Source organism: Magallana gigas, chromosome 5, assembly GCF_963853765.1.
Source record: "Magallana gigas chromosome 5, xbMagGiga1.1, whole genome shotgun sequence".
Lineage (NCBI taxonomy): Eukaryota > Metazoa > Mollusca > Bivalvia > Ostreida > Ostreidae > Magallana > Magallana gigas.
The window spans coordinates 33346211-33418299 of NC_088857.1; the positions used below are offsets into that span (position 1 = coordinate 33346211).

At 34.3% G+C, this 72089-nt stretch overlaps 3 protein-coding genes across 7 annotated transcripts in view; 1 reads left to right on the forward strand and 2 right to left on the reverse strand.

Annotated features, from left to right (window-relative positions):
* Positions 1-854: 854 nt before the first annotated feature.
* Positions 855-25235, reverse strand: LOC105342679 (alpha-1,6-mannosyl-glycoprotein 4-beta-N-acetylglucosaminyltransferase). 5 transcript variants are annotated; one of them, XM_011449690.4, is made up of 8 exons: positions 25171-25235; positions 17807-17893; positions 9461-9677; positions 8968-9149; positions 7526-7650; positions 5288-5382; positions 4342-4465; positions 855-2731 (listed from the first exon to the last, which is right to left on the reverse strand). In XM_011449690.4, exons 5-8 carry the CDS (start codon positions 7644-7646, stop codon positions 1572-1574), a joined length of 1500 nt encoding a protein of 499 aa, XP_011447992.3. In that variant the 5' UTR covers positions 7647-7650; positions 8968-9149; positions 9461-9677; positions 17807-17893; positions 25171-25235; the 3' UTR covers positions 855-1571. The 5 variants fall into 5 exon arrangements, with proteins under 5 accessions (XP_011447992.3, XP_065940683.1, XP_065940684.1 ...); XM_066084611.1 differs by lacking the exon at positions 25171-25235 and adding an exon at positions 24802-24820; XM_066084612.1 differs by lacking the exon at positions 25171-25235 and adding an exon at positions 11078-11149 and having other exon boundaries at positions 17807-17988.
* Positions 25236-36974: 11739 nt separating this feature from the next.
* Positions 36975-41066, reverse strand: LOC136275513 (uncharacterized). The gene is made up of 2 exons (XM_066084939.1): positions 37341-41066; positions 36975-37063 (listed from the first exon to the last, which is right to left on the reverse strand). The coding sequence occupies exon 1, from the start codon at positions 41064-41066 to the stop codon at positions 37602-37604; it is 3465 nt and encodes a 1154-aa protein (XP_065941011.1). The 3' UTR covers positions 36975-37063; positions 37341-37601.
* A 25768-nt stretch (positions 41067-66834) lies between these two features.
* Positions 66835-72089, forward strand: part of LOC105320918 (uncharacterized) — a 5749-nt gene continuing 494 nt past the window's right edge. Inside the window, exons 1-7 of the mRNA XM_011419057.4 lie at positions 66835-66920; positions 67126-67354; positions 69022-69110; positions 69296-69415; positions 69810-69992; positions 71164-71279; positions 71782-71896. Of these exons, the coding sequence (XP_011417359.3) occupies positions 66869-66920; positions 67126-67354; positions 69022-69110; positions 69296-69415; positions 69810-69931 (612 nt within the window). The 5' untranslated portion in view covers positions 66835-66868 and the 3' untranslated portion in view covers positions 69932-69992; positions 71164-71279; positions 71782-71896. The remainder of the gene's footprint in view (positions 66921-67125; positions 67355-69021; positions 69111-69295; positions 69416-69809; positions 69993-71163; positions 71280-71781; positions 71897-72089) is intronic.

The window sequence follows — 72089 nt, forward strand, 5'->3', positions numbered from 1 at the left end:
CTATTCAATCGCACAAAATTTTGAATTGCGAACTGCGTTCTATAGAACGCAGTTCACTATTCAATTGCATATAAGGCAAGCGGGCCCCAAATATGAATTCTAAATTTTGAATTGCGAACTGCGTTCTATAGAACGCAGTTCACTATTCAATTGCATATAAGTCAAGCGGGCCCCAAATATGAATTCTAAATTTTGAATTGCGAACTGTGTTCGTTCTATAGAACGCAGTTCACTATTCAATCGCACAAAATTTTGAATTGCGAACTGCGTTCTATAGAACGCAGTTCACTATTCCATTGCATATAAGGCAAGCGGGCCCCAAATATGAATTCTAAATTTTGAATTGCGAACTGCGTTCTATAGAACGCAGTTCACTATTCAATCGCACAAAATTTTGAATTGCGAACTGCGTTCTATAGAACGCAGTTCACTATTCAATTGCGAACTGCGAACTGCGAACTGCGTTCTAAAAACCGATTGCCAGCGTGATCCGAATGCATGTAGATTTAGTTTCGATCGATCAAAAAATTTATTTAAGAATTAAAAATTATTTATTATACCTACTTGAGTTAAAATTGACACTTAACAATTAATACATCTTTAACAGCTTAGGAAAATTAGAAAAATGTGTATATGTTTACATTGACACTTACGTCGTGATTTGGATTGCGTAGATTTCTGTCTAGTCATACCCGAATGAATAACAATATACAATAACCGTAAGTAATAGAGGAAAACATACTTAGTGTATGCAAATATACACGTGTATACAGATGTACATTGTAAAACAATGAAAAAGCAATATCTCCATTTTCCAAAGGGGAAGATTAAAAAAAATAAACATAAACACAAAGCACTGAAATAAAATTTCATTCCCATGATAAAGTTATACATCTGTAACATTACAAATTATAAACTTTGTCTTTAATTATGTTATATGTAAATATTGCCAACATTTTTACCGTAGTTTGAGATCCTCATAGACATATTGATACCATTAGTGCCTTCCCTCAATGAAGACTTCTTGTTTACTTTTTCCGTGTAAATTATAAAATAAATCAAATTGTCATGTAAAAAGTTAAAGGTTAAGGTAGCGCAAAACAGATAAGCCAAAAACATACCTATAATTCAACTTTTCTGATAAGTACACTTTTGCATGGAATAAAAATCTGACATTGTTTTTTTTATACATCGTTTCAATGTATAATTAATATAGGTGCATTGTGGACTATACTTTTTACGACCCTTTTTACATATAAATCTCAAAAAGTTGAGATTTTAGCGAATTTGCCATACAGAAGTGATATTAAATATAAATGATTAGGTTATTGATACGTCGTTTTACATGTATATTACACAACAAAGTAATTTGGGACTTCAAGGCTTTTACTCATTCCTAATTGACATTTTATTGATAATACACATTCCTTAATTTTTTAATGCCCTTCTGTATGGCAGAAATACATTTGTCAAATATTAATACAAACAACACAGTTTGTTTTGAAAGACCATGACTTGGGTAGTTAACTCAGAAGTTGAACAAAGCGGTAGTTTCAACGGACACAGAACGGTTACGTTTTTGTCTTAATAAAGATGTCCCTTAGAATAATCCATGTTGTCTGATCTTCATTGATGTCAATGGAGACGCACTTTATATTGTGATGATAGTTCGTCACATTGTAATGGAATTCGCCATTCTCGAACTTTCCAATGTTTTTCCTCTCTGCACACTTTTCGCCACCCTCTTTACCTACGTTCGACACACTCACCGACGTCGATGACGTCAATTTGTCGTCAGGGTGGTTACTGTTTCCGCTATATATTGATATGGATGAAATGTTGATAGACTTTTGAAATATGATTCTGAAAAATGAACCATTTTTAGGGTCTACAGTCCAGAAATAATTACGAGCACTGGAGAAATAAGCTGCTTCAGGTTGAAAATTCTTGTAATGGTCCATATTGGTATGAATTTCAGCATTTGGGTTTGGAGAGTCGGGCGTCCACCCTATTTCTTTCCGCTTCCTATAACCTGGAAAATCCCGATCCTGTATTTTCTGAATTTTATTTTCCAAAGACGATACAAGGCCAAGATGTTGAAACAAGGAAGGTCTCGAGCGATAATCTTTAGCCTGTCCTTTGATTTTTTTCAGATCATTTATTAACAAATCTCCTGGGCTTTCGTCAAAAAGAACCAGTAAAAATTCTGCTACCTTTGGTAAATCTGAACTTTTAAACAAAACACCTATAAATCCCAATCCAGAGAAACGAAGAAAAAGCCACGTCTTTTTTAAATTATAAGCGATAAAATTCTTAATTTTGCCGAGATAACCCGATGTTGTGATGACGTCATCTTCAAGCTGAATATAGTATTTAGATATATTTCTAGTGTACGTCATAAGATATGAGTAATCCAGATTCTGTTTACTTCTCCAAGCTACTCGTGCCGAGCTGTCGTTGAACTTTCTCTCCAAATACTTGAAATTTGGATACGCAATGTGAGGTGGATGAACAATTTGCATAAATCCTGAATCCACGTATGTTTTATATTTGTGATAGATTTCCGTGGCTCGTTTCACTACCCATGTGTGATTGCTGTCCGTGAAGAAAACGACAATCACAACCTGTTCCTGCTCTTGAGGAGGCGTGTGCATCACCAATGAGTCCAATGTGGTCTCTATATAGGAAACATCCTTTCTTTTCACCGAAGGAATGCCTATTGTCAGAAAACCTGTTAGGCAAAGAAATATTCATCAGTGAAATAAATGATATAAACTTTTTTTTGGTAAGAAATCGTCATTTTATTTCATAACCATCAGTAATATACTCAGTGTTCTCTTCCTTGACTCGTCGCTACATGTATGTGACGTTACGAATAGCCGATGAAAAGCTAAAATCTACTGAAAAAATGAAGAAATTCTTCGATTTGGCTCGCGAGTAACACGTTACTTTTAAACTGATACAGATCAATGCTTGTCGTGATTACCTCGTGTTTGGTTGATTTTCTTGAATTAATACAGCCTCGAAGTTTTATGCATAGTTTTCCGGGTATTTTGAACATCCTAGACAGCTCTGTGTCCTTTTCCAACTAATCGAGGGACCAAACCAGACGCTTAAGGCCCAATTCGCCCCAAGGGCGTGTTTGTAGGCGTAATGGTCGCCATCTTGGTTACGACAAAATCCCGAGTAAAGGCCTCAAGCATATTGTAAGAGTAGAGAAGATTAAAGGACGCACTTTAATTTGAGTTCAAGTCTCAGTTCTATTTATTCGAGGTTCAGTAGTGAATCAAGGACGACATCTTCTCCGTGTTGCGTTAGAAACGGTTTAAGAACGGGTTGACATTGAAATTGATGTAAAAAGTGAGAAATTGGAGAACAGATTTAAGAAAATTTTGCCGTACGTTTTTCGCAATTAAAAAAAAAAGTAATTAAACTCTTAAAGCTATGATATTGGGTAAGTATTCAGTGTCTGACGCAGGTCCCCTTTTCGCTGTCAAGTTATTACACAGCTTTATTAATCCATTACTGGACAGAGGAACAAATAGTTTGACAAAGGAGCTGGCAGAGGAGCTCAAACTATAAATTGTCAATGTGGAAAGAGCAAGTACTTGAAGTTATAGAGAAATTTCTGACAACATATTAGACAGATATTGGTTATTATTGAAGTTTTGAAAAACCACATAACCAGGTTAGCTAATAACTAGCTTTAATTCAAGATGGTTGAAAACAATAACAACTGAAGCTGGCATTAATACAAATCAGTTTAAAGCTCCCTCTACAAGGTTGGCTTCAGTATCAAAAGCACTTAGCAGGTGTATCAGTATGAGATATTAAACAACATGCCCATTGGGGTAAAGAGGGTATTTTCGCTAGATTATTGTTAACCTAGTACACACAAGTCAATTTTTCAATCTATCAATATAAGGTACTTAGGCTTTGAAAGACCACTGAGTATATTTTCGAGGGTTATGAAATAAAATTGTGGATTAATAAGCACGCGTAGTTAGTGCAATTGAAGGGGATTCGGTATACTCTCTCACATAATTATGCGAAGAATGATTTTTCAATAGGGAGCTTTTTATACGGCTATTCGTAACGTCACATAGCGGCGAGTTAAGCGAAGAGAACAACACTTGATATCTTATCTCAGGTTATTCTTGAAATTAGGATTCCATTGCACACACACTATTTATGCTAATAAAATCTTCAACTAATAAGTAAAATAATCATATATCATAATTCAGAGAGTTATAATTCCCATGAGTTTAATTGTTCGGGTGTATATTTACCAGGAATAAAAAAAAATAAGTATATAATTTTTCTGACATATAAAAGTCTCACCTGTTTTTTTTCTAAATTTTCCAAAAAGTAATGCTTCTTTGTGATTGATTTTAAAAAACATGTCTTCTAGCAGCTTCCAGTCTAATTTATGTAAATGTGCATCTGAGATCTTTGAAATATTGTTCTGAAAATATTACAAGCAAAATGTACATGTATAGTTGCATGGGCTTTAGTATGATAATCTTTTTTTTTAAACATGTAACAGTAATGGCTCAAAGCGGATAACGTAAACGTAATCCCTTCATTTCATCCATTGAAAGCCAGTATGAACGATTGATAAAATGAATTAATAAAAAGATAAAACAAGTGGACGGGAGACTTTTAAATTCACTCTTTAGTGATCAATATGTTTCAAATATTTTCCTTCCCTCTAGTGAATGCTTTGTTTGAGTTTAATCATGCATATAATTAGAATTTCAAAAAGACTATTCTTAGTTAATATTCACATATGCCGGTTCCTACTATCTTTAATTAATGCATACTCCATAACTTCAAGCTCCGAAAAATAACTTTTATAGATATATCTGATGTCTGTTTTTTAGGTTCATACATGTAAATAATGAAAAAAAGTCTTTTTTGAGTCATGATATAAATGATTCATCATATTCTTGGAAATTGAAAACGAGTCCCATTAATGTGATATGCACGATTGATACCGTTACCGAGCACTGAACCCTTAGGTACGCTGACAGGTATCCTCTCATGGCACAACACTGCTATTGATTTTGAAAAACTAGTTCCCCACATTGTCTGTTTTTGACAAGAATTCTCACACAACTGTAGGAGCTATATTTTACCTCACGTGGTCTAATAAGTTTAAAACCTTTCTTAATAAATACAAAAATGTGAGTATAAAATAAACATTCGTGAATTTTTTTTCATACATGTAAAGAAGTTTGAAATTGTTAATTCAAAATTCAAAGCGTCTGTTGGAGTCTAAACTTACTTCTTCAGCACCTAGATGAATGTTACTATTGCTAACAGTGGTAGATGTAACTGCTCGACTGCTGGCATCTCTGTATGTAAAATTTCTCAGATCTTCTGTAAATATGAAAAAATACGAAGCATATAATATGTACATGTATAAAGATGTAGGAGTCGTGATTGCTTTTAAAATTCGAAACGGAAATTTTAGTATTGTTCGGATAATTTTTTGTGATCGGCTTCGAGCGACCACAGTTGTGTCCGTGTGAGGCATCTGGTGTCGTAAAATCAAAGATCTGCAGGCATGTTCACGGAACTTTCCTAAGATATGACCAAAGTGTGTTCCTAAGATATGACTTAGGAAAAAAGTTAGGAACATCCTAAAATCAACTTAGGACACGTCTTAAGAAGCTCGACGATAACATAGGAACATAGGATATCCTAACCTTCTACAACCATTCTTATTTTTCCACATTTATTCATAAAAATGGAATTTAAGAGACTTTTGTAGGGATAAATCTTTAAACATTTTGCCAGAGAGAACTGTGCGTGTCGGTAGTTAACACAATATGCCTAAAGCATGCAATTTTAATGTATATATATTTTTTTAAAAATTTACAAATATAAATAAAAATCAGTGACAACAGTTTAGTTCAAAACACCATAATTATATGTAATACATTAACATGCGCTTTTCATAGAATTCGTTTTGCATAGACGTCTTTTTACAATTCCGCCCCCCCCCCATGTTGTATTTTGGCATATCATATAAACAGTTCATTCTGACAACTTTTATTCAGTATCACATGCCGATCATTCTTTGAAAGGAATATTTTTTCCTTGCCGAAATGAATATAGTTTTAAATACCGCAATGTTATCTAATTAACAGGCTAAACGATTAAACACAATCAATATCGATGGGGTGAAATCAACCAAATGATAATGAATTATGAACAAAATCAATATTCGAAAACCAAAGTCGTAAAAACAAAGGATTTTTTTCCTCATTGTATGCCTGGAACTGGAACGAATTCCGAAGCTTTTACATTTCAAGTTAAAAGAAACGACTTCCGTTGTCCTACCCACGTTTTATGCAAAAAAGTTTTACTTTTTCACATAGACAAATACACCCGAAACACTATACAGTCTGAGTATTGGTTTGATCAATTGATCAAGAACAACACACGTATTTGATTTTCCGATAAAAATTGCGATGGATTGATAGGTCGTCCCATTATGATCACAGCTTTTAAATATTGAAGAGCTACGAGAACAGATAGGTCAACCATCACATAAAACTTGGTTTTCTGCGAGCAGGATCGAGCGCATGAGTTGTGTTTATTGATGTGACACAAGTTAAAATACAATTACCTTCTTTTAAATTTTTAGATTTTCAAGGTTGCCAGAAATGGATCTCTATGATATCCTAAATTTTGATTCTTTTCATGATGAAAAGAATCAAAATTAAGGATATCATAGACTTTTTTAAAAGGTAGAATGGGATGAATTTCATCTCATTCTCCCTTTTAAAAAAGTCGTTGAAATGTGAATTAAAATTTAAACTGCATATATAATGCAGTAAAGCCAGGCCTATTTAAATACCAACTTGTATAAAATTTACATCAACTTGCTCCGAATAAGAATTGTTATGTTCAGTCTGTTCGAATATTTTTGTTGAAACAGAATCATGAAATTTATTTCAGTAGTAATTCTAGTAATCCCAGTACACAATGTAATTCAGAAGTTAGTCGGCGGAGATTGTTTTGAAAATTACATTGTTCGATTTCTTTGAAAATTATATTTTATCACATAAAGCAAGTCTCTTTCCATGATTGGTTTTTTAACTTCACTGACCATTGGACTTCTCGCTCCGAGGGAAAACAAACCAAATTAACTGTGAGCGTAAACTATATACATTATGATTTGTTTACATAGCCGCCATACCTTCGCTGTTATTAAGACCTTGTGTCAATATTTGCCACGGTAATGGTATGCATTGAAATTCAATTAGGAATGCTTTTAAACAATGGCTTAGGGGAAAAGTTACCGTTAGAGGCATGAAAATAGCAATGACAAAACTCGTCCACTATTTGTACATATGTAAGTATACCTACAGTTATGTACAGGAAGATCTATAAAAAAACAACAACAAACGAAAGGACAACACTTTCATGCAAATTTATCTCCCCCCTAAACCGTCGTCATAAAAATTTGTTGAAAAGAAACTACTTAAGACCTCTAAAAAAAGTTTCCTCTTACCTTTATACGTCGGCTTGTGGTAGCTGATGGTAGGAGTAAACACTTGAAGGATGAAAACAAGAGTATAGACGGCAAATGTCATACAAAGCAAATTGAAAACACTCCTAGGCGAGATCCGCATCTCTCTGAAAACAGAAATTTGGGTTCATATGTCATATCCAAAAGTTACATCGATATCTTTAATCAATGTGTACATTTGAAAAAAAAATCTTAACATTTTTGCAAAGTTTAACTTTTCTAGGCGTAGAGCTTGTTTGCATAGTATTTTTTTGCAGAAAATATCCAGTTTTGGGGAGGGGGGGGGGGGGAGAGAAACACAAATACACTAGTAACTGTAAGCTTTTGAAATACGGGTACATTTAAGATTAAAATTTAGGGAGGGGGGGGGGGGGGAGAAATACAAATATACTAGTAACTGTAAGCGTTTGAAATACGGGTACATTTAAGATTAAATACTCTGAACAAACATTGTTTTAGTGTAATTACACGTAGATTCCTTTTTCTTTGATTGAGATATATTGCAGGCAGGCCTGCTTCAGAACCTATATTCAATAAACTTTACGAGCAAAATCTGAATAATTTATTACCGCAAACTTTTATTAAGTCCAACAAACGAGAAATAACAAAGCATTATTTATAAATTACCAACCTCTTGTATCCTTTGATATACAATAAAATATGCTCAGATCATAGTTAATGTTTTCCAGACTACGTGTATTTTTTATTAGAAAGAATTTTTTTGGCTTTGAAATTGATATGACATCATCAAAAGCGGGATTTTTTTTTTGTGTAAAAAAGTATTAGAAAAGTCAACTTGTGTAGCTTTCGAAATAGATGGTATAAACAAAGTATATAGATTTAATGATAGTCGACGCTTTCGGCCAAAGTTTGTGTAAAGGAAAAAATAGTTTTCGAGTTAGTTTAAACCTTTTCTGTACCATCTCTATACAAACAAAAGCAAGTACTTTAAAAAATACTTTGATTTTGTTCATGTCGAGACAGATATATATACAGGTAAAGTCGACTTATCTTAATCCTCTTTTTAAACAAGTTTTCTGTTGTAAACACATTTCATTCAATTTGTTGCTAATTAAACGATTAATGGCCGCCCATCTTGTTCACCTGACCCGAGGTAAGTCCAGGCGTTAGGTATGACAGTTTTAAAATAGGTACATGCACGACAACCGTCAAAATATCATACTTCTACCAATAAACCAATTTTTATAAAACACGATCGCTATACACCCTTGAAATGACAATTAAATTTCCATAACTTAGATATTTCGATTTGCATCATTGACTTCTAGTTTGTAAAATAAATTAAATCGTCATGATTCAAGGTAAAAACAATAGAAAGTCCTGACTCTAAACCAACAGTAAATACATGCAATTTTTATCGTTAAAAGACATTTAGATAAAAATGATTAAGTATATGTACTTACATGGAACACCTGGGGTAGCTTTACAACAGATAGTTAAAAATGGAGCGGTTCACAGTTCACCGAAGTTCCTTCTGCCTGACCTGACTCTAGGGTGTCCGAGGAGGGGGGAGGGGGTTGGAGTTAGGAACAAGTAGAAGTCGGGTAAATCCCTTGATATCTGTTTACGATGACTTTCGATTTGTCTGCAACGAAATGAAAGTAATTTGTTTAAACGACGAGGAGTCAATTTAAAGTTTCTGCGAAAAAACAGGTGGATAGGGATTTAACGATTAAACGATTTCCTGTCTATTCCCGCTCAGACAAGAAGAGGTTCTCACTAATGCAAACAATTAATTTCGAATTTCAATTAATAATTTAGACACCTCTGCCATGTGAGACATCTATATATTTCCCGAGAAGCACGATGTGAAAACAAATGGAGCTAGCGGATTGAATCGAACATTGAAGCCTCTTTCCCACCTTTAATATATAGGGTATTAAATATGATACTTACAATCAATCATAATGTATTCACAAATGTATTCCTGCTCATTGTCTCCACTTGCGGGATGTTATTATATCCGTCTCTAAAACTCTATCGTCCGTTTCGGATGCATGGCCAACCTCAGACTCCGGGTCGCAGACAAGTTTATTGTACGGGCTATACGTATACCCTCTAGCAGTTCCTTGTTTATTGATTGAAAAATCAATCGAATGCTGGGTACCTAGTCCTACATGTAAAACAAATTCAGTGGGATATAAACTCTTGCATGTATTATACACGTATACAAATATATTTGGGTATAGATAAATTTTCTAGTCATTAAAAAAGTATAAAAAGTTGTTAAGTTACCACTGATTTACGAAAGTTTCTTGTGTTTGTGTTGAATATTTTTTGTTTTAGAGCTCTTTACTTCAAGTACATTATATTATATACAGAAAAGCCTTGCTTACATAACGCTGTTGTACATAACATGTTAAAAATACCTAAATTTCAGAATTGTAAAATACATTTGTTTGGCTCTAAATCAAATTTTTTTTGTAAATACATGTTATAGTTCCGTACCTAAGACCTGATAATGAAAATCAGTCAAACAACTTCAATTGAGAAAATTTGTGGAACGCAAAACCTTAGAATATATAAAAGTGCTTTAGGCAAATATATCTCGTCACCAAAGTAACACTTAATAATCTCGAATTTCTCCTAGGCATAGTACAAAGTTATTAAAATTTTAAGACCCCGGGTACCGAAGTTTGACTTTGGTGACAAAACCAAACAAGACCTTATTTTCTCAATAAAATCTTTAAAAAAAGAGGGAGAAAATATCACACAAAGCGGGGCTTGTTAATGTACCATGGAAGCGTATAAGTGCCACATTAACACTTTTTTTATTTTTTTTAAATTTGTTTTTCAGACTCCAATCTGCGAATTTTATACTTTAATTTGTATGAAAAGTGCATATACATAAATCATTTTAAAAAGTACAAACTCAATACTCTCAATATGCATATATCTATCTGCTTGGGTGATCTCTTGCTGTAGCACTCAAAAAAGTGTAAAATTAACATTTTAATGTGTAAATTTTACATTTTAAATCAGTGTACTGATAGTACTGAAAAACACTAACCCAGCTTGGTTCTAAAGGAAACTTACTTTGTGCAAGCTTTGTTAGAAAGAATCGATTTGATTTTTCTATGGCTCGGCTTCTGTTTAGGCACTATATTTCCTCATCATTGCGCGACTGCAATGGTGTAAGTAAGCGCCGCACGTTAGATTCACAATAGCCCGAACTTTATATTCACAATAGCCCGTGCAACTATGTGCGTAAACCCCTGAAACTGGTTCCCTAACCATGCAGTTTAAGTGATGCATATTTCTGCTCATAGGGGTTGTTATTTGATGCACCGGAAGTAGAAGTCTAACGACAATAAAGCGCTTAGCTATGCTTGGCGCTTTAAAATGTAAAACAAATGAAATAAAGGACGGGCATCATGGAGTTGTCTTTTTTCTGTATAAATATTTGATTTACACAAAAATAATAAAGCTGGTAATTTTTTCTTTCTTTTTCTTGAGAATATTTTTACTGTGTGTATCTATATAAGTAGGTGTATACCAATACATTGTACCAACTTGCTGTGTGTGTGAGAGTCTGTCAGAAAGTGGTGTTCTGTCTGTCTGTCCGACCGTCTGTATTCTATAAAACTATGAAAAAAAATGTGTCAATGTGGCACTTAAACGCTTCCGTGCAACAAAACTACAAAAAGGATCCAACTTGCCCCCTGTGAATAAACAAATAGAGGGAAAACATACAAAAAAAAAATTATGAAACTTTGCAAATCGTTTGGTACATGTATTTTTTTTATTTTGATGTTCCATTAAAATCTGGAGACCGATGGAAATTCTGTTTACAAACGTACAGCGAGAGAATTTGTATCTATTCTGTTGGGATTTTTTGTTATATGTAAAATTCAACAGCCTCTAGTACGAAACACATCATCATGGATAATTCACGTATATAGGTACATTGGCCTCTTGACGCAGTTCTACTTCCAAAGTAGGGACTATGATTGCATTATCTTGAATATTAATGAAATGTAGTTTCTTTATGGGATCCATACTACACCAGCTAACATCGTACACACTATTAAATTACCAGCAACCAACCACAGACTACCCTTTATATACAAATATACATGTATACAATTAATCTAGTTTACAATTGTGCTAATGCCAAGCCATACATGCAAGTATGGTATCAAACTATTTTCAAAACAGAATTCGCTTTGTATCGATCTACAATTAAATCTAATGGTATGAGTCTTATACTAATGAACAATTTTTAATTATTAATTGACTAATTGACAATTATTAGTATAAGACACTTTTACGAGCATTTGTGCTCACCCAACATTTCTCAAAGTTGTTTTGTAAACTCTTCACATTAAAAAAAAAACATGAAAAAATAAGTTTCTAGGACTATCTAAATTTTATTTCTATGGTATGTGCATTTAGTGATGACATGGCAAAAAAATAAGTTATTGGGTAATTTTGGACTTAGTTACATGTATATAACAAAAACTTGCCTCTCATGGATTTTAAATCAGTGTTGACATCCCCCCTAAAACAATAAGAAGAAAGAAACACGAAACGCTCGAAATTAATTCTTCGTTCATCCAGTTACCAGCCACGTTGTGTCAATGATCCTTAATATTACCTAATTCATAATGAAGTTGTTCTTTTCAAAAGAGATCTAGGAAAAAAAACTTAACGTTGGTAGTAGTGCCCGTAGGCACTAGCGAAAAAATCGAATCTCTCGCGTATCATTGTCTTAATTTATTCTGGGAAACTGCATACAAAGTGCTTCCCACATTAATGAAACAACAATAAGTGATCAGGTGATTAGTTCATGATGAGATAATCAGTCAATCTGTATTAAACGTGTTAACAGTAAAAGAGAATAAAAGTATAACGAAGGGAAACGCCATTTGTCAATTAAAACTGGTAAAACCACTGATCACCAAACTCGACGTACACGCGAGCTAAATTTAAGCGTACATTTTATCATAGCGAGCGAAGCGAGCTCTAAGAACCAATGTGCGCGGGAAAAAGAACGAGCTAAACCTACAGTTCATCAAACAAAAATATTTGTCTACGTCCCATAATGCTCTCTAATGTTTTCACCCGTGGTGCTATGCCAAAAATGGCCGACTTTTAACTCGTAATTTACGGTGTCCTAAGGTTTGAAGACACGTTTTGAGTACCGCATAATGTTTGGCGAGACTCAAGAGATTTGTTACATGCTTCCATACCTTCGTATTGAGTCGAGATACGTAAACAAAGACAAACAAAGTCCTGGATGACGTCACAGTGCTCTCGCGCTATATTTCCCGCGATAAATTTAGAGATGGATCAAACATCTGTAATGCGTGTAATAGCTATTTCAGTATAGACTGCGATACCTGCCTCATTGATATTGTATGACTTGTTTTTAATTTTTTTTAATATAGAGATTATATTAATATATACTAGCAAGAGCCATACTTTACTGTCATATCGATCCATTTTTAAGCTAGGCCTAATTGTGCATGCATGTACAGTAGGCAGGTATTAAGTAGGGCCTATATGAGTGGGGAGGAAATAAACAATAGGACATTTTGAACTAAATAAAAAGGAATAAAGAGAAAAAATAAAGTTAAAAAAATTATATAGATACTGCATACAGTCAAACCATTAGATTTAAAAGTGGGAAATCACACAACTACAAACAGGGACCGGACTCTCTCTCTCTCTCTCTCTCTCTCTCTCTCTCTCTCTCTCTCTCTCTCTCTCTCTCTCTCTCTCTCTCTCTCTCTCTCTCTCTGGAGAGGGGTAGGGGATTGCATTGTATATATCATAACCATTAAAACTGGTACCTTTGGCATACTTATTGTAGAGCAATACTCTCTCAAAAATTCTTTGACGTTCGTTGATACCTAAATATCACTAAGTTGACAATGATGCAAGGTATGTGTATTTCTTGCTGCGCTCGCCAGAACGGTAGCACAGTAAAACATATTATTGAGACATCTGCTTGTGAACAGCATGCGGCAATAATTGCAACACAAACTCACCACACTAACCCAGTCAATTATAGAAGTTTTATATAATATTAATGTTGTGTCATTTTTAGGAGAACTTTCCAGAGCATACTTTAAAGAGTGAAAGATTTAATGCGCAATAAAAGTTTTACGACTTGAGCTTTTTTGATTATACACCTAGAAATGTATCGTAAAAGATTACTTAACTAGTGGTTTATACAGTTGCAAAAGGGTAAGAAAATACCTTCAAGCCAGAATTTTTTTTATGGAACGAGTAACCTCAGAGGATGGGGATGAAGATCCATGTGATTTAGTTGGGTCTTTAAAAAAAATAGAACTCTATAGAGCAGTTGGCTGTAAATTTTCCCTAAAAAACATCTCTAGAAGCTAGGTCCCGGTATTGATTTTTTAAAGCAATATTGAATGTCTCCATAGAATGAGGAGGATAAAGTTTCATATAAAATTTAAATCCTAAGGGGACATTCAAATATCAATGTGATCACCCATTTTAAGAGGAATGTGTCAACTTGAACTATTATATATGCAAGCTGACTGTATATCGTGTGATCGCGCATCCATGTCGCAGAACCCCCCCCCCCCCCCCCCCCCCCCCGAAGTTCAGGTTCGTACGTTACTGTTCTTTAATTACAACAAAATAATTTAACCACATTAAATTTTGAGAATTATTACACATATTGCCACCCGTGTTTAATCTTTTTTATATATTAATTTTAGCGATCTTTCAGGTTTGTTTTTGCATTGAAACCCTGGGCCGATTTCACAGTACATGAATAATTGAACTTTATCGTGATATGAAATGAGCTATTGACTTTGATTGCTTATGTTCACAGATGACAAAGCAATAATGCATACAAGTAAAGTTTTTATTTTTATCGAGGACCTATGTACTAATTTTAGCGATCTTTCAGGTTGTTTTTTTTTTGCATTGAAACCCTGGGCCGATTTCACATTAAACAAATGTGTAAGCAGTAGCTCTGGTGCAGGCGTTTTGTAGTTTATTTGTAAAATGTCTTCATTTATAAGTATATGATTTAAACTTTTGACGTATTATTTGCGTCATCGTGCATTTTCAGTTTGCTTCTGTGTTTCTCTAGTGGAATCTGTACTGTTATCACATCTTATTCATAGGCGTCGGGGGGCAGGGGGGGGGGGCTTAGCCACGGATTAGGATTTCAATGATTTGGGAGGGGAAAATGTTATGGCCGGAAAGATTTTTTTATTTGGAAGTATAGGATTACCCCCCCCCCCCCCCCACGGATAAGGATTTTCATGATTTTGGGAATTAGGTTTTTTTTCTCTCTCAATATTTCTGAGGATCAGTCTAGCCCCCCCCCCCCCCCCCACTTTCAATTTGCTTCCGACGCCAGTGTTATTACGGGCCGCCGGGAGGCGGTCCGTTATTACCGTCTTCCTTGGAAGACGGTATAAAGAGTTGAAATAATTAACAGTCTCCGGCACTTCCTTTCCTTTGTGATTGGTTGAAAATACATGATGTGAAAATTTACATTTATTTCATTGGTTAAAATACTGTTCGGCGCAAGGGAGATAATTTTCTGATGATCTTTAACAAATCTCGTAGATTTCAAATCTTAAAAAGTGAGAAAACGAAAAAGCAATACAAATTGCCACATGTATGAATGAAATTCGGCCTTTGGTTTTCAGGTCCAACTAGTTAAAAGTAACATTCTATAATATCTATTGAAATTATTTGTTTTTCTTTTAGAATTGTTTATTCCAATTTTTATACAAAAATGTGAAGAAAAAAAATTGATGCGGTATGCCTAATATTGGTAAAGTTATTTGCACCTTATATAGATAGATAAATGCAGTGGTAAAATAATACGAGTCTACTACCCTACCTTAGATCTCTTTCACCCTATAGTCGATCTCAACTTACAAGCTCGGGTACGCAGTTCTCAATTTTAGACACACAGGCTTAAACGACACATGACACAAAAATGTTTGGATAACTACTACCCTACCTTAGATCTCTTTCACCCTATAGTCGATCTCAACTTATAAGCTCGGGTGCGCAGTTCTCAATTTTAGACACGCAGGCTTAAACGACACATGACACAAAAATGTTTGGATAAATCCACTCGCCATGCTATGTAGAGAAGGGTGACATTTATGTAAAAAAGAGTTAAACTGTCTTTGATAACTAAGTGCTGTTTAGGGTTTGTTCTAAAGACGTTAAGCTTTTTTAAAAAAGCTAATCTTGTTTGATACACATTTAAATATTGTAACTGCGTTTCTGCGGGAAAGTTTTTTTTAATGAATTAATATTACTCTCATTTTTATCAATTGAAAGTAAGTTTGCATGTAGAAATATGTTTTATGCGTTTTAAAAATATTACATATTTTTTGTTTTGCTCGTAAATGAAAAGTTGGTTATAGATTTTTGTGTTAGACGCATTTTTCGGAAAATTTCGGAGTTTTTCATTGTATCGGGATCGGTATACGGGACATACTAAAGACCTGAAATACTAAAGACTTGAATGACATGGACTTTTATATAAATGATGTATTTGAAAATAAAATGACTTTGTGTGTGAATTTATTATATTTCCATGTGAGATGTAGTAGAAAATTATCATGAAATGACATCCATATCATTTTTTTTTACGCAAAAATATGAAAAAAGCGAAAATTTGTATAGACCTGAAAATTTGAGCTAGCCTGATTTATTTTTAATTCTTTTTAAATAACAATGATTATCTTCATAAACTGTAGTGTAGATAAGATTTATAATTCCATTTAGAAAAAATTATCGAACTCTATTCTTAATAATAATAGTAAAATGTCAAAATTCAAAACGAGTTGCTGAAAATATAGTAATTACATGTAAATCTACCATTAAAATTAGTACGACCAACTCGTTATTTTCTTTGTGGTGTGTTTTTTGTGTAAACAACCAATGATGATTCATACAACAATTATATATTTTTGCGGCCCATTTGACGCTTGCGTCAATATGATTTCTTGTTGCTTTGTGATGTCCGGCAACGTCATATTTTTAGAGAATTATCTGTTTTGAGTAACTGAATACAGTTTTACAAAACAATATATGAAAGTTTTTTTGGTACATAGAATACCATGACAGTAGTCAATTATTTGGTTTTATGCTCAGCTTTTCGACATTAAATGGTTTATTGTTTACATAAAATAAAATTTGGTCGTGCGTCGTGGCCTCATTTTTTGCAGGGTTTGATTTTATATCACTCTTAAATATTCTTATATATATCTAATTTTTTGAATTCAAACCGATTGAAAATATGAATTAATTTTGTCTACCAAATTTGATGATAATTTGGCATTAAATAAAAAAAGTCTTGGCCTATCGTATAATTATGTGCTTAAATGTAACCGTTCCTTTCTAACGGTAATTAATAGGGCTGGATGGTCGAAACCATTTTTAGACTATTTTAATTTCCTAAGAAAAAGAGCTCTGTATGAAGATATGGCAAATATTCAAAGCTTAAGGTCAAGATCTAGTAAATATTCAAAGCTTAAGGTCAAGATCTAGTAAATCTTCAAGCTTAAATCTAAAATATTTAAGTTTTTTTTCCTAATTGATTGTTTATAACTAAACAAATCATATCTGAAATTTTAACGATCTCCGATCCTCACCAATGTTCGATAACTCTAAATCATCCGGAATTTTTTGTATTCGTTCCATAAATCTTCCTTTTATTTAGACAAATTTTATTAGTTTTGTAGTATTAAGAAAACAAGCAACTATTCAACTAACAGTTTAGCTTAGTGGTTTCACGGAGAATTACTACACACTGAAAAAGGGGTTCGATCCTCCGATGTACAGGTACAATCGTCTTTTTTTTCTAATTTGATCTCAACTAGCCTTAAAATCTTTTGGGGAATGTTTTTTTTTCTTCAACAGTTTCAAATGATCTGCTACAAACTATAAAGATCTTGCATCATTCAGCGTAATCAAACATTTGGTGTAATCACAGATGAATTAAACGTTTTGTATGGCAACACCCTAGGGCATAATTATCATATTGTATCATTCCATTAATTAAATTAATTGCATAGAGTTTAACGTCTTCCCGTTTTGATTACGGAACAGATAATTTCCCAATGAATATTTAACTTACAGAGGTATCAAGTCAATAGATATGGCCTAACTCTTTCCGATTCTTCGTGATAGATGGCAAATTAAACGTGGGTCAAATCCCCCCTTTCTTTGATTCTATCATTGAAATTAAACAGTATAGGCCAAAACAATAATGTACGCACTTACCAAAGACAGGAATGGCACTGGAACGTCTGACGTACACAGTTGACGGATACGACTGGGTGGTTCGTTATATTACTGGTGTGTATGTACCTTAAAAAGAATCAATACCAGCAATTTTAAATAGATACTAATTTATATAATGATGTGCCTACTTTACAAAACAGACGCTTCGTTATCAACACGCCGTTGTCGTTCTTTACTTCCTACTTTTCGATTATATACATCCGGACATTAAGTGTAGGGACTATAAGTGGTGTGTTCTTAACACACATCATTTGTTCACATTTCAATACTAGAAGATTCTTTAGAACAAAATAAAATTTCAGCTGACATAACAATTGACGATAAAGGGGGAGGTAACCGCTATGATAGTTGCTTACAATATCTGTTGGTCATTATTTGAGGTTTCCATTTTTACTGTTGATTTGAAATCTCGTGTTCAGAAACTTTAAAATTTAACACTCAAGCTTCTAGAAATTTGAATTTTCCAAGGGGAGGGTTCCAGACTCCCCTCCCCCTTTCTAATACATCTACGCGTGATTAAAACCTGTAACATCATTTTAGGTTAGTTTGATTAACAATTAATGTGAATTATAATACGTAATAATAATTTTCAAACGCGTAATACCGATGTATCATACCAAACATACAGCTTGATGCAGCAACATTTCAACATTTATGTTATATTTATATACTAGTACATGTATGTGGCTATTAATGTATATTGGAGGAGAATTCAACAATTTTGATTAATCTAAAATAAGTGAAATATTTCTTTAATGATAATAATGAAAATAATAAAAAAAATTATGTCAATTGATATTGAAGCTACGCGCCGGATGTTATGAGAGTTGGTTCCGTAGCTTCGGAAAAGGATTTGATAATGTACAATAGTTCACTTATAACGGAAGAGGGACTAGAACATGGATAGCAACAGATAGTGACTTTGGTGACCTAAACTTATGAGCCTTATGGGCATCTAATTAATTAGAAAAAGCTAAGTAGTTGTAAAATGTGCATAAGAATGCATAAAATGCACAAAAATGCAGTTCAGGTTTTTGTAGTCCAAATAATAACTTAGTCTACATAAAATGATATATCGGAAACAGACACGTTAACGTGTACAGATGTATCCAGGTAGTATGCAGCATTAGGCTGTAAATAAAAATAATTGAGTTAAGCGACCTAGAGAGAATTTAACAGTGCGTTTTACACGTATGAGTCAGACATATAATTTCATACCCGAATCCAATCTTTTGAGACCAATATATGGAAAGATGTTACTATTGTACTTATTCCCGGCTCAAAACGATTATGAAACTTTTAAATTGGCTAATGTGTAATTTTGAAACATAACAATGTAACATGCACGATCCAGAAAATTTTGCCTGGGGGATGTCCTAGGGATATCTAAATCTGTAAAGGGTGGGTGTGGGGCTAGAAATTTCTAAAAAATTGAAATTTCCAAGGGGAGGGTTCCAGACCGCCTTCCCCCGACCCGAATACATTTGCGCGTGATTAAATCCTGTAACACCATTTTAGGTTTTGAGTATCAATTAGTGTGAACTATTAATTATGCTTCTTGAAAGTTTTTCTCTATGTATGGAATACTCATCTACTTTTGCATACTGGTAGTATACTGAGGGTTTATGTAGTGTAAGCATACTATACCAAATTAGAGCACGGCGATTGTCTTGTAGGAAAAGATACAGAGCTTACAATCCTTTGTTATGTAAACAAGGTTCGCGCATTGTTTTTGTTTACATTGTTTCAATACTAGTATACCAGTAAAAGTTCTTTTAAAGCTGATTTTTCTATCTGCTAATTCGTATTGAACATAGAGAAACAGTTCTTAGCGTTTGTCACATTTATTTTTAATCTTAACTTGGAAATTCAAAATGTAAACAAAAAAAAAAGACCTGAGTTTTGTTTAAAATAATAAAAGATCATGAGCTCTGTATCTCACTTTTGACTTGACAACTCACAATCAAATTTTGGCTGATAATTAGAAATGTCTCACTGAAGCATTGTAAACATTAAAAACGGAAAAATAAATGACCAAAATCGTGACCATGCTTCTTTAAGGGAGGTTTTTGCTTGGCCGTCACACAAATATCTATATGTAGCCTAATTGCTAAATAGAAAATATATAAAAACTAAAATTAGATCTGACATACACTCGAAGCCTTATAATTGTGTTCTTAATTGACTTGCAAGCAAAAAATACGATTAAAATGATGGGCGCTCTCAATCGAAATTGAAAGTTTTCACCCTTATACTACATGTACATATAAAATTAAAAAAAAAAGCCTGCAACTCGCCTCCATTGCATGCTCCAGAACTCGACCGGAAGTGATAAAAGTAAAAAACCTTGTATCCGCGCATAAACTACGCTGTTTCAAACATATATTTTTAATATTTCATCAAACAAGTAATGCATGCGCGGATACAGGTTTTTTACATTGGAGGTTCGCGAGGGATGGTTTTGTTTTCAAGGGGGTTGGAGGCCTATTTAAGGGAATTTTACTATGAGAATTTAAAGGGACTTGGACACGATTTGACATAAAATTTTCAAATTTTATTTTTCCATTTCCAATGTTTATGCTGATAAAGATAGAAGTTTATAATGCTATGTCAAAATTTGAAAGTCGAATATCAAGTGATTAGCAAGATACAGAGTTCATAATTCTTTGTTTTGTAAACAAAGCTTGAATGTTGTCATTTTTTACATATGTGTTGTATTGGTGTAAGTTTCAATCAAATGTATCTTTCTTTTGTTGATAATAGTATTTATAAAGATATTGAATTAGTTTAAACTTACCTCTGTATCTTGCTTGTAACTTGACATTAACATTCAATATTTTGGTCAATCATTAAAAATGCACCAGTAAACCATTTTATACATAAAAAATAAAAATAAAATTGTTGACCTTAAATCGTGTCCAAGTCCCTTTAATAGATTTTAATTTCAAAGGGAGGGGGTGGGTGGGTTCCAGACCCCCCGACCCACTTCTAAATCAGTGCATTTAGGCCTAATGGTGTCTGGAAATAATTTTAATATTTTGACATTTTGTTTTTATAGCTTAGTGATGAAATTTTTCTTATACACCAATTTATATGAGAATCAAATTTGATTTAAATGCCGTCTTATCCAAGATACAACCGATGTTACAAAAAAATCAAAACATCATAGCACAATGGAAAATCTCCGGTCTTATTGTTACCACATCCCTTTAAATCTACCCGAGCTTCCCTAAATTTCCGATTTGAAAAGCATAAACAAAATCTGCAATGACCTTTGTTTTACATGTACCTGATATATCGATGAATCGGAAATTTTAAGAATTTTCTGAACTGTATTCAAATCTCGTATTTCTAGAATTACTACATGCACACGTACGACCGCAAACTATAGAATAATTATTGTGATTAGTAATAACTAACTAAATAAAAAAATTGTCTTTTAATATTGTTTATATTTAATTTCTCGGCCTTATTAATATTAATTCATACATGAACATTGATTGTAAACGTACTTAGTCTAGTGCTCTTTTGCAAATAAACTGGACTAGTAGCGAGCGCAGCTCGCCGGCGCGCAGCGCCGGCGAGCGAAGCGAGCTCTAAGAACCAGTGTGCGCGGGAAAAAAAACGAGCTAAACCTACAGTTCATCAAACAAAATTTTTTGTCTACGTCCCATAATGCTCTCTAATGTTTCCCCCCGTGGTGCTATGCCAAAAATGGCCGACTTTTAACTCGTAATTTACAGTGACTTAAAGTTTGAAGACACATTTTGAGTACCGCATATGCTTTGGCGAGACTCAAAAGATTTGTTACATGCTTCCATACCTCCGTATTAAGTCGAGAAACGTAAACAAAGTCGAACAAAGTCCTGGATGACGTCACAGTGCACTCGCGCTATATTTCCCGCGATAAATTTAGAGGTGGATCAAACATCTGTAATGCGTGTACTAGCTATTTCAGTATATATATAGACTGCGATACCTGTCTCATTGACATATGATTTGTTTTTATTTTTTTTAATATAGAGATTTAATATATAGTAGGGAGGAAATAAACAATAGGACATTTTGAACTAAATAAAAAGGAATAAAATGAAAAAATAAACAGTTAAAAAAATTATGTAGATATTGCATATAATCAGACCATTAAATTTAAAAGTGGGAAATTACACACATACAAACAGGTACCGGTCTCTGTCTCTCTCTGTCTCTCTCTCTGGGAAGGGGGTTGCGCTGTATGTATCATAACCATTAAAATTAGTTCCTTTGGCATACTTATTATTGTAGAGCAATACTCTCTCAAAAATTCTTTGACGTTCGTTGATACCTAAATAAAACTATAAGTTGACAATGATGCAAGGTATGTGTAATTCTTGCTGCGCTCGCCAGAACGGTAGCACCGTAAAACATATTATCGTTTCACCAAAATAGTTTAACAAGACGCGTTTATGTAATCTGAACCTCACACCTTAAGTTAAGTGCTTTACTCTTATTTTTACGAAAGGTGTTGAATTACACAACCAAGCAAGATATTTAAACATTTTTTTTTAGATTTCACAGTAATACCGAGCGCAGCGAGAGGCGGGCGAAGCCCGCCTCGCGAAGCGAGGATTAATGGTAACACGTATATATAAGATTATCAGTGAGAAATGAAAGTTGAATCAGGGGTACTAAGGCCAAAAAAAATTTCTTCCAGCCCTGGGCGCCGCCATATTGGAAGCCATTTTGTTTTTTAAAAGTTAGTTCGATCACTGATTGACTGGTACTTATCGATGTTTATTGCAACTAAACTCAATTAAAATTTTCCGATGTTTCAATAGAATGTAATCTGAATTAAAAGAAATAAAAGGGGACACCAGATAAGTTTCAATAGTGCTTCAATCAAGAGACACGACTAGTTCTATGTATGTCTTATCAAATTATCAGATGGAAAATAAAAACATTAACATCAAGGAACTGATCTTTTAGATACTGAATAAAGTATTCAATTTTATTACCGCGGCATTTATATGAATTAAATTGATAAACAATGAAAGAAGAAATAAAGTTCTGAATAACGTAATTCTTCGGCTATTTCGGAAGACAAAACGTGTAGGTTTTACGTCTGTAACATGACGTCATAATGTAGACTGAGCACGCGACGTTTGGTTTAACTTTGGCTTATGATTTGAGTAGGCAACCAGGCGGATCCTACTGTGTGCCTTTCAAATAAATGTTCTACAAAAATCAAACTGCACTGTGTTAAATCTGCGCTCGGTCCAACGGTCACGCCGTTTACATATTAGCTTATCGCACAGGTTAGAGATTTGAAAAAAAAATATGTCTGGCTCAAAGACAATTATTGTCTGACGAATTAAGAAAAACTCCGGTGCTCTATGCAAGTGAAAAGCTATGATAAAGACTGATGTTATCTGACATGGAAGTTCTGTGACAAAACACACACTGCACAACTGTAACGTCCGTAAGGAGGCAGGGTGGTCATCAAATTAACCATCACATTTACTACTCTTCAACTCGAGGAGATTAAAATAGTCTACAAATGGCCACGACCATCGAGCCCGCCTTTTACATTCGGTGCTAACGTCGAACCAGATAACGCAGTTGTTTGTACATGGTTGTACCTATTAAGTCCGAATACCAAGCCAGATACTGGTTTATAATATACTTATAAGTTTAAAGTATCCGCGTGTGCGTAAAAGGAAGGGGTACGGTAATCGAACCATTTTAACAGCTTGGACATTGGATAGTTGTGTCAAACAGCAATGTGACGTATAGGCCTGTCTATTTTTCAGACGTAGGCCTGTCTTTTTCATTGCTAGCCACTAAGCCATGGATCTTTGAAATCAACAAGATTTGTCTGGCTTTTAAGCTAAGACTACGCAATCGATGCATATTTCGCTTGAAACCGCGTCATTTTGAACTTGTTTTGACACAAGGATTGATAGCTACGCCCTACCGAATGTCCAAGGTCTTGTTAAAATGGTTCTATAGAATTCAGCTGCATCTTTTCAAAAAATATAAACACCAGAATTATTTTTAAAACATAATATTTTCATTAAACATACATTTTCCTTATTAATTCCAATAAAAGAAGAAGATTTCTTTTATCATTTTCACAAACATAAAAAAAACCTGAGCCCAAATGTTCTTTGTACAGAGTTTGGTTAAAACAAACAATGTGGTTCAGGAGAAGGCAAACATTTGAAAAAGGTCAAGATAGACAACCAGATTGGCGGCCTTTTAAGGGTAACAGGTTGAAAAAAAACCTCACTGCAATAATTTTAATGAAAAAATTGAAATTATCACTGTTGGTTGCCTCATTATTACAGAGAGATCAGCGTCTGCAATTTCATGTAAGTCTCATTTCATCTACACAATTAAAAAATTTTTTTTTTGCCATTTCTAAGTTTATGGTTTCCTGACCAGTGGGTAATCAGATGAACTCTTTTTTTCTTTCGGTTGAGTAAGGTAAGGAAAAAACTAGTCAAATTATTAGTGTTGTTACCATTATGAACCTATATTGTGCCTCTCTTATTTGCACAAGTTTTCCTCCTTCCTACCGCGAATTTGAACAATTGTAACGAACTACAAATCTTTAAAGAGCTCTCACTGTAAATTTATGATAACGTCATTGAATAAAGGAAGGTATTTACGTATTCCAGTGTCTTTGTCTGTGATAAGACTACAAATCGATGCTCAGTCCAAAACTAGCGCAAATTTTTATGCGCCGTAAATTGCAGATTTTTTCTATGGTATGCACTGTAGCTCACAGGTCGTCCATCCGTTTTTTTTTTCAGATAAGGAGCTACAGACCTGCACCTACATGAGAACAAGAGAATAAAATCGCCAGAAACATTTTCTTAAAATACCAGTTGCAAGGTTTTATGGAACAATGTATGGCCACGTGCACATTTCTCGCAAAATGCTGATTGAATTTTGTTGGGTGGGGTTGTACTGGCGATGGACAGACTACAAACCTGTGCTACAAAAGGCAGTCCTTTGCTTCAGAATTGTGTAACACGTTCATCGAAACACAGTAATAGATTGATTCATTAACTAATTCACGTATGACTTCACAGTCCTACAACAAGCCGTTATCAATCTACATTGTATTTAACCCTCCACTCCGATCTTTAAAAATGAAAGAAAGAGAAAGAAATGAATTTCCGGGTTCAAGTTTTAGTAGTCTGTGTGTGTACAAGTGTATATATAGACTTTTTATTCCCTAAATATGAGTAAAAAAGCATTGAATATGGACTGTAAAATTCCTTATATTACACGACTTTGAAACGATTGTCTAAATAATCTTCAACTCATTCTGGTAGTTATGGAGTTAAACAACCTACCTTTACCGCTGAAAATTTCCATTAAAGACTTTATTGAAGACGGAAATATGATCCAGTTAAAGTTTAACATATTGGGGTACCTGAAGAAGGAAGCGTGGTTATGTGAAGGCAGTGATGCGAAACATTCTGCAACAATACAACTATTGGTAAGTTCATATTTCCAGTATTTACTCTTTGTCAGATGAGATGACAGTAAATAAAGTTTTATTGAATTTACCCTGTCAGATTATCTGAAAAAAAAACCCCGACAATAAATAAAGTTTTAGGGTTATAACCGCCATTAATCAATATCATGAAGTACTGCTTAATTTTCCTTAATATAAATTCGGATTCATTTGAGAATTATATTGTGTTAAATTTGCATGATGATAGTTAAATAGCATGTGGGTAGGTACCTAAGTAACAAACCTATCAACACATCCATAAGGAACGCCTCAACTGTCTTATGTAGATAATCTTCATAATATGATGATACTTTAACATTACATGCTGATACTTCAACATTACATGATGGTACTTTAACATTACGTGCTGATATTTCAGCATTACTTGATGGTACTTTTACATTACGTGCTGATACTTCAACATTACTTGATGGTACTTTAACATTACGTGCTGATACTTCAACATTACATGATGGTACTTCATCATTACATGCTGTTACTTCAACATTACATGCTGTTACTTCAACATTACATGATGGTACTTTAACATTACATGCTGATACTTCAACATTGCATCATGGTACTTTAACATTACATGCTGATACTTCAACATTACATGATGGTACTTTAACATTACGTGCTGATACTTCAACATTACATGATGGTACTTTAACATTACATGCTGATACTTTCACATTATATGCTGATACTTCTTCATTATATGATACTTTATCATTACATGCTAGTTGAATAGTTGAATACCGGTACATATATGATTGCGTCCATGAGGAAAGAGTGCTCGTGGCATTTTTTGTGTGCACATTTTGAGATTTTTACAGAATTAAATAAAAAAATATCTTTCATTACATACTCCAGTTGATTATCTTTGTTAATTTTTTGTATGAATATAATTATTATTAAAGTGTTTGTTATACATATGCATACATGTAGGATATGAATAAATTTTTTAATTTAATTGTCGGGATTGAGTTGTTCTTACAAATATATGTAATGTAATGTTAAAGTACCATCATATAATGTTAAATGATCAGCATGTAATGTTAAAGTATCATCATATAATGAAGATTACCTACATAAGGCAGTTGAGGCGTTCCATACATCCAGTTTAAAGCTACATGCATTCGGTTGTTGAGGTTGGAGATTTAAACTTATTTGTTCATATAAATCTGTAGCTATTATCATGTCAAGGCTGCAGAATTCAGTGTGTAGATTATGCAAACAGTGCGACACAAAGCCGGCACGTAGCATCGTTTTTTTAAGTTGGGGGGGGGGGGGGTGGTAGTGACCCGTCCAAAAAATCTTGGCAAGCAACAATATATCCTTATTTTCACTTCAATTTTTAACTTGCTCCAAATAAGTTGGGGATAGGGGCAACTTTAAAGATTTGCTAATGTATGAAAAAGTGCCCCCCCCCCCCCGGGAACCCCTGATATTGCTACATGCATTCCAAGTGATATCATTTCTCTAAATGGAGGTTGTTTTCAGCGCTTGCTGCACGATAAGAATAAAGATAAGAATTAAAATTCTGCTGAAATAGGTGGCTATGTATAGACGTGTAATTTAAACATTTTCTGTATAATAAAAAAACATCTACATCAAACGAATGTTTTTTTTTATGTTCAGTGGCATGGTAGACAATTTTCAAAAAAAGGAATTTATGAATTTTCTCTTTAAGAGTAATAGAGCATCACCATAACACTTTATTCCATAACTCTGGGGCCACGATTTCACCTTATCGATACAGGTAGCTAGATCCATTGACTCTAGGGCAACGGATTTCCTATTTTTTGGTTAAAAACTTCACTATAAGTCTTTCGAGCAGATCCTTGTAAAATAGCAATTAGATTTTTACTAAAATACTACTTGAGGTGACATTAAATAATTAATTTTTATCACCTGGATTTGTACAAAGTATAATTAGTAGAATGATAAATTTGAAATATTAAACTGCAAGTAATAAAATTAATTCTAAACTTAGTATGTAACAAATGAAATAATGCTCTTCACTAAACAGATATATTATTTTGTCTATGAGTAGTTAAGACGTTTTAGAAATTGCATCATTTTCAAAGTGTTTGTATTTACGTTAAATTCATAGTCCCTGGGGTTTAGGATAATAAATATCACACATAGCGGTTCCTATTCTATACAGGTGGTATACAATTAAGCCTATTATGTGAGAATAATTCGTTCTAAATGTGAAAATCATTGATATTCATATCGCACTGAAAACGAGGCTAAGGTCATATCGAGGAACGTAGTCGTGGCGGAAAGTACGATAGCGTCTGCAATCTCCTCTCGTGATCCTCCTATTACGTTTTAAATTGTAGAGTAGACCTCAAGAAACCCGTTAGTCTAAACACGAAAAAAATGTGCAAGGTATAATACTTAACAATTACGTTAAAAAAAATCCGCTGATGATAAATGTAATTTAATATTTATTAGTTTGATATCTAAGATGTAGGACTTCCGGTCAAGCAGGATGGCTGTGGGTCAGATCAACTTAGTGTAAACTTGGTTTAGAGCAAGGACGTTAACGGTGATGTAGATTTATGAAACGTAAGATCTTTATATACGCACAATATGTCTCTTATATTTGTGCAAATTGCAATGTTAATTGATAAGAAGGATTTGTGCACATTTGTTAGTATTGAGCCATTGAACTGTGAACTCTATTCAGAGGGCATTACGCTACGCTCATTGATGAAGTTTTCCGGTAAATTTTTCCTTTGATACGTCGATCAATAGAAAAATTATTAAATTCATTTCTTAAGAAACAATCTATTTTGTATTATAGAACCATTTTAACAGGATCTTGGACTTTAGGTTGTTGTGTCAAACTTCATTGTGACGTAGACCTGTGTATTTCATTTCTAGCCACTTAGCCAAGGCTCTTTGATATCAACAAAATTTGCGTGGCTTTTGAGCTAAGACCACGCAATCTGTGTATATTTCACTTGAAACAAGCGTCATATTTTAATTTAACTTATTTTGACGCAAGAAAAAATAGGCACATCTTACCAAAAGTCAAAGGTCTTGTTATTTGATATAAACCTTACATGATAGTGTTATTTTTCACATTAAAAAAAGTAGGTCAATGGTCTACGTCTTGAGTTATATACATTTAATATATTTTGAAAATTGAAAAATACTCCCTTAAATTTTCAATTATGGTTGAGATTTTAACTGTGAAATTAACAAAAATTGCTAAACTCTTTAACGAATGAAATACAATTTGTGAATAGCAGTGACACTGAATAGATACAAAACGCTAAATTGTCATTCACAATTTTGATAAATATTCCAGTCCGAATTTGCTATATCAGTTTTCAAATCCTTATTAATTTTTGAATCAATACAACTAAAACTGAATGATGATAATGTTAATCATTTATAGTATTAAACTAAGTATACTGACCTTATTCTGCTGGCATAAAATTAATATGAGGTCAATGATAAAAATTTTGAGATACCAGGTAGGGTGTCTTTATTATTAAAATATTTCTCAATATTTTTGTAGTGTGTACCATACGATTATCAAAATGAAAAAGTGAGATAAAACCAACAGAAAATATGCAAAATTATGTTGACTAACAAATGAAATCTTAATTTTAAATATTTTATTACTACCTAAAATATTTCAGTGAAAAACAAAAGTGAAAAATTCAGTCCGAATTTCCTCGGTTTTACAAAAAGTCATACTCAGTTTGAGTCTAATATACGAGGGTTTATCCAAAAGTAATGTCACAAATGTGATAAAATCACAAATAATCAACATAACACAACAAAATCCTACACGTAAAATAATATAAATATTTCCAAATGAATCATATTAAATATTTCAGAATTTTGTTTTATTCTGATGAATACTTCTCATTCCATCATCGTTTGAAATGAAGGAGGAAAGGAAAGTCGTCGCACGGTAGTAACGTCGTGTGACGAATTTGTTACGTTACAAATTTTAGCAGGAAGTCATTCCTTCTCAAAGTAACGTCCCTGGTGCTCTATATAGTGCTGATTCTGATTCACCCACTTTCGAAACACGTCTGGGTCCCTCGTAGCTGACTTCTGAGATGCGGAAACAGCGCAAAATCACACGGAGCAAGGTCTGGGCTGTAAGGGGGTGGGACAATTTTTTCCATCCCAAGGAGGTCAATGGTTACTAAGTTTCCATGGCTGTGTGCGGTGTAGCATTGTCGTGGTGCAGTATGCAGTTACTAGGGTCTTCATAAAAGTGTTGCCTTTTTTTCCACAGTGCAGACATGAGATGCCGGGACAAGATCTGCAATGAAATAAAGAACATGCGTTTAAACTCACATTAACTTGACTAGTTTAAAAGTAAACAGCAGCGTCTAATGATTTAATGAGCACTTTGTAAGAAATGATATTATAAATGTTCTTGAGTTTTATATTTAATTTATCAATTTTTATATCTTTTCAATTTAATTTATTTACAAGTAAAACTGTTGTTTAAAATTAGCCTCTTATTAAAGTCTGTCCCAAGATATTTATGCAGGAAATTTGGACGATTTTTAATAAAAATACACATACCTGTGAAATAAGTGCAATTCAAATAGTTGAAAGGGATAATTTCCAAGATAATTTCATTGTCACATACATCATAACATGTATAGTGTAGCGGATAGTCGGGGAAATTTTTCACCTGCGGAGACAAGCACCAAATTTTGCATGAAGGTTCGTTGAACATTATTTGATTAAAAAATATATGGCCATTCAAGTTTTGGTCATTTTCAAGATGGCCGCCTCTTATTTCAAAATGGCGTCTTTTTTCATGTTTTCATGATATTTTAAATATTTCTGGGTAATATTTTTATTTTCTGTGAAATTATGAAGAAGAGTATGTTGCATGATGTAATTTGAGGTTCATTGCAAATATGAACACTCTGTGCATGCGTTTAAAAACGTGCTGCAGTTCAATTTTGATTGTACATGATCTAATCGTCTGAGCAGTTGCAGCTGTAAAGAGCAATGCAAAATAATTCGGACTTGAAACATTTGCAATTCCCAGAACAACTTATATTACATAATTCAGTAGTTCTCGACATGAAGCCGCAATTGGTAGTAAGGATGTCCAGTGTGAAATCCCAAAACAGCAATCTTTATCCCAATCCCATCTGGAAGGAATGGTGGGATTTGTCACTTGCATAGTGACTGACTTAATGTACTATGTTCAGCTTGCAATACAGATCTCTTAATATGCTCTGCAAGAGCAGCTCTTGAGGGATCGAGGGATGCCATTGTATGGTCGCTGCTTACGAGCAATGAGGTCAAGGCGCGTGTCATTTACTTTATTGACATTGCAGGGCCGGACGTACATGATGTCTACAAATTGATCATATGTTCTGTCACACTGTCACAAGGAAACCTTAAGAATCTAAATACCTCTGTAACGTTCTCAAACACATTTCAGCCTGCCATGCCGTCATTTTACCTGTCCCAACAAAAGCGGACTCTGTATCACAATCAGTGAATGAATAAAAGAATGACAGTGTTTTTGATCTTGTGATATAACATTATCATGAATTGGTATCCATCGCAATCCCTTGCCCTTTCCAAATGTCACCCATAACTCACCGACTTTTAAGGGGGATGTGCGGCAATCTTGTACATTTGAATTTAGAATATAAACATTTCTTGAACTGGCTTGTTTCTGTCCGACATTGGCCAAAAATTGCCAAAATAAATATGAAGTCCTTCATGTCATTTTGTCTGAAAGGTATGCACACAAAAAGAGATGAATGCCTTTTTAGCTCACCGAGACGAAGTCAGGGGGAGCTTATGCTATACCCTCGGCGTCGGTCCTGGTTAAAGTTTTTGTTGCAGGTCCTGTATCTAAGCTATTACTTGTCCTATCTTCACCAAACTTGCATGGATGATGCATCTGAACCTACTTATGGACTTGAAAGACTTGGATGCTGAATCTGAGTCCTAAATTTCAGATGCTGGAGGAGGTTAAGGTTGTTGGACCAGGTTAAAGTTTTTGTTGCAAGTGACCTTTGATAGCAATATCAAAGTTACTGCAGGTCCGTACTTCACCAAACTTGCATGGATGGTGTGTCTTTGATACTGATGCACCAGACATGTTTGAGTGCTGAATCTGAGATTTAGGTTTCGGATGCTGGAGGAGGTTAAGGTTTTTGGGGCAGGTTAAAGTTTTTGTTGCAGGTGCCCTTTGATAGCAATATCTAAGTTACTGCTGGTCTATACTTCACCAAACTTGCATTGATGGTGTGTCTTATGATACTGATGCACCAGGCAGGCTTGGGTGCTGAATCTGAGCTATAGGCTACAGATGCTGAAGGAGGTTAAGGTTTTTAGAGCTGGTTAAAGTTTTTGTTGCAGGTGCCCTCTGATGATTACGGTATATCTTAGTTACTACTTGTTCTAACTTCACCAGACTTCCATGGATGGTGCGTCTTATGATACTGATGCACCTGACAAGCTTGAATGCTGAATCTGAGCCATAGGTTTCGGATGCTGGAGGAGGTTTTAGAGCTGGTTAAAGTTTTTGAAACAGGTGCCCTCTGATGATTATATCTTAGTTATTACTTGTCCCAAATTCACCAGACTTCCATGGATGGTGCGTCTTATGATACTGATGCACTTGACAGGCTTGAATGCTGAGTCTGAGCCATAGGTTTCAGATGCTGGATATGGTTATTTTTTTTGGAACAGGTCACATGTTTAATAGATAATAGTACTATTTTAAACTTGCATAGTTGATTAAACTGTAATCTGTAATATGAATGAATCACAGAGGAAGCTTCAGATGCAGAGCTTGATCTCCATTATCAAGGATGCTAAAAAATATATCTTAGTTATTACAGGTCCTAACTTCACCAAACTTGAATGGATGGTGTGTCTTATGATACAGATGCACCTGACAGGCATGGATGTTGAATCTGAGCCAAATGTTGCTGATGCTGGAGCAGGTTAAGGTTTTGATTGCTAGTGCCCTCTGATGATAATATCTTAGTTATTACTGGTCTGAACTTCACCAAACTTGCATGGAGATGCGTCTTATGTATACTGATGCACCTTACAGGCTTGCATGCTGAATCTGAGCCATAGGTTTCGGATGCTGGATGAGGTTTAGTTTTTTTGGAACAGGTCACATGTTTTATGGATGATAGCTTGCATAGTTGATTTAACTATATTATAAATGAAACGCAGAGGTTGCTGCAGATGCAGAGCCTGATCTCAATTATCAAGGATGCTAAAGAAATCTCCTACCTCACTCTAACTTGCTCGATAGATAGATTTGTTTTTTGAAAAATGATATAACATGATTCCTATGATATAGTATTGTATGGGATGAAACAATATGGTTTAATATGATACAATATAATATCATATGTAATATTATAAAAAGTTATTTGATACGATATGATATTGTATCAATTATTTTGATTTTTTATGTTATGATATTGTATCATGATATAGTTATGATATTGTATCATGATACAGAACTTATGTAAAGTATTGTATATTATGATACAATATTGTATAATATTATATTGTATTATTAATTAATGATTTTATCACATGATACTATTACAAAAGATATTGCAAAATATAATATTGTATCCTATGATACAATATTGTATATTCTATAATATTGTATCATACGATATTGTATAATATGATATTAGTTTCTGTAATATAGAATTATATCACATGAAATAGTATAATATGATACTGTAATATTATTACTTATTAGGTTAGTTACTGATTCACTACGGAAATATATTGGGTTGATCAATTACATAGATGGCGACGCGAAGCCGAGTCTTCTATGAGATTGATCAACCCAATATATTTCCGTGGTGAGTCAGTCACTAACCTAATAAGTGTTTTGTTTTCTCGAAGACTTTCAAGCGACATATTTATTCACAAATAGCGATGATCTACGTAGCTGCAGATCTGTAACTCTCTGGTTGAAAAAATTCGGATAGACAAACCAGAGAGCTACAGATCCAAGCGTTGTAAAAACCTCCGATTTACGCCGCCGTTTTTTTGTCGCTCGCTTCGGGAATTATATCCGACTTTAAAAGCATTCCACCGCCTAAATAATTGGATTTATTAATTAAACATATAGTTTACCCCAACTCTGGTCACTTTGTTTTCCTTTCAATGGTTCCGAACGGCCATCCTTCGCCTTGGAATGTCATCGTTTTAAAAAAACACGCCTTATGACAGCCATGTTTACCTAGTAGCGAGATCTCGTTATTTGGTCACGTGATAAAGGGGCATAACTCTAACTCGCGTTTCACGTGTTTACCTTCACAACAACCGGCATTTGATTTGATTTCGGTCTGTATCTTAACAAATATTTTTATGAGTTTACCTATTTAGTTTAGACATTTATCGATGATGCAGGCGTTAAATCACGCATACTTTCTCTCAACTTTATGGTTCTTTGCTCGTCTGAAAATATACACCCTTAAACTGTCTCACGTGAAAGCAGAATTTATGACGTAATGCACAAATTTCACACAGTAAATAATTATGGATGCATTCAATGTTAAGAAGATATTCGAAGAGGTTAGACCACTATATAATTTTGAATTCGATCTTAAAGACGAACAGATATCTGTGATAGAGAGTATTTTGGAAAAAAAGCATACTGTGGGTGTTTTCCCTACCGGGTTTGGCAAAAGTGTATGTTTTTATTGCCCCCTTTGATTCTTGATCAACAGAAGTCAGACGTTAGACATGTTTGCATTGTCATATCTCCCTTAAAGAGTCTTATGATAGATCAGTGCAAGCAGAATTTTGATCATGGCATTCCTGCTGCCGTCATGAAAGGCATGGATGAGATGAGCCATGAGGTTATTGAAGGTATGTTATAATTTTGTGTTTATCTTTGAATAAATTGTACAGCTTGCTTGCAAAAAAAAAATTAACACTGGTTAGTTGAACTAAAAGGGTATATATTAATATTTATATAGGCATAAAGACAGGTGAATATTCAATTCTATATATGTCACCAGAGACACTTCTAAATTTCGAGTCATGGGGAAACATAATACTCAATTCCAGTTTGTATCGTGACAGAGTTGCACTGATTGCCACAGATGAGTCACACATTTTGGAGTCTTGGTAAGAGTTTTAATTTAATTTTGAGGTAATTTTAAGGTGTTCTGATTCTTGTTAATTATATATGTACATTGTATGTTCATATGAAGTGACATACATAGTGACTTCTTTATATTTGTTCATCCTTCTCTATATTTTCCCATTACATATCTAATGTCAACAATATAACAAACTCTTATGGTTTTAGAATATACATATATCTGATGAGAGCACATTTGATTAAATGTTAAAGGGGTGATACTTTTCGTCCAACCTTTGCAAGACTCGGAGAACTTCGCTCCCATTTTCCAAGAACTCCATTCCTTATGCTTACTGCAACCTGCACACAACAGATTCTGAAGCACATCACGAGCGGAATTCACCTACCTGGTCTAAAAATGATCACTGCATCTCCTGACAGGTAACTTTTGTGTAATGAAGGATCAGTACACATGTGTAACGAAAGACCACAACTGAAAATCCCTTAAACTCATTATTCAGGAACTCATTAACCAGATCCAAAGCAATATTATGGCCTGGTTTTCCCAATAGATTCGCTGTGCTGTTTCACACAACTTCACTCCGAATTCTCGCAGGCAACAATCCATTGATACCTGACAGATATTTTGCAAGTATGAGACACATATTTTAACTTTCTTCCTAAAAATGCTTTCTTTCATGGTAACTTACAGATTTATTTTATTAATTCAGTACCTGCTAAGAGTCTGTGTCCAAGAATAAGATACTTATTGTGGTTGTTATTCCAGAAATCCACCATGTCTATCCTCCAGTCTGATATGAGCTCCTCCCCATTGTTGTAGCGTTCTGCATTTGTTTGTACCATGTGCAGAAGACCACGCCACAGCATGCAACAACTATACTGAAACACAGAATCACCACTGTTTTGGTCTACTACTTCAGGTAAATCTAAAATCAGAAGTAAAGACATTTTCAGACACAGCTAATATATGCACAAATTTTAAATTTTTATTTATCAAAAACATAAATATGCAAATACAGTTGAACTTCAATATCTCGAAAACCCATATCTCAAATACAATGGATATGTCGAAGTGATTTGTACCCAAGTCCGAACCACTTTTACTTTAAGTAATTTACATTTGATATCTCAAATACTTGGGTATCTAGACTTTTTAACCATGCAGTTTCATCTATTTCGAGATCATGAGGTTTGACTGTAAATCAATAGTTTTCATGTCATGTTTAATTCAATCCAAAATCATCATCAGAATCTTCATAGAAGGGCAAAGTCTCCTCCAACTCATCTTGTGTCTGATCATTCCAGTAGAGGATGGTGTCATCAAGGTATTGAGGGTCATCATCAGAGTCTGAGTCTTGTACTACATCACCCTCTGCAGCCTGCTGTATAGACTTCATATCTATCTTGGGCCAAACGAGTTGAACCACTCTTTTACAGATGTCTTCGAAACTTTCCTGTCTTTCAGTGCCATCCTCAGGTATGACATCAGAGTTCACATCTATGTTATCAATGTTCAAAATATTACAGACAATCATGCAAACACTTCCTTCTGTAACAAAATTGAAGAAATCCACAACAGAGTTAACACAGTCAGAGATTTTTTTCTTCACTGTACGGAAGCCAAATCTGTTCTTGATATGAAACAGAGAACCCTTATCTCCCACTGTGCTCCCACTAAACAACATGTTCATTGAATCTTGAAGTATTATGCATCTTTTATGAAATCCTTGTGGTCTTGGAATAAGTCCAGTAAGCGGATCTGTTTCATCCTCACTGAAGGCCATTGACAGCTTTGCTTCTACCATTCTTTCAACAATAAGCTGGTCTCCATGACAAAGGATTGGATATGGATGTCCATTCTGTCCAATTGGTACATACTTAAGGAGATACTTTAATATTTCAAGTGTTCCACGAGCGGAGGATGGATTCTCTTGAATAACTCCAAGATTTACCTATCAAAGTAGTTACTTATTGTAATCAAGAAAGCCTGCAATTATATATATATATATATATATATATATATATATATATATATATATATATATATATATATATATATATATATATATATATATTTATTACATACTAAGTAATAAATACAGGTTTTTTGCACATGTGATACAGATGACATCACAAAATCCATATCGGCCTCCGGGGCTGATACAGGTTATCAGCCCTCCAGGGCTGATACGGATCCGTATCGCACCCCTTGCGGAACTCCTCTGCCTTTTCTCGCTTCGGCATTTTTTGCATGTTTACAGACGAAAAATAAAACATTATCAGTTACAGTCGATATTTTTAAGTGCAGTTGAAAACTTCAAATGCTAGCAAATGTTTTAAAGCCTTCGGCCCTCGGGCTGATATTGGAGTCTCGGGCTGATACAAGCTGTGATATGGAAAAGGGTATGTATTATTCTCTTTATATATATTGAAAATTTTTCAATAATAATAATTTTTTGTTTTTATTTCCTATAGCATAATCTGTGTCAAATTAAAACCATGCAGATACATAAGTAAACTCACTGTAATGTTATGAACTGCTTCATATTGTATCTCAACAGCCAATTCGTTTCCGTTTCTTTATTAATCAAATGTAGGAAAAGATTGACTACAATAAAAAGTAAAATTAAGAAACTTACTATGATGTACACGTATAAATCTGAGAAAAATTCCATGATAATAATAATAATGCCTGACCTGATGATATTTTATATAATAAACAAACAATGTACGAAAGTATTAGAGTAGAAAATTTAGACTTGACCGATGTTCCATACCCTTCATTTTGTTTACATATTGAAACTTGTTTAAACGACAAAAATACACTATGGGGGGAAACGCAAAAAGTTATTACTGTGTATAACAACAATGCAAATGGTAATAACCGTGATTATTCTCTGATACATCTATTATTATTCAACAAACAGTTCAAACTTCACTACGCCGTAGTCTACAGTTCTTACAAGTATGGCGGCCTTGCATCACATAACGAAAATAATATGTCCGGACGAAATTGGGAAAAATGAAAAACCTGTTCTGATAAATTTGGAAAATTAATTTGGAAACCATAAAATCAATTTTATATACCGGCCCCTAAAATATGGTCCTACCTAGAACATATTTAACAATTTTGCATACAAGACAACTTAGTCTTTCTCATCTGACTCCAACACGAGACAAACTTTGGCTATTGGGCGCGTAAGAATACTGGACACAGTTTTCACTTTGACAACACGCACGATACCATGTACATCCTTCTGAACCTCCAGAATTCGACCAAGATTCCAATGATTCCTCGGTCCATTTTCGACAATGAGAACCAAATCACCTTCTTTAGCATTGCGACCTTGCTTCAGCCACGTCTGTCTACTCTGAAGAAGAGGTAGGTACTCCTTAATCCATCTGCGCCAAAAAATGTCTGCAAGGTACTGGATCTGTCGCCATCTACGGCGTACATGGTTGTCTCTTTGTGAAAAAGTTCCAGGTGGTAATGTTTCTCCGGATTTGAGAAGTAGCAAATGGTTTGGTGTTAGAACACTCAGATCACTTGGATTATCTGATGTAGGCGTCAAAGGTCTTCCATTGAGAATAGCTTCAACTTCACAGAACAACGTTGCGAGTCCTTCATCGTCGAGATGGATAGGTTGTTCATGTAGAACAGAAAATAGCACCTTTCTAACAGATCTGATGAGCCGCTCCCAGACACCTCCAAAATGTGACGCTGATGGTGGATTGAATGTCCAATCTATCCCTGACTGCAGTAAGTGAGAATGAATCTGGTTTATGTTCCATGTTTTGAGAGCTTCTTTTAGTTCTTTCTCAGCACCCACAAGGTTTGTACCATTGTCCGACCTGATAAATTTTGGTTTTCCTCTCCGTGCAATGAATCGGCGAATAGCATCAATACATGAATCTGTATCCAAGGAGAATGAAACTTCAAGATGAATTGCTCGGGTGTTAAGACAAGTGAATATCACACCACAGCGTTTTACTATACTCCTTCCTCTCTTCAACTCAAATGGTCCAAAGTAGTCCATGCCTACATAAGTAAAAGGCGGATCATCTGTTTTAAGCCTTTCAGCGGGTAAATTAGCCATCTTCTGCTGCATTGGAGGAGACTGGTATCTTCTGCATATAACACATTTCGAGATAAGCGATTTCAATAGAGAAGAAACACCAGGAATCCAAAACTTCTCTCGAATCACAGCTAAAGTGGAATTCTTGCCCAGATGTCCTGTAAATCTGTGGGCATCTAACACAATCAACTTTGCCAGTCTGGAATTTTTTGGGACAATCATTTGATGCTTTGCGGTAAAAGGTACGTTTAGCTTTTCTAGTCTTCCTCCCACCTTTAAGACTCCTTCATGTAGAAACGGATCTAATCTGGAAAGCTGCGAAGACCTTTTGACATGTCCGTGTTTGGCTACAAGATCTTTCAATTCGCTAGCGTTATATCGTCTCTGCTCATATGCAATAAGTTCTCTTTCTGCTCTATCAAGGATGTCAGCATTGAGGTATGGAATGTTCTTTACTAATCTAGGCTTCTTTAATCTATCTTCACTCCCCATGTTTTCATTCTGCTTGATCTTTTCTTCAGGAATCCCAGAGTTCATCATTTTCTCATGTCTTTCTCTCTTCTGAATGACTGTTTTCCGCAGGTTATCCTTGGCTGTCAGGAACCATCCAACAGCAACTTTCATTCTTTTCCAGTCTGAGAAATGTTCCAGAATTCTTTCAACACCTTCTACTGGAGATTGTATGAGAGCAGTGTTGGCACATTTTTTCACTTCCACATCATTCGTCGCCAGAGTGGTATCAATTTCATGTTCCGCAGGCCAGGTAGATTCTTGTTTCCAGAGAAATTCGGGTCCATGGAACCAACGCTGATTATCGATAAATTTAACAACTGACGAAACCCCTCTAGATGCACAGTCGGCTGGGTTCTCTTTTGTGTTGACATAATGCCATTGGTCAAAGTTTGTAGCGGCATGAATGATGGCAAGCCTGTTCGCAACAAAGGTTTGGAATCGAGTCTTTGTGTTAGCTATATAACGAAGCACTGACATACTGTCAGTCCAGAAGTGTATCTTTTCTATAGGATAGTCTAGTTGGTCATCAACTAATTTGCTTAACTTCACAGCTAGAGTAGCAGCTGCAAGCTCCATCCTAGGGATTGTCATCGACTTAAGTGGTGCGACTCTTGATTTTCCCATCACAAATGAACAATGTACTACCTTATTCTCATCAGTAATTCGCAGATATATGACAATTCCCATACCAAGTTCACTCGCATCTGCAAAACAATGTAACTGGTACGACGCCGAGTGTCCAAAATTCTTTGGTTTGTAACATCTTTCAATCCTTACATCTTCTAATTGTTTTACTTGTGTAAGCCAGCTGTTCCAGTTTCTCAACACAGTTTCATCAATTTTCTCGTCCCATCCTATGCCATTTCTACACAGCTGTTGCAGCAAAGATTTAGCTGTCATAACAAATGGTGATGCAATGCCGAGAGGATCATATATGGAACTCGTCACAGATAGAATTCCTCGTCTTGTCGTTGGTTGGTACTTTATTCCTAGTTGAAATCCCAAGGAATCATTCTCAACAAACCAATACACCCCCAGGGCACGCTCTATCAATGTTTCACCATTTAGACTCAACTTCTTGATGTCATCAGCTCTATCATCTTCTGGAACTGACTTTAAAACCTCTCCACAGTTACTAATCCACTTTGTTAAACGAAATCCTCCCTTTTTACAGAGGTTTATCAAGTCCTTAATAAGAGATATGGCTTCCTCTTCAGTGTCAACTGATGCTAAGCAGTCGTCAACATACATGTTTCTCATTATGACATTTTGTACACATTGATCATATTCTTCGCCATATTCTTTGACGGTCTTTTGCAATGCATAATTACAGCATGCCGGTGAAAACGTAGCCCCAAAAATGTGCACTTTCATTCTGTAATGATTAGGTTCAGCATCCAGATTTCCATCTTTCCACCAAAGGAATCGCATGCAATCTCTATCCTTCTCTGGTACGATAACTTGATGGAACATGGCCTCTATGTCACCTTGTACTGCGATACGTTCCTGTCGAAATCTCAAAAGTACACCAAAGAGGCTATTGGTTAGGTCAGGTCCTTGTAGTAATTGACTATTTAGAGACACACCCATAAAAACTGCTGAACAATCAAAAACTACTCTTATCTTTCCTGGCTTCTTTTCATGGTATACACCATGATGAGGAAGATACCATACTCGCCCATCATCCCTCTTTAGCTGCATCTCAGGAACTGCTTCTGCGAAACCCTTTTCAAACAGTTTGTTCATAAAGCTGATATAATCATTTCTAAATTGGGGATTTTTCAACATCTTCTTCTTCAAACTTTCAAGTCGTTGCTGTCCTTGAATCATATTATTTGGTAGATTCACAGAATTCTCTCTGAATGGTAGTCCTATGGAATAATGACTATCTTCTTGACTGATAGATCCTTCTACCTGACTCAGAAACTTCTTATCTTCCACTGAATGTTCTCTTTTGTCTTCTATAGCACGTTCTGGAAAATCAGAGTTTATTGATGCCTTAACTAATTCTTCTAGTTTCATGTCACATTCATAATACTGTTCAATTGTCACTCTGTTCACATCACATGTTCTAGTTTCTCCTTCCCTGAGTACGTTCCATACGATTCATCCTAACCGCGTCTTAGTAGCGTGAGGGGAACCGCTAGGCCCAGTTACCACATTATATGGAGCGAAAGCATCTGGAACATTGCTACCTAAGAGGTGGCCAATCTCAGCATTAACATCTGTAAGTGTAACATGCGATAAATGGGGCCATCTTGATATTTCCTTCTTAGTTGGGATATGGTCATGGTAGACCGGCATCTTGTCTTTAGTGTAGACTTTAGGAAGATCAATGAATTCTGTCATGCTCATATCGCTGATCTGCAGACCCTTAACTGAGTGAGATGACAGTTGGTAGGCTTCTCCCATTGTGTTCAAAGTGATGTTACATCTCTTGCCACTTGCTCCGAGTTGCTGCATTAGGTTTTCAGTGCAAAAGGAGACACTACTGCCCGAGTCGAAGAATGCATATGTTACGACACTATGGCTTTTGTCCTTCAATTTTATTCCTACCGGGATTATAGCCATGGCACATGTTTGATCACCGGCCCCAGTATCACAACAAGCACTAATACTTGAATTCTCTGCAAAGCAATTAGCAGCAGACTGCTTTATTTTCGGAACTGCAAGTGAAGAGTCACCAGCCTCGCTCTTGTGATTTGACACATTTACTGAGGATTTCGTTGGATCATGAAGAATTGTAGGGTGAAAACGTCCGCATAATGAACACTTCAGTCTGTTTCTACACTTCATACTCATGTGTCCTTTCTTCAAGCATCCATAACACAGTCCTTTACTCTTCATAAAGCTGTATCTTTCCTGGAGACCTATCCCTATGAATTTCTTGCAGTCACTGAGTAGATGAGAAGAATTTTCGCAATAAACACATTTCACGTTTAAGTCTGTTGGTTTAGATGTGTTATTTATAATGTCCGTTGACAGTACAACTTTCTTCTGTGGTTTATAATTGCTCTGTCGAGATTCGTTAACTGATATGTTTCCATAGGTTGGATCGTTGGATTTTTTAGCTTTATTTTTTATGAAAGTCACAAAGTCTGAAAATGCCACTCTTTTCTTTGCATCCCTTTTCTTCAAGACGACGCTTCTCCATCTGTCATGCATGTATATTGGTAATTTCAACATTAATCTTTTCATGTTTTCCTGATAGTCTAAAACTTTGATGCTGTCCATACTCTCTGCAGCATTTTGACATTCTACCAAGAATAAGGAAAACTCATCCAACATCTTTGAGTCTTTCACTTGAGGCCATTCGAGAGCTTTCTTAATAAAGGTTGTGACGATTATTTCATCGTCGCCGTACCTTTCTTCAAGTTGGTTCATTGCTGCTTTGTATGCCCTCTTGCCGTCCATATGGCTGAAGCCGGATACGACGCGACTTGCCTCTCCATGTGTCATTTGTTCCAGATAGTTCATTCGTTCATCATCGTCTTTAGTGTTTATAACTACTTTAGCATGGAACTGTCTAATAAATCTTCTATATTCCAGTGGGTCTCCGCCGAACCTTTTTATTTCTGGTAAGGGTCTTCTTCTCTATGCATTGTAATGTTACTACTGTTTAAAAGTTCTTCATTCAAATGACATCTACTTAAAACACCCATTTCACAGACGCAGTGCTCTTACTTGGTAATTTGTTTACACTTATATTAAAAATATCTAAAACAGCTTCTAAAACAGGACCAATATGGTGAACACCAATATTTCTACTTCTAAAAAAATAATATAGATTTCTTAATTTATAATTATATGGACAACCTTTACCATTTTCTTTAAAATCTAAAACTTTCTTTACATGTACATAATCATCTTCATCTGCTACAATGACATCTTTTTCAGCGATCAGATTGTCGATTTCACATTTGAGTTCTTCAATATAAGTATTTAGAGTGTTGCACTGAACTCCTTTGTCAACTTTATTATCTTTTTCTTGTTGTTCCTTCCTCTTATATACATTCACTTTTTCTTTCAGTTTCCTCACCTTTTCTTTGGTTCGTTTCATTTTCTGGTTAATTTCTTTAATTCTATAGCCTCGGATTTTTTCTTTAAGTTTAATATTTTCCTTCTTGAGCTGGGATATGATAATGTCTTGTTCAGTTCTTGTTGTTATTTTTTCAGTGTCTGTTTCTGACGGTACACAAGTGCTTGCTGGTTCTTTATTGGTTTTTGATGGACATTTGAATTCTTTCCTCTTATATTGCTCATATATCGATTTCTTACTTATAGATTTATTGAGTCTTTCAAACTCTTTGATAATTTTTTTAATTTTCCAATGTAAGCTGCTTTTATTTATTTGACACGAATCGATGTGCAGAGTTTGGCAGATTTCTTTATGGACACCATTCATGGAACCATTATATTTTTTATATATTTGAACAACCTTTTCATTGGTCAAAGACATTGTGATAACGTGTGATGTTATAGAAAAAGAATTTTACCACATATACGCTGTTTGACGTTAATAAAAGCATAATTAATTTGTGATGTGACGTACACAAATACACATAGACATAGACAATGTACAAATACGTAGACACACAACATAAAACACATATATCTATATCTGTAAAATTACATGTAGTAGGAATTTTGTTAATCCATCAAAAATTGTTTAATATTTCTGTAATGAATAGTGTACTTTCATGAAACATATAGAAGTTTAGCTTCAAAACATATGCATATGAATGTTCAGTTGTACGTGTACTACATTTATGAAAATGCTTCATACTACATGTATCATACAAATATTACAAGATATTAAATAAATTGACTTACATTATATGGAAAATTCTTTTCTTGAAATGGAAACTGTCCTTGACAAGCCTAAAAGAACATACAAATATTAAAAACAGACTATAACAAGGGGGAGGTAATAAAATGCAATTATTGATATAGGGAAAGGTTTAAACTGTTATCGCAGAAAAGCGGAGCATTTAAAAAAAAAATCTTTCGCACGGATACGTAGATATATATTAGTAGAAGTTCATATGATATCCAACTAATTCCAATCTATGAGCAAATAACTATAAACTGTAAAAAATACATCACTGGTAACGAAAACAATAATTGTATTTTACTGTCACACATTGTGTTATCCAAATTTATTTCACTTTAAAAGTATACAAACAAAGTAAACATTAGTCTTTATCTATTCAACTCATTAAATCCAGTTGTCATTGTTCTAATTTATACTTACAGATAAAATTTTTGATATCGCCTATCGTGGTCGTCTCTGACCATCAAATATGGCCGTCAGGTCACAAGTAAGAGTTACCGTTCTTACAATAAAATGGCGTTAGCTGGACTAGCTACACTACGCCGTAGTCTACAGTTCTTACAAGTATGGCGGCCTTGCATCACATAACGAAAATAATATGTCCGGACGAAATTGGGAAAAATGAAAAACCTGTTCTGATAAATTTGGAAAATAAATTTGGAAACCATAAAATCAATTTTATACTCACAATTTCTGACTTTGTTTCAGAAATATCAGAGTACTGATGCTGGATAGTTGCCACATGAGCTTCACTGAACTGAGGGAAGTTTTTCTGAACTATATTCTGGACAACACATTCTATTCGTTTCTGAAGATTTCTCCAATCCTGGATGGATGGTAGGTAATTCTAAAAAAAACATGTACATGCAGTTATAATTAAATTTATGTACAGCATAAATTTGTACAACAGCTAATTAGTTAATTTACACACGTAATAATTATACATTGTATGTTCATCACTTACCTTCAGTTGTATGTCACTTATAGAACACTTGTCGTCAACATCATCCAGATGACGGAAGGATATCCTGTTCTTGGCTGCAAAACACAGGGCCCATAGCATCATTTTGTTGTCTTGTCGAAGATGATGCCGTGTCACGCTCAACTTCTGGACATTATTCCAGCACACACTATAACCTGGATCTGTTAAAGGCAAGTCAATAAACTCAAGTCATGATTAGATATTTAAAGAGACACAAATGTAAACAAAATCACATTTATACCTTTTGTTAAAAGTTGTGGCAATGGACATTTATCACTATGACACTAAAGAAAAAATGTTTGTAAAATTGAATTACAAATTTTTATCACATACTCTGATTTCCATTCTCAATTTGATCAAAAATCTGTAATTGAAATGTTGATATAATGTAAAAACAGTTGCTATGTATATTTAATTTTTTTAGGGGGGGGGGGGAGGGAGGTTAATTTCATTAATTTTTTTCTTCAAAATTTCATAATGGTACAACAATGATTATATTGTAATACCTTTTGGTTGCATCCTGATCTGTACATTTCAACAGATATAATAGTCTGGAGAAGATTGTACTTCTTGGGATTGTGGAAATGCAAAATGGTACCCATAAGAAATCCTAGGGCTGGCACAAGTGAACCAACATTACCTTTGTCATCTCTGTAATATTTTAAGTATAGAAGTATAGAACACACATGAATTATATAATGCTCCACAAGTATAATCAGAGAGGAATAGAAATATATGCAAATGCCATTTTTCCTATATTATAAAAATATACTATATACTTTTCATCTTTAATTTATGCACAATTGTCAAATTATATTCACATAGTTGTAAAATAAATCCCTAGTTTTAACTTTCAAACCTGCAAGTACTAGTGCAACAGGTACTAACTTTTACTTCAATGTTCCAAATAAATTAATTACAAGGGTCCAGTATTTAACAAAAAATCCTATGTTTATTAATTTTTATATAAACTTTTCTTTCACAGGTGTTTTTTAAAGTGCAATTTAGGTATTAGCAAAATAAAAGCAGTCATGCTGTACTCCTTTATTTTGGTTTATGCATCATGTACAGATTAATTTTTTAACTTACATGTCAGCATTTTTGTTTCAACGACATGACAATGATCCTTGCAAAAGTCCTGTCAAGAGAGGAATACTATGACTTTCCTCTTGTATAACTCGCTGCCATTGAAAATCCTGTAAAGACTTTACAGTTGATGGAATTTTGAGGGATGGAATGTTAACATTTTTCACCTCCTTCTTAATCATGCGCCTTAGAACATTCATCACAGCATCTCTTGCGCACTTGCTTTTCTTCATCATAATTCTCAAGGCATAGTCATAGTATGAATCTTTGATGTACCTGCACACTTTGTCTTTGAACCCTTCTTTCTTAAATGTTTTTAATTTAATAGATTTTACTGGGGTTGAAGTCAGATGTTTAGGGGTAGATGTCAGGCATTTTCTTTTGACAAGTTTCACAGGAGTAAAGCTGAATTTTCTTTTTACATTCAATTTTTCTGGTTTTAATGAAACTAGAGTTCTTTTGTGTGTCATGTTTATAAATTTTAAGAGTCAATGATGCACAGTCATTACACAAGAACTTCTGGGTCGGTGTTAAAGGAAGAGTTATTTTTTTGTCTAAAATGTCATTGAGCCTGATTAAGGGAATGGCAAGTTTTGAAATTGACTTTCTTTTAAAACCTTTCTTCTTAATTTGAAATGGTTGCTCACAATTTAGGCACTTATTTGGATCCATGGCGGCATGCTCATTCAATTATTGTGCATTACGTCATGGTAGTACAGTACAGCTCACGAGTATCCCGACAAAAACACCGACCACCGTGTTTGAAAGTCCACGCTGAGCGTGGAAGTGTCGGTACCTTTGATCTATTGTTCTCTGTTACGGCCACAGAACAAGAAAAAACACGGTGCGACACGGTGCAACGCGATGCAACACGGACAATAACACGGTGTAACACGCGGTATTTACCTGTGAAAAAAGGGATTTAGAAATAAAACTTATAAAGAATAAAATATTTATTGATGCACGTAAGAAAATCAAAGAAAAAGACAAAGAAATAGAAATAAATACAATTTTTATGCACGCAATTTTCAGACGTATGCGATTGACACGGTTGATATTTGTTAATATTAAAAATCGATATCGCCCACATAAAGGCCAGGTTTGATCAATTAAAACACTAACACTTTCTTTTCCGTTTTAAAATTCAAATAAACGGTTCCATAAGTTTTTGTTTCAGTCCGTTTTTAAACGTAGTAGTAATCGTAGTTACTGTAGTTTGGCAGTTTCAATAGTGCATAGAACCATAACTGTGATCTTTTCTCACTTATACTCTATTCAACGATAACAAATCTAACGGGTTGTTGAAAACAAATGTACTTTCTCTAAATAATATAATTATACAGCTTTATATCTAATATATTTTCAAATTTTCTTTCTTTTATACATATGTGGGATGTACTTGTCCATGTAGTACCGCACGGTACATATTCACAGCGCTAAGAATCCGTGGATCGAGAGAGAGAGAGAGAGAGAGAGAGAGAGAGAGAGAGAGAGAGAGAGAGAGAGAGAAAGAGAGAGAATACCAGTATGAGTTTAATATAAGTACATTTTACTTGTAATTCTGTGTAATAAGTTAGATTTATAGTTTCCATTATATTGAACCCTTTTCCCTAAAATTGCGATAGAATATATGCAGTGAGGGTCCACGTGCTATCCCTGTCAATCAAATCAGCCCGCAAGATAGACCACGTGCTCCTTCCATGATATGGAAAAAATGTCGTTCTATTGTTTTTTTAAGTCCGCAAAATAGAAAAATGTTTAATAATGAAGTATTCAGTGTTTGAAATGTTAAGTTTCTTCATTCTTATACTGCATGCATGAGGGTTGGAATATTAAGTTGAGATTCTCTCTCTCTCTCTCTCTCTCTCTCTCTCTCTCTCTCTCTCTCTCTGTATGTGTACTTTTGTGCACTCATTTTAGAATTATAAGAGTTCTATTAGTATGAATTTAATTCATTTATTTTAGATCCATGGTTTTAATAACGATTTCAACACAATGACTAAAAGTTTGTAAAGTTCACGATGTAATAAGATTTTTCGTTAAAATTTCGACGCTAGGATGCTTGCAAAAAGTGACCGGTATTATCTTATTCGTCTTTTTAATCAATCAGGGTTTTTTTGTACATACATGTATGTGTACCCGGTAAATAATTTCTTATCGCAAGTTAATACTTTGTGAAATTCCCGCATTTATAGAGTTGCATGCTGAATTGTTCCCCGAATCCACGCGCCGATAGTCTTACGTGTAGTTGTTTGTGTACATATCTACAGACAATTTTTTTGTTTGTTAGAGATTAGGAAAAATCATTGAACTAACAAAGTAGAAGTAAGATATATTCAGACCATACACACGACGGGTTGTGATGAGTTACCAAACAGGTGTTCGCGGAAAGGTGTGAATAACGGCATCTCGAGTGCACCTGTTCAGACGTCCAAATATACACACAGTTAGTTGTAAATTCCAATGACACCTAACAAGACAGACAATAACACCTGTTGTGTATAGAACCCAAGATGAAAGACAATGCTGTGTATCTGATCAGCTTCCGTACATCGCACGAGTGATTTTTTCATGTGAAATCACGAGGCCATTACGAACTATACGGAAATAAAGTTGAAAATTATTTTATGAAATGCGGGTATATTTTTAATACATGTACAATGCTTGAATATAATTTAACAAGAGTTTGTACATGCATTTATCTATAATCTATAATATAAAAGTGATTTTTTGTTTATTTATTGCTACATAAATAGCTGAAGTCCAAATTATTCGAGTCACCGGTAATATGGGGTTGTTATTTATTATGGCACATCAACAGCACATGTTTTTAGAAAAACATGGTCTGAAATGTTTTCATTTCTCATTTTTAATTGGTTTAAAGTAAGGCAGTAAATTAATTAATAAATCAGAAAGTGTTTACGGATAACAGAAATAAGACGTTTAAGCTCCCGACATTTTAATAGGATCGTCAGTTACAACATCACGTGTGTTTAGAAAAAAAACAAGATGAATTAAATTGATTTGAATTTTGATTATATAATAAATGATTATTAAATATTTTTGGTGAATTTATTTCAATTTATTTAAGAACAAATAAATTAAAAGGTACCCATTTACGTCAAGTTTTCAGATCACAAAAAATTAACGTTACGTTGACAGCCTCGACAACTTTCTTGGTCCGTGCAACTTAAGTCGACATTCTTTTTTTTTTAAATATGAAAAGGATGTATATGTTTCAACCCTTGTTTAGCCATAATTTCTTTATTTCTAAACATACACTATATCTATCAACGTCTCAGGTAACGATATCCACGGAGTAACACAGTGGCCACGGAGTTACACAGGCGGCCACGGTGCGACACGGTGCTTTTTCTTGAATTTTCCAATACACATACACGGTGTCACACCGTGTGCACGGTGCGACACAGACCGTTTTCCACCGTGTTTTTTACACGGTGGGTGTCGGGATACTCGTGAGCTGTACTGTATGTCTATTACATGGACAGCATCCTTGTGCAGAAAGATGGTGTGTATATTTTCAGACGAGCAAAGAACCATAAAGTTGAGAGAAAGTATGCGTGATTAAACGCCTGCATCATCGATAAATGTCTAAACTAAATAGGTAAACTCATAAAAATAGTTGTCAGTGTTTATTTGTTAAGATACAGACCGAAATCAAATCAAATGCCGGTTGTTGTGAAGGTAAACACGTGAAACGCGAGTTAGAGTTATGCCCCTTTATCACGTGACCAAATAACGAGATCTCGCTACTAGGTAAACATGGCTGTCATAAGGCGTGTTTTTTAAAACGATGACATTCCAAGGCGAAGGATGGCCGTTCGGAACCATTGAAAGGAAAACAAAGTGACCAGAGTTGGGGTAAACTATATGTTTAATTAATAAATCCAATTATTTAGGCGGTGGAATGCTTTTAAAGTCGGATATAATTCCCGAAGCGAGCGACAAAAAAACGGCGGCGTAAATCGGAGGTTTTTACAACGCTTGGATCTGTAGCTCTCTGGTTTGTCTATCCGAATTTTTTCAACCAGAGAGCTACAGATCTGCAGCTATGATCTACGCAAAGCCATGTACAAGATGCCTTACATCTCGTCCAATTTTACTCATTTAAACTCTTCAAAATTTTCAATTTAACCTTTCAAATACTCTTTCAAAATCTTTGCTTCACCCATGTTTACTTACAATGTTTTGTTGCTATTCAATTTTAAATGTTTTCTCCCTTTCCTCTGCAGAGATTTGAGCAAATTTCGACGCTGTCATTTTGTTCTGCTCCAGACAAAAAAATGTGACGTCAATATTTTAAGGGCAACTACTCTAATTTAAAATAATTTCAAAGGGCAACTACTCCAAATACTTTCAGAACTTACGGCATGCAGTTTATGTATAAAACACTATGAAATGTCGAAATGAGTAAGCGAAGCGTCGACCAATGACGGCTACAGTGGTAACAACGTTAGTGTTGACAAGCCAATCGTGTTAAATAGTTCGTTTAACGTGGGTGATCGTTCGTATAACGTGCGGGATCGTGCGTGTATCAGGAAAATTGGTTTGCGTGTTTTATTGTGCGTGTTCGTGCGTGATCGTGCGGGTTTTTCGTTTTGTAACTTTTTTTACGGAATGCCAGGATCTATTCTTAAAACAAAGACAAGTAGTTTTTGTAAAACAATGTGAATTTAAAACTTTTTTATATAAGAACATTGACAGTTGTTAACATTCATTCTCTCTTTCGTCGTTAAATACATTTTTTTTATTTCCATAACTCGTTCAATCCTTTGTTCGGTTGAGTTAGTTTTGCTTAATTTTATAATCAGCCTACATGTATATCAAGCATCAATTGTGTCTTGACAAAAAATTTCAATCATATTAGCGTAAGCGACACGTTGAATGAAAGCGGCCAAGCTTACCCATTCCCCATTTTAAACTAAAAGATTATTCCCAACGTTTTTCTTTCAAATGAGAATACCAGACGCATTATTATCTAGTAGATTGTATAGTTACACATTTGTTTGAAATATAATTTATTTAGACGCTTTAAAATTTAGAATAAATAGAAATAAATCAATTATGTACTGTAAATTATGAAAATATTGGATGTGAAAAATCGAAATTCTATGGAACAATGTAACAAATATACCTGTATCCCGCATAATTAAATCGTACATAAGAGAATTAAATTACATAAACAGTCAACTCGTGTGTAAATAATTTGGTGTAGTTTATGCATTATCTTCATTTCTATTACACGTAATTTTCTTTAACTTATGATAGAAGTTAATATTCGTTATGGAGACAAAAAAATTTATTTTTGTGTGAATCCTTTATATTTGTGTTTGGATGTGTAAAAGTGTGAACTCGTAAAATACAAAACAGTGCATGACTAAAGTACATGCCGCTTTTCAATAACACACAAACATAAAGCAATACAAATTAAATTAAAACGTTTCCTTAATTCTAATCTTAAAAATTAATTTTGATTTTGCGTGTTTAATGGTGTAGAATCGTTCGGTTGCGTGTTTTATCGTTTTTGTTCGTGTATCGTGAACGTTCAGTAAGTTAGTGATCGTCCGTGTATCGTGCGTGATCGTTCGTGTATCGTGCGTGATCGTTCGTGTATCAGAATCGTGCGTGTCGTTTGTCAACAATAACGTTGCTACCACTGTATATTGCCTAATATTATTTCTCACAGAACAAATATAGAGATATATGAGGCAATCACGTGCTATGTTTAAACCAATGAAAATGTGACATTTCAGTCCAAGGGAAAACAATATATAATATCGTATCATACGATATTGTATAATATGATATTGGTTTATAATATGATATATTATCACATGAAATTGTATTGTATGATATTGTAAAATATATTTTTGTATCATAAGATACAATATGTATAATATAATGTTGTATTATATAATATTTTACTTTATCACATAATATTGTATCATTTGATACAATATCATATTATGTATAAAAATGATACAGTATCATACAATATCATACTATATTATACAAAATAATATCATATGTTTCAATGTTATGATGTATTATGTAATATGATATTGTTATATAATATATTGTTTTATATATTATGATTTTGTATTATGTGATCAAATACAATAACGTATAACACAATACAATGTCATATCATACGTAACAATATCATATCTCATCATTGTTTATTATGGTATGTTATTGTTTATATGATATATGTTGTAAATATGATAGGATGCAATATTTAATTTTATATTATTGTATTGATTAACATATGAACATATGATTATCATACAATTTTTTAACAGATGATATACGATATTGTGTCAAAACAGAATCCATGAATATCCAAGATCATAAAGTATGATTTTCATTTAATATGATAAAGGTGGTCTCATAAAGGCGAAGTCTCATAAGGGTGATGTCTCGTCTCAGTGAGCTTTGTAATCTGTGATTACCTATGTTTAATCACTCAGAACAGATGTCGAACTGCGCAGCTACAGACTTATTTTGAAGATTTCAAAATTTGAAAAAATATGAAGGGAGTCCATTGGTGTCCTCTCTACAAGGTGAGACAAAGTCTCTATCTATAGCTCTGTTACTGACAACATTTTTTTCCTTTGTTACATCTATAGTAGTGTCTATCGTTATAGTTGCAGACACGATTTTGTCTGCTAGAACCCAATAGTTCATTTTTTCTTGATACACCGAAGAAAACAGTTCTAAGTCTACCTTCCTTCTAGATTCGTTCTCAGTTACAAATGTAGCAATATCGCCTCATCGCATTTTACAATTGCATTGTTCTGCTCATGGACTTGTGCAATGGCTATGCTTGAAAAACTTCAGTGATTCAGTTTTTCTAATGGAAAGGTTTTTAAACAAAAAGCTGATTCTTCAAAGTCATAGTTAGCAAATTTAGAAGATGACTGTAGCCTTTTTTTCTAAACTCTTATTTCCTGTCAGAGTAAGCAATGTGATTTACAAGAATTTTCTGAATATGAAAATCAGAAATTCCCCCACTGCTTTCCCATAATGGTTTTTAGAATACTGGTGTGAAATCTCAGTCGATGCCCATTTTTGAAGCTAGTCGAGTATTGCCAAACAGTGTACCGACAGTTGCTTCACACAAAACAACCAAACAATGTCAACCCTTGGATAACTATGTCAATGACAGTATCCTAACGCACATCACTTCTCTTGCGCAAGGCCATTGGAGAGTAGATATGTTCGATGTTTACAAAGATGATAGTCATAAGCTTAAGGGTGAAAGTAGAAGAAAGCGAGGCATAAGATCTAAAAGGAAAATAACTAGAAACACTAGACCGCCAAACTCTTTGAACACTTTTCTTCGGTGTAACGAGAACAAAACAAGACCATTAATATTTGGACTTAAACAGACCAAATCGTATCTGCAACTATTACGGCAGAAACTATTATAGTTGTAACAAAAAGAAAAAAAATGCAAAACAATGCAAATGCACAAAATGCCGCCTTGGGTAGTCTCAATTCAATCATCACAGTAAGTTCAGATACAGATTGTTGTTGTTATTGGTGTGGTTGTTTTTGATAATTTAAAAGTTGATGAGTTATGGGTAACATTTTGAAATGGCAAGGATTTGCGATGGATACCAATTCATGACATTGTTAGATCCGTGGGTCCAAGATCAAATGCACTGTCATTCTTTCATGCATTCACGGATTGTGATACAGATTCCGCATTTGTTGGGACAGGTAAAATGACTGTCAAGCATGGCATGCTGAATATATTTGAGAACGTTACAGAGGTATTCGGATTCTTAGGTTTTCTTTGTGACGGTGTGACAGAACATATAATCAATAAACTAGAAACACTTGTAGGCATCATTTACATTCGATCCAGCACTGCCAATAAAGTAAATGACACGAGCCTTGACCTCTTTGCTCGTAAGCAGCGACAATACAATGGCATCCCTCGATCCATCAAGAGCTGCTCTTGTAGAGCAAATTAAGGGATCTGTATTGCAAGCTGAACATACACTGGGTCAATCACTATGTAAGTGACAAACCACACCATCCCATCTTCCAGATGGGGTTGGGATAAAGATTGCGGTTTTTTGGTTTCACAAGGGACATCCTTAACACCAATTGCGGCTTCATGTCAAAAACTACTGAAATGTTGATGTAATATTAGTTGTTCTGGGAATTGCAAATGTTTCAAGTCCGAATTATTTTGCATTGCTCTTTGCAGCTGCAACTGCTCAGAGGATTAGATCATGTACATTCAAAACTAAACTGCAGCATATTTTAAACGCATACGCAGAATGTTCATATTTGGAATGAACCTCAAATTATATTTTACAACAAATTCTTTTTCATAATTTCACAGAAAATAAAAATATTACCCAGAAATAGTTTACGTATCATGAAAACATGATGAAAAAAGACGCCATTTTGAATTAAGAGGTGGCCATCTTTAAAAAGGCCAAAACTTGAATGGCCAACGATATTCTTTCATCAAGTAATGTTCAAGGAACCTTCATGCAAAATTTGGTGCTTGTCTCCACCAATTAAATATCTTACTGTGACTTAAACCGCTACATTAGTAATCATCTTTCCCACTCGGAAAAAATCACAGGAAAGAAAACAAAGAAGACTCCTTAGGGAGATTTATAATGAGGAATGTTTACATCTTTTCTCCATTCGGAATACTCTCGGAATACATTGCACAATTTTTCAACGTTACCATCCGGGCTTGCTGCAATACAAAATCCCCGTAGACATCACATTTTTTAGCATTGTACTGAAACCTGATAAGCTAACAGGGGCGTTTCGGCTGAGAAATCTTGGAAATTTTTCATACTTTTGAATGAACATTGCTTGAACTCTGAGGTATTTATAAATATCAAGCAATTAAGCCAAATGTGAATCCAGGATATCATGGGACAGAGTATGTGATAGCTTTGAATAACACGCCGCATTGATAGATTGGCCTTCCGGTACAGCACGGCGAAGAACAACACCCTCCATATCGAAGAAGACAACCAATATATGTTTCTTTGAGGTTCTGGTCACTCGAGCCTTTTTAAGGGGTGGGGAATATGTGTGTTTCCACTGACTCGACTACATTTTGGACTCGGGATCAAAATGATAAACCAATGTTTCATCTACAGTAATTAAAAAACTTAAAAAACGCATCTCCATCTTTTTTCCATCGCTTTAAAAGTCGTTCAGATTCGCGAACACGCACACACATTCCATTTTCTTTTAGCAACCTCGGAACCCACCGTGCACTTAATCGTTCCATGTTAAGGTCCTCTGTTAAGATTTTTGAACTGTGCCATTGGATCAATTCAATGTTTCACACAAAGATCTTACAGTAACACGTCTGTTTTCGTTGACGACGTCGGACACTAGCTTAACATTTTCCTCCGATCTCCCATCTTTCGGTCCTTTGCTGGTTTCTAAGCGACACATTTCCTCCCCTAAAACGCTCAAATTACCTGTACTGTTAACAAGTCTCCTGTTCTTCCTCTCACTACATGCCCGATTCATCAATTCTACTGTCTCTAATGGCGATTTTCCCAACTGAAAGCAAAAATGCATCACGGCCCGTTGTGGTGTTTTGTCCGATTCTGACATCTTCTCAGTTTGAATTAGCAAATTAACGCACGATCTAAATGATCATTAACACAAATGACGTCATTTATTTATTACCTATGCATGTAAAAATGACATAATATTTATCATAAAAATATTGTGTAATTTGGCGAAATTTCAAAAGATTTAAAATCGGAATATTAAAATTTAATATTTCGATTTAAAAAGGAACAGTTTAAAATAAGACGTTTATTTGTAACGCGGCGATGTCCTCAATGCTAGGCGTTTTGATCATGTAATGTATATTTTTTAAACAATTTAACGGAATTTATTAAAATATTGAATTTGAATAAGAATTATAATTGTACATATTTTGATATACAACATTTTATTATAGAACCAAATAGCGGCGAAATGCACTAAGAGACATTACCTTTGGATCAAACCTTGTAGTAAAAATATAGAATTTTATGTGAATAGTAATTCATATTCATAACACTTTTTGTGTCTAGAGCAATTTTACTCATGGCATTGAACTTTATAACAATCCGAATTTGAGAACTCAAACCCTTAGTAAACAACGTCTTTACGCGAAAAATACATTAATGACACCTGTCTCATGAAGGAGTGGGTCCACTTTTAGTAAACAAATAACAAACGTTCAACTATCATGCACTTTACACACATCAATAATACTTTTAATATTTCCTCACAGGAATGCACTGTTAATGTCAATTGTTATGAATAATTATACCTTATAACATATTAAAACCTGTCATAAACAACGTACCTGAAGCGAAGGTGCATATATTGTGCAAGCATAGAATTAATATGCATCGTAATGCATTTTAAATGCATATAAATCACACACATATAAGTGTTTACCCTTATTTTCTGTTGCTCAATGACCGATTTATAAAAAATATTGAATGTAACATTATTTTATGTTTACAGTGCATATGCTAGATACCTGATAAGGCACGTGCATACAATGAGAGAGATGCCGGCAAATGTTGCAAATGTTTGTGTGCAACTGAATCAAAAGGAGTGTATTACCATATTACAGGGTAACTATACACTCTTACACACATGAAAATATCCAACACGAAAACTATCCCTAAAGACATTGAGAAAATTTCACTTCTCCACACCTGGTATATTCCAAGATGGGGAATACTTGTCTGGTGAAGCATCACCAGACAACACTTCTGTGGTTGGTTATGATTCCAGGAATCTACAAAGACAAACTCGTGGGATCTATTCAACACCATACCCAGCGCTAAAGGTGAGCTTCCATTAACAAATTTATGCAACAACCTGTAAGCCATTGACATATCCTGTCTTGTTTAATCCTGAGGACCAGGCAAGGAACACAGCTACCAAGTTTGGCAACTTTCCAAGAGGGTCACCACTAGGAGTATAGCAGAAAGCCAATTAACCATTTTAGATTCGACGACTTTTCAAACCTACCTGCACAAAATTTCATGACAAGCAATTTCGCTTTTAGACCACGCGAAATCTATGAAATTTGACTCCCTGGGTGTTATTCAGGGGCAGGCCACAGAAATAGAACAGTATTCTCTTTTGAGAAGTGGACAGGCATAGCCTACATCCACTTCTCTTCGCAAGCCCTCATAGTTTGATTCTGGAAAACGTGTAAATGTCAGAACCAAAGACGGTTTACGCTTCGACCCATGTTTCGACTCCAGTTTCCCTGAAGTTTCGTAACAGACCGACTATGTTTACATTTTAAACATCATTGCATCCATATATCACCAAAAAATCATCACTAACCCGCTGTCAAATCATTTTCGCAACTTCTACATCCCGCGTTAAACGTTTAAATTTTGTGTATCACATTATTTATCTAGGTCAGCGCAGAGTAAATGTTTGTGTTCCGGATAAAATTGGAATCCTATCAAAGACAATAATGTCGAAAACGTTACTTGATCAACTAACCTTACAATGTTCAAACCAATACTGAGTCACAAAATTACAAAGTTGTATTTCTTCCTTTTTTAAGCATCTCTTATTGTGACAAATTTTGCTCTACAACTGTTTTTAAACATTAAAACGTATTTTTGATTAATATAGCATACAAAGATTAAAATAAAAAAGGGTTTTATTGTTTTATGTGACATAATTATTTATTTAATCGTACGAATTTTATCAATTTGTCTTAGATTGTAAAACCATTCTTTACACCTCTTTAAATTCAAATAAAAACACCTTTAATCTAAAGTCTACAATCAGAACAATATTTTCCGTTTTTTCCGACTCTAAATTTTCTATTTTTTAAACCTCCTATAGCGAGCGATCACATAATTTAAACCCGGAATGCAGAAGTTGAGAAAATGATTTGACAGCGGGTTAGTGTTGATTTGTATGTGATATATGGATGCAATATTGTTTAAAATGTAGAAATAATAGGTTTCTTACGAAAATTGAGGGAAACTGGAGTCGAAACATCGGTCGAAGCGTAAACCGTCTTTGGTTCTGACATTTACACGTTTTCCAGAATCATAATATGAGGGCTTGCGAAGAGAAGTGGATGTAGGCTATGCCTGTCCACTTCTCAAAAGAGAATAATAGAACAGATGACTAGGCTTCATGCCAAGGCACCTAGATGAAGATAGAATGACAATATCTATTGCAGGGGATATTGTGCGAAGACGTCAAGGTAACCATTGAATTTACATGTTTGTATTTGAAATGACGCCATATCACTTGACACTAATAGATTTAATATCAATTGAGTATTGTAAATGAATCTTAAAAAGACAAACAATACTGCTACTTTTTGATTAGACAATATGTAATTTATTTCAGATTATGAACCTCATTTGGATAGACTTAGAACGTCAAGAATAGTCATAAAACCCAGCATGCGCCATGGGATTGCCAGTGAGACGTTAGCAGCAAATACATACATGTTTTGTATGTTAAATAAGCCCAATAATCTACAATAATTCTGAATTCCAAAAACATGCGATATTTTCCTATGTCAGTGTTCCACCACAAATATAGTCTTTGTTAAATTCTGAACTTTGATTACTACTTCTATGCCAATTTGTATAATAGTAAGAAAGAAAGAGAAATAGATCTTTTATTTCCTTTCATCATGATTTAAAGGACATTTAATCAAATCTACTTTTGATGCTTTGATAAGTCAAAAACCAAATAAGACTTCTTCTTTAAGGCACTGTTCTTTACTTAACTTCAGAATATGTAGAATCAAAATTGTACATTACAAATTGACACCATTGTGCAACTCGATCAACACTCACTTGTACTGTAACCCGATCGACATTCGTGTTGTGTTGTGAATCACTTAAGGATATCGTTCCTGTATCCTGATTATCTACATTGAAGAAAAAGGCTTTGAGACGTTGACCTTCGTCAATTAATGCAGAAAAAACCCTAGTCCTTGCACAAATACAGCAACAGTTGTGTTTATTTTCCAGTCATTTCAATGAAAATACACTCATCATCCCGTAAAAGACAACAACAGAACACCAACTAGCGATTGTAGAAAGTAATGCCTTACCTTTTAAATTGAACTTAAATTTAAACAACCGACGTGCTACCCACCTATGAGCAAGTATATGGGTGCACAATAAATCAATCATCAAATCAACAATCAATTTATCAAATGTTCAATCAATCAATTTATCAATCATAAATCATTAAAATCAATCAGTTAATAAATTATAAATCTATCAATCCAATCCAATTAATCCATTTGTAAGTTCAGTGAAATGTCAGGGCAATAATCCAAATAACCTAATTGTGACAGTCAGTAGTTCAAAATAACGCAATCATGATCAAATTACTTCTAGCGTCATTAAGTTGAATTAGTCTAAAATACAGGGTGTGTGGGTGAAATTTCGTGTGATGGTCCAGCAAAAGATTGCCGAACCCGATATGAATTGCGAAAACCCAATAACAAACACATGCAGTATACTTTCTATTTCTGTGCTACAAAATCTACAACAGTCATCGGTTATATGTTTGATTTTTTTAAGCTAGTAACGTACAGGGAGATTCCTTTGAAGGATTCTGTACTGTAACCATTATAATGAGGAATTCATAGTAATTTTAAAATAAAATTTAAACACTTCTTGTTAGGGCCCCGCAAGGTTTTGCGGGTGCCCTATAGTAATCACTCTGTCCGTCCGTCTGTCACTCTTCCGTCCACAGATATCTGTTTTTTTTCCAATAACTTTTTTCATGGTTGCCCAATCAAGTTCAAATTTGGTATGGTAGTTCAGTAGGCAGAAATACATATTTTGATGCTAAGTTTAGTTCTCTATGTCTTCTGGTTTGGAGCTGGGGTGGTGGGGTAGATTCCTTAACTATGCATAATAATGAATGGGCAAAGAGAGATAACTGCTGAGAATGTTACCATTGTTTACTTGGAAGGCTGTGCAATATTTGTCCTTTGGGATTGATTAACCTTCCACAGGAAGAAAGTCCTAAGCTTTATCTTTATCTGTCACATTGAGATTAATAACTACACTGCCGGTGTCTGCAAATGAACTTTGTTTTGAAGTTAAGGTCAATTCTGAATGATGTGTAGTATTGTGTACATTCTTTGAAATATGGATTTAAAATATATAATATTCATACTTTATTTTGGTTACAATACCGTACACAATGATTTATGATAATTTTATTGAATTCTAAAATCAAGATATATATTAAGATATCCTTTTTCACTTTTATTTTTTAATTATTAATTTTATTTTTTTCTGCCTTTATGCTGTTAATTTTAACAGGTAATCAGATAATAACCCCATTCTGTCATTTCTGAAAAAAAAATCTTATTGTAAATTTAGAAGAAAAGGATGAGAAAGCAGAACAATTAATCCCCTGGGATTAATTATCTTCCCTGCTGCAGAAAATTTAGAGGCTTATCTCTATCTGTCATATGAAGATTAATGAACACCTTTGTCTGCAACTGATGTTTGTTTTGAAGTTGAGGTCAACCCTGGGTGATACAATGTATTTGCATTCACTGAAGGCTTGCATTTTATAAAACACCTGTTTAAATCTTTTTTAAATATACATTTAATTTAGTTTTTTATAAGACATGAGGTTATCCCTGTTTTATGCAGATACAATATTACTATTTAGAGTTTTCTGACATTCAGGAATTATCTTGAAATTTTAGAAATAAAGTTGTTACTTATAATTTCCATATTTTTTTTACCACCTTATATATATTGCAGTTCTTTACATCTGATGCCGGGCATTTATTTTTCATCATTGTTAATATAAAGAGGATGGAATTCAAAGTTTTTTTCACTTCTCTATCTTAATTGTCATAGCGGGGCCCTTCCTGACTGGTCTGTTTTCTAGTATACATATACTTTTAAGTCCATGTGGAGACAGTTCGTCATTCCATTTATATATTCAATTGGGAATGATATTGTTTTTGTTAATACAATTATAAATCTCTTTTGTACATTTTTCATTTAATAAAATATTTTCAAAATAAAAGATATATATGGCCCACATCTTCTCCCCACTACATTTGTGTTCAATGATATACATTTCAAAAAACTGGAAATAGCAGTTATAATACTATTGTACTGCATTGCACATTTTCTTTTTTAAATATTGAACTTAAATTGCGGAAATACATTTTTTGATAAAAAGTCGCCATTATTTGATAAAAAAAAAATCACCATCATTTTTAACACCTTCTTGTAAAACACGCTGTTACTATTATTCCAAATATTAGAATTAAATCATACTGGAACACGAAAAAAAATATTTTTGAAATTGGTTGAGGGAAGAGAAATAGTGTGGGTATTCGTCTATTCCATTGTTGTACCAGTGATTTAATTTTTGATATACAAAAAAGGTCCCCTTGTCTTACTGTCTTCTTTTTCAGCTTCTTTTGAGGGGATCTGGTTTTTAGCTCACCTGAGCTGAAAGCTCAAGTGAGCTATTCTGATCACATTTTGTCCGTCGTCCGTCTGTCCGTCTGTCCGTCTGTCTGTCTGTCTGTCTGTCCGTCTGTAAACTTTTTACATTTTGAACTTCTTCTCTAAAACCGCTTATCCAATTTCAACCAAATTTGGCACAAAGCATCCTTATGTGAGGGCGAATATAAATTGCAAAAATAAAAGTCCGATCTGTATTCAAAGCGGAGAAAACCTTGAAACTGTAGAAAAAGGGGGGTGCATTTTTAAAAATCTTCTTCTCAAGAACTACTGATTCCAATTCAACGTAGTTTAGCATAAATTATCCTTATGGGAAGGAAAATATAAATTGCAAAAATTAAGTGCTAATTCTGTGTCAAATTTGAGTTATTACGAAAATAATAATAAAGGAAATGGGTGTTTCAATCAGTTTAATAGCTTCGGGCTCGGCATCCGGTAATCCGGCATCCGGTAAAATGGGTAGGCAAGACTTGGTCTGGGCAAAACAAAGATTGGCAGATATCAATCTGCCAATCTCATTAAAATATCAGGATATTTGATGGACTAGTATATTTGTATTCGCTGTAAATATTGCTGCAAAATAATGCGTATTTGGAATTGACGATTGTCGATCTGCCTTGGCTTTTATTTTGCCACGGCCCGGGTTTGCATACCCATTTTACCTAGACTCGTATTCCATACATCTAAAGCGAGGTTCTTTGTTTAAAGCAGCCATGACATTATAAGAAAAAGGGTCGATCTGACTATGATGAATTTGCTTGTTGTGCAACAGTTCGCGTACGAAGGGAAATTTTTGAAACATGCAAAATATATCGTTGCCGATTTTGTGAAGTAAATTGAGGCTAAATATTTCAATGCGTTGACAGTTTTCACACATGACGTTGGTGTTAGCTTGTTCCGATTTTCGTTTCGTTTTCATTATTTCTGCTTGTAACCTGGGAACAATCGTCTGTATTATTTCGTGATTTTTACGTATCAAATCAAACAGAGACTTTGGTAAATCAAACAGTTAACTGTTTACCTGCGCAAATTAAGCAAAATCTGATGTATTAAAAAATAATGAAATACAATTCATTCTACCGGTAATTCGATCGGCATTATCTTTTGCGTAATGGTAGATTAATGCAATAGGTTTTGTTGCGATGCTCGGCATTTTCTCGAGTTTATTCAATTTAAATAAAGTTTGACATTGCTGACGGAAATATGTAGGTATATACATGTATCTATATGATTCATTTCGAAAAAATAAATTGTGTTCTTTATTTGTTATAGTGAATGTTTCTTGTGTTTAATTGTTTTCAATTTCTAATAACTAACCATATTTGAGTGTTAAGCTTCAAATTATAAGCAAGATACAGAGATTTGCTCACAATTCTATGTTTGTACACAGATCTTAAAAACTAAAGATTAAAAAAGTAAAAAATTTGTCAATATTTATTGAGAAAATGTTCAAAGTCTGTTCGTTCAGAAACCAACTTTAACATCTTATTGTATTGTAAACTTAACATTTTTTCGTCATTATTACTCCTACTGTACATGTGATCCTTCACTGTGTTTGTGTACATTTGTATAAACTGATTTTGAACCTCAAATACCAGTGAACTGGTATTGAGTGAATAAAAGAATATAAAATCTTAGGCCATTCTTTTTTTCCATTTTAAATGCTGAATAGGAAATACCAAGTTAAAAATCATAAGCTGAATGTAATAAACTCATGTGAACAAAATATGAATCAAACCTAGGCGAACTGTGAGCTCTGTATCTTGCTTATAATTCTACAATTGACGCTGAAATTTTGGTTGAACATTAGAAAATCTCTATGAATTAGAGTATGTTAAATACTTGTACAAACAAAATAAAATAATGATACTTTGAAATCATTAGATTTCGTGGTGGCTCATTTTTCGTGGAATTCTTGGGTACCTCTCATCCACGAAATAACATCCTTCACGAATTGATGAATTAGGGTAATAAAGTCATATTCCCTTTTGTAGATATATATGAAAACACGAAATTACGTCCCCACGAATCTGTAAAATTTAAGTCAACCACGAAAATTGGCCCCCACGAAATTTAATGATTCCACAGTATTCTGTATATATCTACTCTCCCTCTCTTTATACAATAAATAATGTGAAATCTACATCAATTTTGATAGTTTTTCAGACACGAGTAAATAAAAACGACATCTTTAAAACAGTTTCCATATTTCTGACACATTTCTGTTGCGGGGATAAAGTAATTATCGCTATTCCTAAGAATATCACAGCGGAAAATTATCCTGGTTTGTACGCGAAGTAAATAACAGTCATTTAATTGTAATGGAGAAGACAAATAAAATTTTTGAATGTTTTTAATTTGAGAAATTGAGCACATTGAGGTACAATTTTCTTCTTCACATCTATACATGTAGGGTTTTTAAAATAAAAAACAATAACTATTATTTTTTTTTAAAACAATAACTAGTAAGTACTGAGTAGTTGATGAAAAAAATGTAACTATATGCACTCATATATTTTGATCGCTTTACAAAGTGGGGGGGGGGGGGGCAGAACGAAAATATAGGGATTTGGAAGTTAACAACTTAACAGTATACCTCTACCAAATGTTTAGTTTTATATCTTGCGTAGAATTTTCTTATTCTGGTAAAAAATAGTATTTCATGAAGGTACAATGTCAAAGATTACATGTATACAAAAAAAGTGTAAAATTCGAATACTTTACAATATTTATTTTTTGTTTTTCTACCGAGGGACCATATGGCACAATATCTTTTGAACGCCCATTGTTGCTCAGGTGAGCGATGTGGCCCCATGGGCCTCTTGTTCGTCTTCAGTGTCATTCTTGGTATCTTTTGACCGCAGTGAACGCAAGACTACACACTAGTTTAAATGTTGGATAATTCCTGCATTTCGCTGTCGAACAGGAATGATGTTGGTGCTAAACCAAGGCGTACAACATTTCCTCCAGAAATTGTGGAGAAAATTGTAAAAGCAATTAAAGAGACATCAAGACAGGGAATGGGCATATCGAAGCGATAATTGCTGCGCTGAGTCGGTACCCTCTGCAAAAATAAATGAAGGCCGAGCAGTTCAATCAAAAATCTCAGGGAAAGACTGGTTTGCAAGCTTTATCAAGAGAAACCCTACGTTCTCAATTCGCATACGAAAAAAGTTGAGCATAACAAGGGCAAGGATGACAAACCCTGAAAAAATAACTAAATATTTTCATGATCTTGGAGAAATAATCAGAAATCTTGGACTTGAATCCAAACCTTTGTGCATTTGGAATTTTGATCTGACCGGAAAAAGCTTTGAGCACCAACCGACTCGTGCGAATAATAGCTGAGAAAGGCTCCAAGACATTCGTTGGATAAGCGTTATCCTCTCCAACCAATATAATAGTTATGGCCTTTGTAAATGCTGTAGGGAGTAAAATGTCTCCCATGCATGTTCATTGTTAAAGGGAATACGTCAAGGTCACTGAATGGTATTGACCCCGTTGCTGTCCCACAAGGAATCCTTGTGCAAGTACTAGTTTAACTTGTTGTCCAGCATCCTACACGATCATGTCTTCGACTCCCAGGACATCTTTTGTCCTTCGATCACTCCATCTGGGTTGCATTCAGTCAGTTCCACCCTCAGTGGCAGAGAACCATGAGCGGTTACTTCTGTAAGACCTTTGGACATAGCCGTTACTGGTCCTCCGTTAGCAGATGATCCAGAGATGTTACTTGGACTGATCAATGCAGGAAATGTTGAAGTCTACAGTCCAGACGAAGAGGAAACAGTCATTGATCCATTTTAAAAAGATGATATACGAAGTTGCACCAATTATCTTTTTTTATTTATTATTATTAACGTTACAAATTTGATTATGTTATATAATCTTTTCGTTGTTATTTTTTATGGGCTATTCAAAAATTAAAATACATTGTTAGTTGATTGAGTCATATTAAAAATCATATTATACTAATCTTAAAAATGGAGTAAGAATCTAACATCGGGGGGGGGGGGGGGGGTGTGTTACATTTACGTGATTGGTACCATTCCTCCAGGCACGTAGCATCTTTTTTGAATGTGGGGGGGGGGGGGGGGGGGCAGACTCATCCAAAAAATATTGACAAGCAAAAAAAAAAAGGGATAGTATATAACTTCAATATCAATCCTAGTATCCTTATTTTCATTTCAATTTTTTACATGCTCCCTAAAAAATGGGGGGGGGGGGGGCAACTCCATGATAATTCAATTTTTTATATGTAAATCTAATAAATTTACTTACTGCGAGAAAAAGTGGGGGAGCCCCCCCCCCCCCCCCCCCCCGATGCTACGTGCCTGTCCTCCCATCACTAGCGAAAACAAAACACCACAAATGTTTTAATCTTTACTAATACAATTGTATTCTCTTTATTCGGTCACTGAATAAACACATTTTCATACTGACTATGAAACGTAGCTAAAGATCTAGCGATTTGTAGTCTGTCTATGGAAAAATTCGAGTTAACGTCGTAATTTCAACCCCCAAAATTGTTATTAGAGTAACGTATATACAGCGATTAACATGAATTGCATTTCCGGTTAATATTGTTGACGATACTCGTCGAAGTTTTTTTTCTCGGAATTATAAACCTTTTCTTATCTTATAGTAATTCGGGAAATTTAGCCCGAAATTCGTCTCAGACAGCTGTTTGTTTAGATTAAATTCAGATGAACTTAATCCCCTGCTCGCTTCAGTTTCCCTCTTTGAACATCCTTTTAACTCCCAATTAAAAAAACGGTTGCCCCTTACCTTTACAAGGACTAAATCCAACAAAATTTGAAATGTTTACTTTCGCGAAAGGAAATGTCTATTGTCAAAGTCTTTCATAAAATATCTTTATCAAGTGCTGTAATTCACGATATTTTAATATATATTCAACAGTATTTCTTGAAAATGAAGAGGGTTTGTCCTTTAACCATGCTTATAAAGTCTACGAATTTTGATAAACATGCATGCGAGGGTTTTCTTAGAATTCGTCTTAAAAGATATTGGTATATGGAACTCATCTGACACTTTACACACATAACAAACAGGGAATTTTGCAACGACATTGTTCACTTTGTACACTTTTACCTCTAGGTGTAATGTGTCATTGAGTTATAGTGGACGTTTTGTACATGTTACACACATTAGTATCGGTATCGGCCATCTGGCCACACTGCATTGTTAAATTCCAGTAATAAAACTTAATACTTCAGAAATTTGTTAATGTTGTAAATGTAACATAAATGCTCCAGATGGTTAAGTGACCATTTATTTAATTGTATGTATTATACTATATAGTAGCCAATGGCCCTATTTCCTTTTTCTTAACATCTGGACATCAGAAAGGATTACCGTTATGATGAAAACGTTACTCGTTCTTCTGTTTGTACTGTGTTTTCAAAGAGAAGGTAAATTTTGTTTGTTTATCTGTCTATCAAATTAGAACGTGTAAGTTATAGTTTTACCTTTTTGTATATTCATGGTGCTCTTTGAATACCAGTTTCCCGCTGTACTGTTTTGGATGGGAAATGGGTTCCCGTACAGCATTCTCTCTCTCTCTTTCTCTCTCTCTCTCTCAAATTAGAAGATTCTCACCTTATTTTTTTTCGGTAGCGCTGTGTGATTGTCAGTTCCCCGCTGAACTTAATGGGGAATGGTTCTCCGTGGAGAATTCTATCCCTCTCCGCCTCGGTATCAGCGGGAATTTCTGGAACGAAATTTCGGGACCGAAGGACTCTCAAGCCAGCTACATGACATGTAAAGACATCTTTATTCATCCACCTAGACCAGGGCAAGACGGTACACAGGGAAACAACATGACAGTATTGATGGAGTATCACAAGTAAGATAATTTAGTTTACTTAGGAAACACGTAAGTTTTAAACGTATAAAACGATTCGGACAATCACTGCATTGTTTTATACTTGAACAATGGATCAGATATCATGCTTTGGCCAAAGAACCGGATAAAGCTTACGGAGGTCCACCAAATGATAAGCTATATTGTTTGCACGCGTGCTTGTCGTTTGCTCAGTGTTTGAATATGTGCAATGTCCGGGGTCAGGGTGAGAATCAGAGAGACTTGGGAGTTGTCTGAAGAAATAAGACTTCAATCCAAACATGAAACGTTATAAAACTTGGAACAGGCACTACCAGACAACTATGTCTGGGCAAATTTAAGAATAGCTGCTATGGAAAAAATACATTTTCCAACGAGATACGAAAAAACTTTTACATTAATGAACTTGAGCTGCAAAACACGATATGTCTAGTCCTTCGATATTATGTATATGTATATGTTATGTAAATGTAGTATCCACAAGTACGCACAACTCCGTCACCATAACCGGAAAATATCCCGCTTTTTTTGGTTTAAATCTTTAGATATGACCATACATGTAACCATCATATTTTCAAATTGTTTTCAAACGCGTTTTAAACTTGATAATGTCATTCCATTGAACGCTTTTAACATGTGTGCGTCACGTCAAATGACCCTTAACTTCGCCATTTGGGCGTTTTATGAAAATCTATCATTATTTATGTACATTTTCAGCCTTTTTTTCCCGAAATAATTAAAAATCACAGCATTTAAAGTTAATAAATGAATAAAGAGAAATTAATTTAACAGTATAACAACTATAATGACGGAAATGATTGAAAAGTGGAAATACAAAAACATGTGTGTATATATATATATATATATATATATATATATATATATATATATATATATATATATATATATATATATATGAATTCTCTGCTAATGTTTTAGTGCGATATCGCAAGTGTTCCATATAACCACAAGCATCGCATTTTCTCCACTAAGTAAACTGGTGTATTGAGCGTTGTCTCACCGCATCTGAGGTAAACTTTTTGCACTCATAGCACTTTTCTTTCGATCCGTATCATTTCAACGTCTGGGTCCTCGAAATTTCAATGGTTGAGCCAGGTCTTATGTGTTACTGCATCTCCAAGTGGTCCAGTATACTGTTGAAGCTTCTTTTCTTTTCCTTTCTCTTTAAATATTGGTCCATCGTCATTTTCATTGTTTGCTGCGTTCTTTGTGATAGTCTCCCTCTTGAAGTGTTGAATATCTAGTTCAATATCAGCCTCTGTGATGCAGCGAGCAGATGTTAGTTTTTATTTACCGATTTTAAAGAAACAAAATATACCCCCACTCTTATTTGGATATACAGAATGAGCAAATTTTTACGGGAAGTTGATAAGTTTTTAAAAAATGCCCAGACAAAGAGTGTTTTAAAATTTCAACCATCTGCGATTAATAGTTCCTGAGAAATCATTGACAAAAATTTGTTCAACGTTTAGTCATAGAATCAACAAAGTCGTTTTCGAACAGTTATTCGATCGTTTCATAATGGTTATATCTTACATCCACGTATACATGTATTTCAATAATCAAATAGGACGTAAGAATTGATGCTATTGACATGTTTCCAACACATTTATTTTTTTAAATGAAAATCTTATCTGTTTTTCTTTTAGCATGAAACATATGAACGAAATTGATGGGACCGTGAACGTTTGTGTGGATATTCTTTGGAGATCAATTAATGTTGTCCAATACAGGAAAGGTTACCCAGCTACTTGTGTTTATAAAAGTGGATTGTTCTGAAAATAGCACAAGAGAAGAACGTTATTTTATTCATATTCTTGATAAAGTTAATATCGTGCGTTTAGTCTGCTATGGACTATCTATCTTAACCATGAGCCTAAAATGCGAACATTCTTTATAATTTAATGCATTTTATTACTTTAGAATACATTGTGACATTTGAGGGCCAATACGTAAGCATGTTTAACATCTGTCCCTCCGTAATGAACGCTTACAAGGGGGAGTTTAACTTACCTACGACACTGGAAACGACCACCATGTACCGTGAGTAATCCACAGATACTTGATCTACCTGTAAATGCATAATGATAATTAATACTTATCTTGCGGTTTAAAAAAAATTGATGATAAATTGTCAAATGTGACACAATAACCAATCAAGTGGAAATACATGTATATTTAAGACAAAGTTTAGGTGTTCTAAATTGAATATTTTATTTGGGGTCACTTCTAGATTTTTTTTCATTTCATCGAGTTCCTACATTTTTAATTTCCTTTCTAAGACACCTTTAACATAAAGCCAAGAATAGCGTTCAAGGTATTAACAGAAATAGCATTTATATACATGTAATAAACTGATTTTGATGTGTACCTCTTTTTCCCACAGGTTACACGTATATTAACTAATTCAGTTTAAATTTGATTCTTTATCTTTAAGGCTGGATGAGTTTTCCTATGAAATGTTCAGAAATATTTCAACCTGGTGTTTACCAGATTGATTACGAAAAACATTGGATGAAGGAAGTCTGTAGAAATTCTCCATGTCTACTAACTGCCTGACCAACTCGAAGAGAGGACAAACTTGTCTTGTCGTATGCAGCTTCTGACGACAACACAAAAGGTAAACCATCAACACCTAAAATAAAAATATAATTAAAAAAACCCATTTAAGTACTAGTATACTCATAATGACTTCTTATTAATATTGAACTCAATTGTTTATCAAAATATTATGACAATTTTTTCATATGGCATAGGGCTTGTAGGAAATGTGTCTTTGTAATTGCGGTATTTGGCAAGTTGATAAAAATCAACTATTTAGTGGATTTCTAGGGTGTTTATTCTTTGGCTTAGAAACCTTAAATTTACACCAAGGAAGATGAAAGACTGGTTTTACAGCTCTACAGTTGTTGTATATATTAGATATTGTCATAATCTGAAGCCCTTCATCACCGCCGGTGTCAAAAGAAAGTCTTCTCGAACAGCCTTACAAATAAAATTCGATCAATGCCCAAAAAAAAAAACACCAAACAAAAATACAATGAACTTATAAAGTACTTTATTTGACACAGAAAATAAAAATCAGCCGTATATAATACATATTAGCTGCAATCAAATTCAAAATCAATGAAAGACTTCGGAATCATCAGAGCTGTATGCATTTTTATCGATATCAAATCGAGTAAATAAAGCATGCCGTCGAAATAATATGCATAATATTTCAAAATTCTTTTTGACAGTGAGTAATTTATTAAGAAAAAATAGTTTGGAAATGAACAAAAGAAAATTCAGAACAAAATAAAATATAAAATCAAATCATAAGCCAAATGCAATTTTCATTCATTTAGTCTCTAAGATCCTATAAATGGTACAAGAGGAACAAGCTGCATGACATATACGTATTTACAACAGGCAAAACTAGATTAGTATATGTTGGTGTATAAACAGAAAATCTTAAGAATTTTGATTATGAATTCACAGTTTTTATTTGAAATTGAATTTTGTCAAATAACAGGAAATGGGGTGGTCAACAAATTACCCATCGGATCTGCCTTAAACTTTTTTTTGTTTTTTGCTTTAAACTAATATTTAGTAAAGGAAAAATCAAATATGTTAGCACAAAAATTTAAACATTTTTCTGTATCTTAATATAGAGCTGCCCTTCGTCTTAAAGTGGTAAAGATAGGTTTATTATAATTATTGTTTATGCTGCCTTGTTGAAAATCGTTCCGAAATCAGATGTGAAGAAATGAATAATTGTAACTACAGTGAATATAATTATCTTCTTTCAGTTTTGACCTTTGACTGCCTTGGGTCTTGGAAAGCTATTGTGAATGGACGAGAGTACACTTACGCAGCTCTACGGTCCTTAGATATTAATGGCATAGAGGAAAGCTACAAATGTATGGTAAGCAAATGCTCACTAGACAACCCCTCCCCCCTATATGGCTACATATCATATACTCAGTGTGAAAACCGTTTTAACAAGGGCTTGGACACTTGGCGGTACTAAACAAACTCCGATTTGAATTAGGCGATGTAAACTTCGTTGAAACAGCGTCAATTTCACACAACAGAGATCTTGACAACGACTTTCGTTTTGACAGTTTGTAAATATTAATGACATTCTCTTAGCGAATTTGAAGAAATGAGGTGAATATTTGAAACTTGTTTTCATGAACAAACTAAATTCATGTAGTAACATCCCAAAAGCCCAGACTCTTGTTAAAACGGATCGAAACACAAATTCTATTATTCAATATCAACACGCGTATGGACATAATTTTCGTTCATTTAGTATTTTCACGTGTACATTCAACACTAAGATAAGATTGAAATAAATCATGAATGATATACTGATATGGACTGATTGTTTAAATAGAATAATTTGTGGTATTTACATGTACTAGATGACAAATAGAAACGCAAAGTTTCCAGATGGCAAAGAACGATGGGTGATGTCAACGGACTGTAACAAGTTGTACAACACTGTATTCGCATCAGAAAAACTTACAATTTCAAAAGGTACACTTTCACATACTGTATGATTTATTTTTTTGGCACAATCGTTCCCTATACTAAAGTACAAAAAAGTATGATACAATTAACAAGCATGTGTTTTGTTTTGTCATACTTTTTTCAACGAAGAAGACGTTTGGAATTTGTTTGACTTAATACAAGAAGATAAATAATAAAATTGTTTTTTAGTTGCATAAGA

Coding starts and splice junctions, on each gene's coding strand:
- LOC105342679 (XM_011449690.4), bottom strand. CDS start 7,646: ATGCGGATCTCGCCTAGGAGTGTTTTCAATTTGCTTTGTATGACATTT. Junction 4,466..5,287: donor TTCATCTAGGTGCTGAAGAA/GTAAGTTTAGAC, acceptor TAATATTTTCAG/AACAATATTTCAAAGATCTC. Junction 2,732..4,341: donor AAAATTTAGAAAAAAAACAG/GTGAGACTTTTA, acceptor TTTGCCTAACAG/GTTTTCTGACAATAGGCATT.
- LOC136275513 (XM_066084939.1), bottom strand. CDS start 41,066: ATGAAACTAGAAGAATTAGTTAAGGCATCAATAAACTCTGATTTTCCA.